General features: G+C 45.6%; 6 protein-coding genes across 7 annotated transcripts in view; 2 read left to right on the plus strand and 4 right to left on the minus strand.

Annotated features, from left to right (window-relative positions):
- Positions 1-6805: 6805 nt before the first annotated feature.
- LOC136467000 (D-amino-acid transaminase, chloroplastic-like) lies at positions 6806-14446 on the minus strand. Of its 2 annotated transcripts, none has more exons than XM_066465559.1 (5): positions 14165-14446; positions 9214-9266; positions 8504-8682; positions 7589-8262; positions 6806-7033 (listed from the first exon to the last, which is right to left on the minus strand). In XM_066465559.1, the coding sequence occupies exons 1-5, from the start codon at positions 14361-14363 to the stop codon at positions 6939-6941; spliced, it is 1200 nt and encodes a 399-aa protein (XP_066321656.1). In that variant the 5' UTR covers positions 14364-14446; the 3' UTR covers positions 6806-6938. The 2 variants fall into 2 exon arrangements, with proteins under 2 accessions (XP_066321656.1, XP_066321655.1); XM_066465558.1 differs by having other exon boundaries at positions 9214-9269.
- A 2411-nt stretch (positions 14447-16857) lies between these two features.
- On the minus strand, positions 16858-26382 carry LOC136463246 (gamma-secretase subunit APH1-like). The gene is made up of 6 exons (XM_066462253.1): positions 26181-26382; positions 24399-24554; positions 24238-24323; positions 23450-23575; positions 23136-23263; positions 16858-17198 (listed from the first exon to the last, which is right to left on the minus strand). The coding sequence occupies exons 1-6, from the start codon at positions 26291-26293 to the stop codon at positions 17055-17057; spliced, it is 753 nt and encodes a 250-aa protein (XP_066318350.1). The 5' UTR covers positions 26294-26382; the 3' UTR covers positions 16858-17054.
- Positions 26383-32702: 6320 nt separating this feature from the next.
- Positions 32703-33284, plus strand: LOC136465525 (uncharacterized). The gene has a single exon (XM_066464221.1). The coding sequence runs from the start codon at positions 32703-32705 to the stop codon at positions 33282-33284; it is 582 nt and encodes a 193-aa protein (XP_066320318.1).
- A 3368-nt stretch (positions 33285-36652) lies between these two features.
- LOC136467003 (uncharacterized) lies at positions 36653-45008 on the plus strand. Its single transcript, XM_066465561.1, has 3 exons — positions 36653-37254; positions 38021-38101; positions 44176-45008. The coding sequence occupies exons 1-3, from the start codon at positions 36855-36857 to the stop codon at positions 44613-44615; spliced, it is 921 nt and encodes a 306-aa protein (XP_066321658.1). The 5' UTR covers positions 36653-36854; the 3' UTR covers positions 44616-45008.
- Positions 45009-45167: 159 nt separating this feature from the next.
- LOC136467002 (rop guanine nucleotide exchange factor 9-like) lies at positions 45168-48170 on the minus strand. Its single transcript, XM_066465560.1, has 6 exons — positions 47555-48170; positions 47130-47401; positions 46959-47033; positions 46604-46855; positions 46167-46487; positions 45168-46090 (listed from the first exon to the last, which is right to left on the minus strand). Exons 1-6 carry the CDS (start codon positions 47781-47783, stop codon positions 45674-45676), a joined length of 1566 nt encoding a protein of 521 aa, XP_066321657.1. The 5' UTR covers positions 47784-48170; the 3' UTR covers positions 45168-45673.
- A 22198-nt stretch (positions 48171-70368) lies between these two features.
- The window catches only part of LOC136465526 (transcription factor MYB3R-2-like), an 11182-nt gene continuing 10849 nt past the window's right edge, over positions 70369-70701 (minus strand). The window contains exon 8 of the mRNA XM_066464222.1: positions 70369-70701. This exon is cut by the window's right edge and continues 304 nt beyond it. Coding sequence (XP_066320319.1) covers positions 70369-70701 — 333 coding nt within the window.

Raw genomic sequence — 70701 nt, forward strand, 5'->3', positions numbered from 1 at the left:
TCCATAGAACCATTACTCATTATGTAGATCATGTATAGTTACATTGAGCGCTAGCAAACTACCCATATGCATATAACCCGTAGGAGAACAAGGAACAGGATAATCAATCACTAGGATGTCCTTACGGGTATCAAAATTAGACACATGCAAATGAGTAATTAATAAAGGTGAATAGGACATCAAGGTAGATCCCATGCTATACTTGCCTTGGTTACCAAACTCCTACTGGTCCTGCTGGTCGTCGAAGGACTCTTGGTCTCCAACGTTCTCCTCGCCGTCTAAACGCGACCAACACGGCAACATACAACATTCCAAAGGCATTCATGCAAAGCAAACAATCCTATAATTAGAACAGTACACCAATAGTATAGAAAACAAGATAAAATATTTATGAAAATAATCTATGTCTCGCTACGATCACGTCAACGCGAAGTTCACGAAAATCAGAGCTAAAACGCGAAAGTTGTGATTTAAAAATGATTTCCTATAGCAAATTAATTAAGTAAACCTAACCATGAAATTTAAAAGTTGCAAACATGATTAACAGTGGTACTAACACGTAGATTATGAAATTACGAAACTAACGCAATTTGAACAGGTCGATTCAGAGCTAAAACGAAGTTTTTATAAACAAAACAAATCCAGTGGTATTTCTGTAATTAGTTTGAACTATTTTTGGATTTAAATCAAATCTATGATTTTTAAAATCGGCCGAGGACTGCGGGTTCAAAATGAAAAGACTTGGGGGTCTCTTTAGAAAAAAGGACCCACGAAGGGATATCGGCCTTTCTGGGCCGTTGGATCATGGATGGGTGGCTCGGATTAGATCTGGGGAGGGAGAGAGAAGGAGGTGGCGGCCAGAACAGTGGCTTCCGTGGCGGGGCGCCATTGCCGACGACGAGGAGCTCGCCGACGCGTGGGAAACTCGGCCTACGGGCCACGGTGTGCCCATCCGAGAGCACCGGGGGAGAGAGGGGTTTCACGCGACCTTGGCTAGGCCGAGAACGGGGCCGGAGGACGCGGTTGGCGTGGGGGCGGCCATGGCCGGCGGCGTGAAGCACGTCGGCGCTCGCGGATTGGGGTCTACGGGCCATGAAACTCGCAAATAACAGCACGAGGAGAAAGAGGGGAGCAAGGGGGTCTCACCGCGGGGAAAACGGAGGCGGAGGCACCTCGGGGACGGCGGACCACGCGGAAGGGCGGACGGCGGACTTTGGCTCATCTGTGCGGCGGTTTACGGCTTCTGCTACGCTCGGCGAGTGCGAAACTGGAGCAGGGGCGACAGCAGGGAGGGCGGCAGAGAGTCTCGGCTCCGTTTTATGGAGGTCGGGCGCGGGGAGACGCTCCCACGACGACGCGAGACGTGGGCACGGAGCAGCGGTTGCGGCCTTGACCGGCGCTGCAGTTGCGGGAGGTGGGGGAAGGCGCCAACACGTGGGCCCGGGCGGTCAGCGACTGAGGCGCAGGCGGCAGTTGAGGAAGGCAGCGCGGCCTTGGCTGGGCCGGCCCAAGAAGGAAAACAGGCAGAGGGGAAAGGAGGGAGGCACGCGAGCCGGCGGGAGAAATGGGCCAGCAGGCCAAAATTGAAGAAGGGGAGGGGAGAGAATGAATTTCCTTTTTCTTTTTATTTTCTAGAGTTTTAGCAAACCATTTTCAAATTGATTTTGTATCCCAATTCAAATTTGATCAAAACCAATCATTGCAAAAATAAAGGTGCAGCAGCATGTATGCATCAAAAGGTTACTAACCTTATATTTGATTTTAATTTCCCAAAAATTATTAATTTCCTATATTTGAATACACACATAATAACATAATTAAATCAAATTTACTTATTTTAAAAGAATGAAATTTTTGGGTGTTACACTTTTCGAGGGACTTTAGCTTTGATTTTCTTGGTTAATTTATTAAAAGAACTATGTCGAACACTAATTCATGAAAGAACTTGTAGAAGGGAGAAATTATTAAAGGATGAAGCCACTTAAACCTGTTTTCTCAATTTCTCTAGCTTCTTAGGTGAAATAATTTTGAACAAAACTATACTAAACAAAGCCTTAAAAATTAAATCACCACATACATTTAGAAACACGCATGCACTAAACCGAGAACTAAGTACGATACATCGTAAAAACGATGTATATCTAGAAAAGTCAAAATATCTTATAATTTGAGAAGTCTAGAAGCCCCCGTGCACTATTTATGAGGGAGGCATAGGCTTCTCTAAAAGACTATATTAAGACGCAAACCCTATCCAGACGTTTTCCAATCACCAAATCTAAGCCATCTCAAGGGCTCGATCTCCGGCTGCCTCTATAAATTGATTTTCAAAACTTTGAAATCAAGCAAATAGATAGCAAGAAATCTATTTTTAGAATTTGTAAATAGAGACAAATAGATAGCAAAACTATTACCCCGGCCACAAGGGTTGGAACCCATGACAGAGAACATTATGCCTTGCACATTCCTTCCTTAATCATGTGCCTCAAAATCACTTATGACTAAGTAGTTGCTACATTGTTTTTATTCATTTTAATGAATATTGTAATGCATATTTGAGAGTCTAAACAAATTGTAATTAAAAAACTTTGAACTGAAAATTTTAGATATTTTTTAGTACTACAACTTTGATTTAGATCGTTTCTATATCCTAGGTCATTCGATATACATGGCTAGTTACTAGTTGAGGCTAAAAGTTAGCACAAATTAGCTGAGGTTGGCTAGCTAGTTAGCTAACAACTAGTTAAAGACTTGGCTCAAAAATTAATCCATGTATTAGTCCTCATGTTTAGATGCACTAGGGCTAAGTTTTAGCTAGCTAACAATTAATCTTGTATCCAAATATAGCTTTAGTTGTGGTGTCTTACGCACATATGACCAAGGATATTTCTTGGAGGCGCATAAGTGGCGATCTAATTTATTGGTAGTCACTGAAATGTGATAGATTCCAATTCGCTTTATGCTTCTTGTAGGTAGAGAGGTAGCAAGAACTTTTTCAACTCATGTATAAAAGAATGATTTAATTAGCACAGCCCAGGAGGAAAATATCTTGTATATAGATATCGCCACCATTAGTAGAGATCATGAAAGGCGAAGGGAAACAAATTGAGGTATTATTTACTTTCACACCCGAAATTGATATTTTCTTGCAGCTATGACCAACGAGGAAGGCAGCGCGGCCTTGGCTAGGCCGGCCCAAGAAGGAAAACAGGAGGAGGGGAAAGGAGGGAGGCGTGTAGGCCGGCGGGAGAAATGGGCCAGCAGGCCAAAATTGAAGGGGAGGGGAGAAAATGAATTTCCTTTTTCTTTTTATTTTCTAGAGTTTTAGCAAACCATTTTACAATTGATTTGTATCCCAATTCAAATTTGATCAAAACCAATCATTGCAAAAATAAAGGTGCAGCAGCATGTATGCATCAAAAGGTTACTAACCTTATATTTGATTTTAATTTCCCAAAAATTATTAATTTTCTATATTTGAATGTACACATAATAACATAATTAAATCAAATTTACTTATTTTAAAAGAATGAAATTTTTGGGTGTTACAATTCTACCCCCTTAAGATGAATCTCGTCCTCGAGATTCGGATGATTGCTTACTCAAACAGTTGTGGATAAGACTTCGCAATTCCTCTTCTCTTTCTCAAGTAGCATCATCCTCTGTATACAGATTCCACTGGACCTTGCACATTTTTATAACTCGGCTCCTTGTAACTCTTTCTACCGTCTGTAAGATCTTTATCGGATACATGCTGACATAAATATCATCCTGTCATCCAAAGTCCATTGGCATAACTCTTCCTGCTAAGTGCATCAGCTACGACATTTGCTTTTCCCGGATGATAATGCACTTCCAAATCATAGTCTTTGATCAATTCTAACCAACGACATTGTCTCAGATTCAGATCTGACTGGGTAAAGATATACTTCAAACTCTTGTGATCTGTATAGATATCACTCTTATGCCCAATTAGATAATGTCTCCAGATTTTCAAAGCATGAACCACAGCTGCCAATTCTAAGTCATGAGTAGGGTAATTCAACTCATGCTTCCTCAATTGACTAGATGCATATGCCACCACTCTTCCTTCTTGCATAAGAACACATCCACGGCCCAGACGAGATGCATCACAATATATAGAGAAGTTCTTGCTTAAATCGGGCAAAATCAACACTGGAGCTGTAGTCAATCTCTTCTTTAGTTCATCAAAGTTTGTCTAGCATTTATCGGACCACACAAATTTAGCATTCTTTTCCAATAGAGCTGTCATAGGCTTAGCAAGCTTGGAAAAACCCTCAATGAACCTCCTGTAGTATCCAGCCAATCCCAAAAAGCTACGAATCTCACTTACATTGGTTGGTGGTTTCCAATTCAACACATCTTGCACTTTGCCTGGATCCACTGCTATTCCACCATTGAAGACAACATGACCCAGAAAAGAGACCTCCTTCAACCAAAAGTCACACTTGCTCTGCTTAGCGTATAATTTATGTTCTCTAAGCTTTTGCAAGACCAACCTTATATGTTCAGCATGTTCTTCTTCGGTCTTGGAGAATATCAGTATGTCATCAATGAATACCACCACAAATTTATCAAGAAACTCCATGAACACCTTATTCATCAGATACATAAAGTATGCAGGTGCATTGGTCAATCCAAAAGACATAACGGTATACTCATACAAGCTATACCGTGTAGTGAATGTTGTCTTGGGTATGTCCAAGTTTTGAATCTTAAGCTGATGATAACCTGAGCGGAGATCAATCTTGGAGAACACATAGGCTCCTCTCAACTGATCAAACAAATCATCAATCCTAGGCAAAGGGTATTTATTCTTGATAGTAACCTCATTAAGTGAATGGTAATCCACACACATCCGTTGGCTACCATCCTTCTTATCCACAAAGATCACAGGTGCCCCCCATGGGGAAGAACTGGGGCATATGAAACCTTTTTCTTGCAACTCTTTTAGTTGTTTCTTAAGCTCTTCTAATTCATTAACCCCCATTCTATATGGACGTTTAGTTATAGGTGCAGTTCCATGTAATAATTCAGTAATGAATTCAATATCATGGTCAGGTGGCATACCTGGCAAGTCATCGGAGAAAACATCCTGGAACTCCTCCACAACACGATCTTGTTTATTGGCTTCACCATCTAGCTAGTTCACAGTGGCTGTTGGTTGAGCTTGCACTACCACTTCTACACAGATTCTATCTCCATTGGGTGATGTCACAACAACAGATCTCTCCTAACACTGAATCATTGTCCGGTGTTGTTTCATCCAATCCATTCCCAGAATAAGATCAATTTCCGCTGTTTTCAACACAATAGGTTTCACTTTGAAGTCTACCCCCCTTAAGGATATACTAGTTGAGGGACTCCAATAAGAAGCGGGCATACTACCTCCTGGTGAATTTACTAGTATGGGGTTTTTCGTGGCACATAAAGGTATGCTATGCATTCTAACAAAAGCTTGTGAAATAAATGAATGCGAAGCACCTGAATTAAAAAGTACTGTAGCAGAGATAGAGTTGACACTGAACGTACCCAACATGACCTCAGGCGTCTCTTGAGCTGCATCAGATGACACATAGTTCACTTTTGCAGTGTGAGTTGGTTGGGCGTTGAACTTCAGATTGCCATTCTGGTTCTGTGGAGCTTGCTGGTTCTGCTTCTTTGGACACTGATGAGCATAGTGACCTACTTCTCCACAGCGGTAGCATGCGTTAGGGTTATTGGGTGCACCACTCTTCATAGAAGCATTGTTGGGCATTCCCTGACGTGTTGCCGGATTGCCGGTCTGTTGCGGGGGACGCTGATTACCAAACTGTTGCTGGTACTGAGGGCATTGCTGGAACTGGTTACACTGAGGATACTAACCACGGTTTCTCTGGTTAGATGGTCCTTGATTCCTCTGCTGAAAACCCTACTGGGGATAGGCACGTAGGTGGGTGTTGCTTCTAGAAACTTGCCCTTGAAGCCTCCTCTTCTTGGCTTCCATCTCTTTGCGCTTATCATCAATCACAATAGCGCGGTTCACTAATGACTGAAAGTTAGGGTAGGTATTGGACATCAGCTGGAGCTGCATGCCATCATAAAGTCCCTTGAGGAATCGGCGTTGCTTATCCCTATCCTCAGCTACATCATTTGGAGCATAGCGTGATAGTTGAGCAAACTTGTCACGATACTCCGCCACAGACATGGATCCTTGCTTAAGTGACCTGAATTCCTCTTGCTTCAATTCCACTAGTTCATCGGGAATATGATATGATCGAAAATTGTCCTTGAATTCCCGCCAGGTGATAGTAGGAGCGTCGTTGAGACGTCCATACTGGAAAGAATCCCACCAATCCTGAGCTGCTCCCTAGAGTTGACTAGAAGCATACAACACCTTCCTAAGATCATTGCATTGTGCTATGTTAAGTGGCGATCTAATTTATTGGTAGTCACTGAAATGTGATAGATTCCAATTCGCTTTATGCTTCTTGTAGGTAGAGAGGTAGCAAGTACTTTTCCAACTCATGTATAAAAGAATGGTTTAATTAGCACAGCCCAGGAGGAAAATATCTTGTATATAGATATCGCCACCATTAGTAGAGATCATGAAAGGCGAAGGGAAACAAATTGAGGTATTATTTACTTTCACACCCGAAATTGATATTTTCTTGCAGCTATGACCAACGAGTGGGCAGGTATCATCAGGTAGCCAAAAAGGTAAAAATGAAGAAAGGGTACACGCCCAGCAGTGTCCAGCGAAAATCCATGAACTCAGGGGAAACTCAACTGTAGAACCCAACTTTTTTTTGCATAATTAGCATTCCTAGATGTCATATATTTTAATACATAGATTTTACATGACCAAATTAAACCTACAACTCTGATAACCAACACATCATTGTTCACCCTTATAATCATATGCAAAACTTCAAACAGTTTTAGTAAGGGACGGGGATACGAACAGACGGCGGACCAGATTTCATGTCCTCAAGAATAAGGTCATAAAGCGCTTGAGCTATCGGGCCTTCTTGTCCTGTGAAGAAACGAGAAAAACAATTAGCATTAAATATTTGATATATAGTCCCTCAAAAAAAAAGTTTGTATTTGCTCTATATATGGAGTCGCAGTAAGCCAGCAACACGTTAAAAGCCTATTAACCATTCTTGTGCTCAATCTACTACCAATGTTGCTTGCTCCTATTAAAACAAAATCATCAACCATGTGATCTCCCAACACATTCATTGAAATGGGTATGTAGGAGCTAAATCACTGGTGAGTAGATCTTTTGATCTAAACCGTTATAACCCGGACCCACAGGAATAGAAGCTTTTCTTTTTCTCCTATTAATTTGCAAACTTCCTCAGGATTAGGCTTACATCTAGGCAGCTGCACCTCAAATACAGGCTAAAAATGGCTGATTAACCAGAAGTATCGACTAATCTCTAAGTGGCTAAAGGTATTGTCACACTCCAAATCTTTCTAACGTCAACTTCATACAACATATAGCAGAACTTCATTTTATCAGGCTTCCTATTCAACATTTATTATTGAAATGCAATATGGAATAAGCATGCATAATTGTTCTTACCAGAACCAATTATCTGATCATCCCACTGAACAACAGGTTTGACAAGAATGCCACTACCGATGAGCATCATCTCATCAGCCATCTTCCCTTCCTGAACACTCACATTCCTTGATATTACCCTGCTGAGCTTTCCATGAGCTACTAGATGCTCAGCGAGGGTCAGAACCCGTCTTGCTGTGCACCCACTCAGGATCTTGTCAAAACACGGCATGAGAAGCTCCTTGCTCTTTGTCACAAAGCCAACATTCATATTAGAACCCTCGGCAACAAAGCCCTCATCGTCCAACCAAATGCCAGTAAATGCACCATTCTCTTCGCCTTCCACCTTGGTGAGTGCATTGGGCAAGTAATTCACACTTTTCATGACTGCAAATTGAGGAGACTTTATCGGTATAGATGATGTGAGCACTTTGCAGCAGGATGGTACTAGTAAGGATGGACTTTCAATAACAACAGCATAGAGGGCTGGGTTTGCGCAGCCAGATGAAGATAACTGGAAGTCTCCAGGTCCAACAGACAACCAGTATCTGAGTGATCCTTGGGTGCAATTTGATGCACTTGCAGTTTGAATAAGTATGCTTCTAATTGTTGAGCGATCGAAAGGTAATGGTATTTTGGCCATCAGTGCAGACCTCAGGAAGCGGTCAAGGTGTTGTTCTAACTCATAGAGGTGACTACCAGTAATATGTCAATGTAGAAAATAAGATAATAGGAACATCACTCAGTCAGAAATTCAAAGAAATATGTATATAAAGGCCTAAAGGGACGTTGCTTTCTTATTTTCTTCCCAAGTTCAGTAGTTCACATTCACACAAGAAAAATATTATGAGGAAATTTTTAAATAGGTGAGTTTTATAACTGTTATTCTATTTGCAATGAATATGTAGTTCACATTTATATTATAGAAGAGCTCACCCATCCATAATAGCAGCAGTATCAAAAACCCCATGACCTCTGTGAACCATATGATCATCAATTGGTATCACCATTGCAGAAGGGTCTGTTGTAATTCCACCAAAAATACTAGAGTACATGGCCATGTAATTTTGATTCCTAGCCCCAGACACATGGAATGTATCGAGCCTTTCGGCAACCTTGAGGGAATAATTATGGAATTAGAGTCGAAGTATATCAGTTCACAGCACAATCAAGACAAGAAACTACATAAATTAATCAACTAACTAAGACCTTGTAAACAATCATAGAACCAATTTTCCCTTACTGGTAATACCCATGGCCAACTTTCATGGATTTATAAAAAATAAATGTTGTGGATGGAGATGAAGGTACAGCAACAGATAAGAGTTGCTTCAAAGGAATTCATTCATACATTTGCAGTGTATACAGAACTTTAGATGCAGTCATGCAGAGTTAATGTTTCCATTACTATTCATAACAATAGTTCTAAAAAACTACACATGAAACGAACATGGTTTTTCAACAATGGATATATGATGTACAATTGTGTATTGATCTCTCAAGAATTAATCAAGAAGAGAGCATATGTAGGACCAATAATATAATCTCTCGAAAGAGAAAGAGCATCCAACCACTGTCTAATAAATGTTACCAATGATGTAAATTAAACTTGTGCCACCAGAGATACAAAAGACAAGAAAGTCCACCTCAGACAAAGACAATACAGGAACTTCGTTTGCATTGGCAATTGTTCCAGTCGCTGCTGCATGGCAAAGATACTCTTTAGTTCCATGAAAAATATTGTTATAAGGTTTAAATCGTAAGACGGTGTCGCGTTCTTAGTAATTGAAACACATTGTACTTCATAATATATTTCTGTCTAATTAATGCCCCTGCCTAGCAGGCTCGTACCCTCCTTCCTTTTACCCTTAGATACAGAAAAAAAATGATCATAGTGAAAGAAAAGAAACTACCTAGTCCACATAAATAAAATGTTGAGCACCCAATTTTATCAGAGTTTTTCTGTTCTTTTCTAATCTGGAAAGGACTTCAGGTTAACACTAAAGAGCTTTTTTCATAAAAAAAAAAGGAAGAGCTAAAGTGGTTATCATTCCAGAATTATCTAAACGAATCTGAATTTACAAGCAACCTTCTGCAGAAGATATGCGTGTTAGTCGCTGAATTCTCACTCTTGGTAGTAGGAGAATTCTTACTCTCATCGAGAGAGGATGACACTAGGAGTTGGGGCAATTTTCTTGTCTATTTCTCACACAAGCTCACACAAATGCCATACCAACCTAAGGGGTTGGGGTTACATATTTATAGGCTGCTAGCCAGCCAAGCATATGCCAAGATGCTAGTCTAAGATGCTAGTCTAAGATGCTAATATGCTGTCCTAGCTAAGATGTTGTCCTCTAGTCTAAGATGCTGTCCTCTAAGATGCTGTCCTCTAGTCTAAGATGCTGTCCTAAAAACAGAAAAACAGCCACAAGGACCATGTGAGCAACAACAGCCCCACAAAGACCAGCCACACATGACTTATCCATCATTCTCCCCCTAAGTCTTGTGCGTCGTCTTGTGGGAGAGTTGAACCATCCCGGTCCTGGAGCAGAGCTCAAGGAACTTGATCCTCCCAAGGGGCTTGGTGAGCAGGTCCGCAAGCTGGTCCTTGGTGTTGATGTAGTTCGCCTTGATGCTCCCTTCCTCCAAACAGCCTCGGATGAAGTGGTACCTCACCCGGATGTGCTTGCTGCGTTCGTGGAACACGGGGTTCTTTGCTAGGGCCAGAGCGGACTTGCTGTCCACCCTGAGCTCCACCGCTCTAGTGTCTCTGCCGAGGAGATCACCAAGCAGTCGAGCGAGCCAGAGCGCCTGAGTCGAAGCGGTGGAGGCCGCTATGTACTCGGCCTCGCAGCTGGATAGGGCCACCACCTGCTGCTTAACCGACTGCCAGCTAACGAGGCACTTGCCGAGGAAGAAGAGGATCCCGCTCGTGCTCTTGCTAGTGTCGATGTCGCCGGCGTGGTCGCTGTCGCTGTACCCGACGAAGTGTGCCGCCCCAGGACACCTCGGGTAGTAGAGGCCGTGGTCGAGAGTCCCCGCAACGTAGCGGATGATCCTCTTCACAGCCTGCTGGTGCTCCGTCGTCGGTCGCTGCATGAACCGACTAACGTAGCCGACGGAGAATGCCAAGTCCGGCCGTGTGTGGGCGAGGGTAGCGAAGGCTCCCCACAAGGCGCCGGTACTGTGTAGCGTCCACCTCCTCCGTCGTGCTGTCGCGGCTCAGCTTCAGCCTCTCCTCCATCGGAGTGAGAGCTGGGTTGCAGTCGGTGAGCCCAGCTAGCTCAACGACGCGCTTGGCGTAGGCGGTCTGTCGAAGCGTGATCCCGGAGTCATCCTGGTGCACCTCGATTCCCAGGTAGAAGGAGAGAGGCCCCAGGTCACTCATCTGGAAGGTGGCCTTCATCTCTTCCTTGAATGCCGCCACCTCCGCATCCTTGGTGCCGGTGATCACCAAGTCGTCGACGTAGACACCCACCAGCAGGGCATTTCCTCCATTGCCCCGTCGGTAGATGGCCGCCTCGTGCGGGCTTTGCTCGAAGCCCATCCCCTTTAGCGTGGAATCCAACTTGGCATTCCACGCCCTCGGTGCCTGCCGCAAGCCATAGAGGGCCTTGCGCAGGCGGAGCACCTTGCCCTCCTTGCCGGGGATCGCAAATCCCGGCGGCTGGTGCACGTAGACCTCCTCCTTCAAGTCGCCGTTAAGGAACGCCGACTTGACGTCCATGTGGTGAACACGCCAGCCCTCCTGGGCAGCTAGCGCAAGGAGGAGTCGCACGGACTCCATCCGTGCCACGGGAGCAAAAGCGTCGTCGAAGTCGACCCCCTCCTGCTGCACGAAACCTCGTGCCACCAAGCGAGCCTTGTGCTTGACGATGGCGCCGGCTTCATCCCTCTTCAACTTGTACACCCACTTAAGGGTGATCGCGCGGTGACCACGAGGAAGGTCAGCAAGCTCCCAGGTGCGGTTCTTCTCAACCGCATCCATCTCCAACTGCATCGCGGCGCACCATGCCGCGTGGCTCTCGGCCTCTGCAAACGACCGAGGCTCGCCGTCGTCACACGCAAGGTGCAACTGCGCCTCCAGGTCGTGAGGCACCGGTCCCGGCACCGGCTGGTCACCGAGAAGGTTCTCCACCGTACGGTACCGCAACGGCTCGCCGTCGTGGTACGCGTCGACGCGCTCCTCGTCTTGAGAGAGCGGAGTAGCGAGCTCAACCGGGCCGTGCTCGACACGAGCTGGTGGTGGAGTAGACGTGCCCGGAGTGGTGCCTGTCGGTGCTGGAGTGCGTGGCGTTGCCGGCTGTGGTGGAGCCGGCGAAGAGCTCATCGCAGCCGAGGTCCTGGCTGGAGAGCGTGGTGCTGTCGGAGTAGCAGGTGCCGGGGTCGGTGGAGGCTCGGAGACTGGGGTAGACGCGCTCGCCGAAGAAGAGCTGCCTACTCCCCCAGCTCCCTCGAAGTGGACGTACTCAACAGTGAAGTCGTCGTACGTCGGAGCCGAGCCGTCGTCCACCGCCTTGTCCCACGCCCATCCTCGCCCTTCGTCGAACACAACGTCGCGCGCCGTGCGCACACGCTGTGTCTTCGGGTCGAGGATGCGGTAGGCCTTCGAGCCCTCCGCGTAGCCGATGAACACTCCCGGAGTGCTCCTGTCGTCGAGCTTGCTGATGTGGCCAAGCTCCTTGGCGAATGCGAGGCAGCCGAAAACCCGCAAGTGGGAGACCGCCGGCTTGCGCCCATGCCAAGCCTCGTACGGCGTCCTGCCGTCGAGCGCCTTGGTAGGCGAGCGGTTGAGGATGTAGACGGCCGTCACCACCGCCTCTCCCCAGAAGATAGCCGGCATCCCCCTCTGCTTGAGGAGGGCCCGAGCCATCCCCACAACCGTCTGGTTGCGCCGCTCGACGACGCCGTTCTGCTGCGGGCTGTACGGCGCGGAGTAGTGGCGCTGAATGCCCTCGTCAGCGCAGTACGACGCGAATTCAGCCGCCGTGAATTCGCCGCCGTTGTCGGTGCGCAGCACGCGCAGCTTGCGGCCGCACTCCGCCTCTGCAGCAGCCTGCGCGCGCCTGATGGCGTCCGCAGCCTCTCCCTTGCTGCCGAGGACCATCACCCACATGTAGCGGGAGAGGTCGTCGACGAGCAGCAGGAAGTAGCGTCGTCCTCCCGGTGTGGCCGGTGTCACCGGGCCACACAAGTCCCCGTGCACAAGCTCGAGCCTCTCCTTGGCTCGAAAGCTCGCCCGCTGGGGAAAGGGGAGTCGCCTCTGCTTCGTCAACACGCAGACGTCGCAGAGCTGCTCCACATGGTCGAGGCACGGCAGGCCTCGCACCATCTCCGTGGCACTGAGCCGCTTTAGGGCCTCAAAGTGAAGGTGCCCGAAACGCTCGTGCCACTGCCACGCCTCGTCGTCCCGACGAGCAGCGAGACAGAGGGGTTGTGCCACCTGCACGTTAAGGACGTAGAGTCGATTTGCACTTCTGGATACCTTGGCAAGAACTGAATTCTCACTCTTGGTAGTAGGAGAATTCTTACTCTCATCGAGAGAGGATGACACTAGGAGTTGGGGCAATTTTCTTGTCTATTTCTCACACAAGCTCACACAAATGCCATACCAATCTGAGGGGTTGGGGTTACATATTTATAGGCTGCTAGCCAGTCAAGCATATGCCAAGATGCTAGTCTAAGATGCTAATATGCTGTCCTAGCTAAGATATTGGCCTCTAGTCTAAGATGCTGTCCTCTAAGATGATGTCCTCTAGTCTAAGATGTTGTCCTAAAAACAGAAAAACAGCCACAAGGACCATGTGAGCAACAACAGCCCCACAAAGACCAGCCACACATGACTTATCCATCAATGCGAAGGTGGACCACGGGTACAATCTTCAGAATAATTTTTCAAAATTACCCAACCATTTCCAGCCCATCCCAATCAACAAGAGAAGGAGAGGGAGTCAAGACACAACTTGGAAGCAATCCTATTACTAACTAGGAATCCCCACACTTGACAAAAGCAGCCGGCCTGAAATTGCCATCGAAAGGGTCATCATCAAATCAAGTCACCAACAACAAGGCAGCAAGGCAACAACCACATACGAACAGCCAAAATCCCATATCATCATGAAAGTACCTGCCCACCACCTGAAGTCCTGAAGAACACAGCTAAATAACTCTGAGTTACTGAGTACATCGAAATACTCGAATTCGATCCGGAAGAGTTACCACTACACATGTCTCGTCAGAAAATATGAGTCGAGTTCGAAAATAATTGTGCGCAGAGGATTTGCATAAACTCGTCGAAGGGAAGTCTCCCCTATGGCCCTATGACTTCAGAAAGAGTGCAGCAGGCCTTTATTAACAGAAGTTACTACTTACCTCAGATTCGAAACAAAATGAAACGCAAACGCAACACGCATGGGCATAGCAAATCTACGCGAGGCAATATCGAACCACCGTGGCACTTGAAATTCATGTAAAATGCTACTAGTATAATACGTTGAAATAAACCCCCGCCCCCAGCAGAACAAAATGCAGAGGTACAACGGTATCCTCCACTGCCCTAGAGCCACAGTTGAAGAACGATTCGCAGGAAACACTCACCGACCTTATCCGAGCCCGTGGCGGCCGTGGCCACCGCTGCCACTCCCCTCCATGACCGCCAAGGGGGACCCGCGGCGGCTCCTATCGACGACGGTACGGTCGTCTTCAGCTGCGGGAGGGAAGGGCAAGAGCGAGGCGAGGGCGAGACGCGGTGGCCGGTGGATACCGCGGCCGCCGGAGAGGCGAGAAGGTGGGCCATCGGACTCTGAGAAGGCGGGCGGAGTAGAACAGTGGTCAACTGGTGAGCAGGCCCGGACTCCTTCCTCGAATCCCAAAGACGACTATCCAACTGTCCCACTTCTGTTCTGTTCTGTTCCGTGCCTTGTCTACTAGTTGGTCACGGCCGGCCGGCCGGCTCCAGTGTTGTCCTTCGTCCATGAATGCTTACTCACCCTGTCCGTTTTTATTCGTCGTTCACTAAGAATTCAAACATATTTAATAACAGAAATACTATACAACACACATGTGTTTTAGCACAAAAAAATTCATAAATTTTTTAGCAAAAAAAACACACGGCGAGCGCACGCGGCAGCACAGCACTAGCAGTGCGCTTTCTGCGTCTCCACTATCCTGAGCGACTTCTGCACCTCGACTGCCTCCTTCGCGCATGGAGAATCACGCCCGGCCAGAGGCCCCACGACACGATGACCCATGACGAATGGACAGGCAATGAAACCAATCGCTCTGTAATTTGTCCTTTCATAGAAAAAAAAATTATTTTCTATGATACGTGATCTGTGGATCTGTGATCTTGTGATTGTCTGAAGGTAGAAGAAGGTCAGAGGTAGAAGAATGATGGAGGTTGTTGGATCTTAATCTTATGATGTAAAAAAATTCATGTGCTGAAATTGCATAAAACATATGGTTGTGTAGTAAACGGACTCATATAAAATGAGATATTAATATTTATAGTACATAAATAGTATCATTAAATAAATTGTATAGTAAATTTATTTAGAGATATAAATATTACTAATTTTTTTATAAACTTAATTAAATTTGAAAAAGCTTGATTGCCACGGTTCCCACGACGACAGAAATAGATATGGAGGGAGTACTTCGGAAGCATGTATCATGCTGGAACAATGTTTTATAAAAAGAAAAAAAACGCTCAGGCAAGCAATTAAACTCCTAGCACCTACTAGTAGTTTGTTTAGCTGGAATTAAAGCATATTTTGTTATGAGAGAAAAATATTGTAGATTCTAGCTGATAAGCCGGCCGATAAGTTCCAAGCCGATTATAAGCATAGTTAGTTAGTTACCAGACTAGAATGAGAAAGAGCACTGGTTTAGTTCGCTATAAAATTGGACTCAAACCGTTAGAAAGCTGGTGAGTTTGGGTAGTGCATGCCACATGAAGGGAGAGTAGAAAAAAACAGAGAGAGAAAAATGCATTGATAGAAGGGAATTCAAATCAAACCCCATACTTAAGGGCTAGAACTCCAAAAGGAAGTGCTCCCACCACTATTGTGTGAGCATTTGTTTGTTGTCTCGCTCTTTAGCCGACAACTCAATTGGAGTAAGCAAACCATTAATAGAACCTCAGACCGGTTCGATGTCCATCTAATCCCAATAACTATGTTAGAAGGTTGTTGAGGAGATTTAGCATATTATAAAAAATAATGGCATTATCATGTAGTTTATAAATTTCATGGCTATAGTTCATCTTTTATTTCATAGTGTACCCCGCTTTCATAAACATATCAAGCCTGCAAAAGGGCCTCTGGTCCGGTGGAAAAATTTCCACTTTCATAAATATAGCCTGCGAAAGGGCCTTTGGTCTGATGGGAATTTTCCAAAAAAAAAAAAAGTAGGATACACACACCGGAGATTAGAGCCTTCCAATCTCTTTCTTTACATACCTACAGTACGCACGTGTGTGCACGTGTAGTGTGAGTGTGTGGATTATGTGCATCTTGTCGCACCATCTTAAATATAAATATATATATATAGCGAGAGTATATTCAGTAGCCAGCTACAAAATAAGTTATTTTGTAGCTACCTCCATTTACGATAATTTTGTATACTAATTTACAATAATGTCAATACATATTTACGATAGTTGGGTTACTGTAATACATTTAGATATTTACCATAACGTTATAGTAAACTACTTAGTAAGAAGTTACTATAATCTCGTAAATTAACATAGTAATTATCGTAACTCAAAGTGGCTACAGAATAAATTATTTTGTAGCCAGCGTAGTCGTATATATATAACACCTAGAAGAGGTATATATATCGAACCTAGAAGGGCCAAGGTGCTAGACTGTGCTACTTCACCTAGCACACCAAAGCGATCAAACTCCACCTTAACACCGCCAAGGATCCAAGGCAATCTTTCGAAACATAAGGCTAAGAACCCATTTGAACTAACTAAAGTTTTTATGTGTTGTAATAGCTAGAGAAGATAGTTAATACTCCCTCTATTCTAAATTGTAAGTTGATAGTTTTGTAAGTACATAACTTTTACTACATACCGAAACATCCATTAAATATAAGTACATAGTAAATGCTATTTAAAAAAAAATTAAAACAACTTATAATTTAGAACAGAGAGAATAGCTTATCATAAGTTTGGTGGTTGTATAGTTCAAAATAGGCTATAATCTAGCTAAAAGTTGGACTAGTCGGATCAACTAGAGTTTTTTTAGCAACTAGCAACTTGTTCTAGTCCATCCAAGCGATAATGATTGCTAGCCCATTTAACAATCATGATTATAGAGATAAAAATGCCAATTACAACGTTTTCACCGGCTAAGATGTACTGCATATGCAAACATCAGTGCAACTCTGATAAACCGTCGTCTGTCCTAATACATCAGAAGATTCAGTTAAACATACATGGGAGAATTACATGATGTAAGGAGCACTGGCAAGTCGGCAAGAACTAGTTGCTGTTATGCTGCTGATGCCGGTGCTCAGTTAATCTCTGGCATGCCACTCGCCAGCAGTGCTGCAAGGTCAGCGCAGCCATGACCAACAACAGTGGGGTACCAATGAGACAGCCTCCTGGGGCGAGGTTAACAAGTGTCTGAAATGAATACATAGTGCAGCAAGGTCAGGCAAAAGTTCAGCAATGTACTGTCCAGATCATACTGACTAAAAGCAACAAGATTTCGTACAAAACAGTATTGCAACCACAACTCAGTACTGAGGTAGATGAAACACATGAAGCTACAGTACCATAAAGATCAAAATATGATAATGCCTTGACCATGACACTGAATATAGAGTTGCCTGTCTTAAACCCACAATGAAACATTGAATAGTTTAAATAACTATACTACCATTGCAGATAAAAAGAGTTGCTATGTGTGGCATTGCTACGGTTGTTTCATGAGTGGCATTACATTGCAGCAATCATATATTATTTTGCATTCAACTTTCATCAATTAAAACCTCATGTTGATTACAAATGGACACGACTCTGTAGATGTAAATTATAGGAATAAACTGGAAGTGACCAATATATAAATATAAGTGATGATTTAGCATAAGAACATTTTACAACAAGGTCACAGTGGTGTGGCGTCGCAGGCTCGCAGCCAGTGTTTTCTATGTTTAGATTGTAGAAGTTAAGTCCTGCTCCCAGTTATCACTTAGTTATCTGTGCTTAATTATGTTTCTGCTATTAAGGCCTTGGGCAGCACAAGTGACTGTGCAAGTACCCAGGCAGTTAGCTGTTTAGTTAATGCTCTAATGAGCCATCAATGTAATCAATGTGCTACTTATCTCCTATATATGAAAGAGCAGTCGCCTGGGTGTGTTATCCCTGGCTGAGTAAAAACACTCTGTACCTCCAACAATTGGTACCAGAGCCTAGGTTAGACACCTCTCTCTCATCTTCTACTCGAGCCCCCTTCCCTGCTTTCTCATCCATGGCCTCGACATCTTCTGAGCGCCGAAGGAAGGCTGCCAAGGGCGTCAGCGATGCGGAGGACTCCTCTGGCCGGGCCGCGCGCTTAAAAGCTGCAGAGGAGGCAGCTGCGCAGGCGGTCCAGGCGGCGCGGCAGGCGGCGGCGGCTGCAGAGGAGGCGGCAAGGACCGCGCGGGTGCTGAGGGAGGAGATTGCAGCAGAGAAGGAAGAAGAGGAGCTGGAGTATGAAGAAGGAGAGGAGGAGGTCAAGAGCCCGCGCCGGAGGTCTCCATCTCCGCCAGTCCGCAGGCGTGGCCGCGGTGGCGGGCGTCGGGAGTCGCCTGTGTACGACAGGGTCGTATACAGGGACTCGGGCAGCGGCACGAACTGGCCGATGCTGTCCAAAACGAACTACCACGAATGGAGCCAAGAGATGAAACTGCGAATGCAGGCCCGCGATCTGTGGGACGCACTTGAAGGAGAGCGGGTCTCGTTCCGCGACGACCGGCGGGCTATGGAGGCGATTGTCGCAGCGGTTCCCAAGGAGATGGGGATTCCGCTCATCGACAAGCGGACGGCGAAGGAGGCGTGGGACGCCATAGCTGCTGCGCGCATCGGCGTGGACAGGGTCCGCCGCGCGACGCTGCAACGCATCCGCCGCGACTGGGAGAACATCAGTGTCAAGTCAGGAGAGAGCGTCGAAGATTTTGCCTTCCGCCTCTCAACTCTGCATCGACAGCTTGTCCTTCATGGTGATCAGGACATCGATGAGAGGCGTGTGGTGGAGAAGTATCTGCGTACAGTACCGTCGAAGTATGCGCAGATTGTGGTTGCTATTGAGCAGTTTCTGGACTTTGACATGCTCACGCTTGAGGAAGCCACTGGGAGGCTCAAGGCTGTTGATGACCGTGAAGAGCAAGCGCCTACCGAGCCAATCACCGTCGGCGGCAAGCTCATGTATACTGAGGAGCAATGGCGCGCACGCTGGAAGAAGGAGAAGAAGGGCGGCGGGGATGATTCTGCTGGCTCTAGTTCAAAGAATCAGCGCGGCGGCGGCCAAGGCGGCAGTGGTGGCCGCGGTCGCGGCGGCTGGCGAGGAAAGGGCCGTGGCGGCGGCCGCGATGGTGGACGCTGTGGCGATACCTGCCACAATTGTGGCCAGGAGGGCCACTGGGCAAGAGACTGCCCTCATCCACGGCGAGACAGAGATGGTGACCGTGATGGTGGCGGTGACCGCGGCGGCGGACGGGGCAGAGGCCGTCGTGGCGGCGGCCGCGGTGGCAATCAAGGCCAGCACGCTGGTGGCCGAGGGGGCGCAGGCGGCGGTGACGGCGGCCACAATGGCCGTGTGCAGTATGCAGAATGCGAGGATGATGGGGCTCTGTTTCTGGCGCATGGGCTCGTTGATCTTGATAAGTGCGCGCCGGCATACACCTATGCTGCTCAAGAGGTGAATCTGGAAGAACCAAAAGCCCGCGCCTTCCTTGGTGCCAATGGCGATGAAGAAAAGGCAGATGTGTGGTACCTTGATTCAGGAGCTACACACCATATGACTGGACGGCGTGAGCTCTTTTCTGACTTGAACACGGACGTGCGAGGCACGGTCCGATTTGGAGATGCGTCCAAGGTTGACATCAAAGGCATCGGTTCGATTGCTTTCGAAGGAAGAACTGGTGAGCATAGGGTGCTGCAGGGTGTGTACTATATACCAGCCCTGAAGAATTCCATTATCAGTCTGGGTCAGCTTGACGAGACTGGCTCCAAGGTGGAGATATATCACGACGTGTTACGTATCTGGGAACACACTGGCCGTTTAATTGCCAAGGTGAAGAGAGGGGCTAACAGATTGTACACACTCCAACTTCATGCAGCCCAGCCACTTTGTCTTGCAGCATGCAGAGGAGATGTAGCGTGGCAGTGGCATGAGAGGATGGGGCATTTGAATTTTGATGCACTCCGCAGACTTGGGAAGGAGGAAATGGCGCGCGGTGTCCCGGTTATTGACCAAGTGGAGCAGGTGTGTGACACCTATGTCACCACCAAAATGAGAAGGCGCTCGTTCCCAGCTGCAACACAGTACCATGCCAAACAGCCCCTTGAGCTGGTGCACGGCGATCTTTGCGGACCAGTGACACCTGCAACACCTGGAGGGAATCGATATTTCCTGCTGCTCGTCGATGACGCTAGCCGTTTCATGTGGGCAGCGCTCATACCAAGCAAGGATGCAGCAGCAGAAGCCATCAAGCGCATCAAACTGAGCGCAGAGGCGGAGAGTGGTCAGAAAATCAGGGTGCTTCGCACCGATAATGGAGGAGAATTCACAGTTGCTGATTTCGCTACCTACTGCGCAGAACAAGGCATTAAGAGGCACTTCAGTGCTCCCCACTCACCTCAGCAGAATGGGGTAGTTGAACGGCGCAATCAGTCAGTAGTGGCCATGGCAAGGGCACTGCTTAAGCAGAGGGGCCTGCCAGCTCGGTTTTGGGGGGAGGCTGTGATGACAGCAGTCCACATACTGAACCGATCACCGACACGTGCGTTGAAGGGGATCACCCCATATGAGGCCTGGCATGGACGTTCACCAACTCTGGGACACATGAAAGTGTTTGGGTGTGTGGCATACACAAGGAAGCTCAATCAGCTGCGCAAACTTGATGACCGCGGCGAGGCCGGCGTGTTTATTGGTTATGCAGAAGGAGCTAAGGCATATAGGGTGTTTGAGCCTGTGAGCAGGCGTGTCAGGATCAGCCGTGATGTTGTATTTGATGAAGAACATGGCTGGGATTGGTCCTCGCCGGAATCTGGGCCATCAGCTGTGAACAGCAGTGAATTCACAGTTGAGTATGTCTGGTCAGAGGAGGTGAGCGAACCAGCGCCGCCGTCGTCACCTCTGCTCCCGGATTCACCAAGAACACCCGCACCAAACAGCCCAATTGGAGTTGAAGGAGCAGAGGCCTCCGCATCAACTCATCCTCAAGCTAATTCTGCTCCAGCGGCACTGGAAGTGTCACCACCGCCATCAAGTCCTCAGATTGAGCATGCCACGCCTCTGGAGGATGATGATGATCGACTGGATGCTTATCACGAGGATGAACCACTTCGCTACAGAACTGTCAGCAATATCATTGGCCAGCAGCCCACACCGCCACCTGCAACTCGCCTGTTCGCAGAGCTGCATCTAACGCACTCTGGCGAACCAACTTCGCATACTGAAGCCAAGAGAGATCCAGCGTGGTGCGCAGCAATGAAAGAAGAGCTGCGATCAGTAGAGAGAAACAAGACCTGGGAGCTTGTGAAGCCTCCTGCTGGTCACCGTCCAATCACCCTGAAGTGGGTGTTCAAATTGAAGAAGGACGAACACGGTAATGTTATCAAACACAAAGCCAGACTTGTCGCTCGTGGCTTTGTCCAGCAAGAAGGCGTGGATTATGATGATGCTTTCGCCCCTGTCGCACGCATGGAATCCGTTCGAGTCTTGTTGGCTCTGGCGGCACAGGAGGGTTGGTCTGTTCATCAGATGGACGTCAAGTCCGCATTTCTGAATGGAGACCTCAACGAGGAGGTATATGTGCATCAGCCGCCTGGCTTTGTTGTTGCTGGACAAGAAGACAAGGTGTATCGCTTGCACAAAGCTCTGTATGGCCTACGGCAAGCACCAAGAGCATGGAATGCAAAGCTTGATTCAACATTGAAGAAGAAAGGTTTCAGACAAAGCAACCATGAAGCTGCAATCTATAGGCGAGGTTCTGGAAACTCTCTGTTGCTTGTCGGTGTGTATATGGATGATTTGATCATCACAGGGGCCAAAGAGCAGGATGTTGAAAGCTTCAAGGCTGAAATGAAAGCAACATTTGAGATGAGTGACCTCGGGCTCTTAAGCTTCTATCTGGGCATTGAAGTACAGCAGAGCACCGATGGCATCACCCTTAGACAGACTCACTATGCCAAAAGGATACTGGAATTGGGTGGTATGGTGGACTGCAACCCAGCAGTCACTCCTATGGAGGAAAGGCTAAGATTGAGCAAGAAGAGTACAGCCAAGGAAGTTGATCCAACACAGTACAGGCAGCTGGTTGGAAGCCTGCGATATTTGGTTCATACTCGACCTGACTTGGCATTTGCAGTCGGGTTTGTGAGTAGATTTCTGGAGAGGCCCACCATAGAGCATCAGCAGGCAGTGAAGCGTATCCTTCGGTATGTGGCAGGCAGTCTGGAGTATGGCCTGCACTTCACCAAGGCATCCAGTGAAGCCAGATTCATTGGCTACTGTGACTCAGACTTGGCTGGAGATATTGACTCAAGCAAGAGCACTACAGGTTGTCTATTCTTCCTAGGCAACAATCTGGTCAGTTGGCAGTCCATTAAACAAAGAGTGGTTGCCTTATCTAGCTGTGAAGCAGAGTATGTTGCCATGACTACTGCTGCAACACAAGCTCTGTGGCTGTCCAGGTTACTTGCTGAATTGTTGGGAAAGAAAGTGGAAGTAGTAGAGCTGCGAGTGGATAACAAATCAGCAATAGCACTTGCAAAGAATCCTGTCTTTCATGACAGAAGCAAGCATATCAGAATCAAACAACACTTCATCAGAGATTGTGTTGAAGAAGGCAGCATCAAGACTGAGTTCGTCGCCACAAATGATCAACTGGCAGACATTCTGACTAAGGCCTTAGGCAAGGCCAAGTTTGAAGACATGAGAAGCAAGATTGGGATCATGAAGATCAAGGATGGGGGAAGCAGGTCTTAGGGGGAGAACTGTAGAAGTTAAGTCCTGCTCCCAGTTATCACTTAGTTATCTGTGCTTAATTATGTTTCTGCTATTAAGGCCTTGGGCAGCACAAGTGACTGTGCAAGTACCCAGGCAGTTAGCTGTTTAGTTAATGCTCTAATGAGCCATCAATGTAATCAATGTGCTACTTATCTCCTATATATGAAAGAGCAGTCGCCTGGGTGTGTTATCCCTGGCTGAGTAAAAACACTCTGTACCTCCAACATAGATTAGAAGAAAACAATATAGAGAAACTTATGAAAATTGAAATAAAGATAAATCAGCTCAAGCATCATCATGTTCATTAAGTTTCAACCCAACACAACCAATAAAGTCCCCATTCTTACCATCACAGCAGCAGCCAAATGAATAACTGGAACAAAAACTTGATCACTTTTCTTTCTCTCGTCATATGCATTAAAAGCAATAATCATTGAGAACGTATGGATGACCAAGAATCCAAGTGCAATTAGGGCTGAAATAGCGCACAGGGATAAGGGTCAATATCATGCAAAACAAATTCAGAACACAAAACTGCATCAAATATAACTAGGAAGAAATGTGTCTTACAAATTCGTTTTTCCCAGTTAGAATGAATATGCTTATTCCCTTCCATAGTAATGAGTCATATTAGGGAGTAAGGTGGGGGAAAAACACTTGCCTGAAGCAAGGAAAAATGACATCTTTGAGCATGTTTCAATATAAAATGTGGCTCGACCAAACGCTGGAGTCAAAAGACTGAGACAGAAAAAGACTGCATGAGCCACTCCATGGCCTAAACCACCAGCTGCACAAACATTTTCAAACAAAAATGAGCAAATGTAGAAGTTATAGTTGTGACATCCTAGAGTGATAGCGAAGAGCAATTGTTCCTACCAAGCAATAAGTAAAAGCATAAACTCAGATTTAAAGAAGCATATCCTCAGATTTAAAGTACTTATCTGAGTTAGCAAACCATGCTTATGTTTGGGAGACTTCCTAGTTTCAAATCAACAATGCACAACCAGAGAAACTGTGTCTGTTCTGTTATGAACACAAATTTTAGAGCCCTGGCAAATCATTTATTAGCGCATTTAATAACCTTGTTGGAATCAGTCCCCAGAAAATTAGCAAAAAAATCCTAGAAGATTACAAATAACATGACAAGCGATTCTTTCCATGGAAGAATTTTTGCTATGTGTCCCTTCTATAAAATTGGGGCATAATTTGGCACATATGCAAGTGCAACTTACAATATGTATACATTCATTTAAATTCAAAATCTGGGTTAAACACAATGCAGCAATAGAGAAATAATAATATTACATAAATTGCCAAGAAAAGAAACCATTTGGTCCTGAACCAGAACTACAACAGATGTTTTCATCTTATATCAAAATAAGAATAACTTACGAACGAAAACTAGAAAAAAAATATTTTTCATCTTGTATCAAAATAACAAAATCTTACCTAAAGAAATGAGCATCTTGTCAGTCAAACTAAGACGTGGCTTAGATATTCTATCAGCAAAAGCATCTAGCATCTCTTCCATTTTCCTGGAAAAATTATTATCAGATCCCATATATTCAATTACCACAGCAGATAAGGACAACTTCTATTTATGGGCCTACTTGTAAAGCCTCCAAAACACAAGACGAGTGCCTTCTTGTAATGCGACAGATGTAAGGATCAGAATCGCATAGGCCCACCAAGCTCCTGACTTTATAGGAAGAAATCCCCTCCATATTCCCGAGAGGACTATCAAACTTATAAGCCAAAACAAGGTGCTGCACTAAAAGATAAAGGCCAAGGTTAATATTTAAATTAAATATGATAATATATCCTTCCATTTCAAAATTCATAAGAGAATGTACAATATACTTTAGTGTTTCAGGCACTAAAGATAATAGGGCAGCGATTCTGGGAAACGGGAACTCACCGTACTACCATCAAGGTCTGAAGGCAACATGGATAGAGAGAAAAATGGTTTCTAGTTTCCATTTCCAGGTCTGTAAACTGTTCACTAACATAGAGGATTAAGTCGACTTATATTTTCTTTCAAACTAATGCATTATCTTGTGAACGAAAAAACTAAGCATATTCATTTGGAAGTTGGAACTTCTCCGTTGATTGAGACCAGACTTAACTGGCAAGACTAAAAGCTTTCGAACCAACCCTGACTGTGTGTGCCTCTCCCTTGATAAGGTCATCACAAAAGGAGAACAGCATATCACTCAAGATTACCAAATGTTGAGATTCAAGCATTAAAAAATGAATGGAGAAAAGTTACATCACTTATTTGTGACTGTAGTGAGTACTGATTAATAAAGTATGACAGCTTAAGCCTTATAATTCGAGAAGTTTCTCATACCCCAGGTTATACGTTCCAGATAATGGATGCATCCATTAAATTCAATTGCAGACATCTCTGGAGTAATTTCTAACAGTGCATTCTATTGGAGAACACACAGATTCAGTACTTGCAGAGGTCAGAGGTGTAATGTCAGGATACTGAGGTAGTAGCAATGTATCAGAAAAATGCTCTGAGATAGGTCTATAGCACGCACAGTCGCACACACACACATGCATCTTTCAGTCAGGTTCTGAACATTTTTTTTCTGTAGCTCATATCCTTCTTGTTGACTTCTAACAAAATAATTGATGACACCAGTTCTTCCTCAGTCTTTGATCGTAGGTATTTGAAATGCCAATTTACATTTTCATGACGAATCACCATTTCTCTTGCATCCTTCTAGCAGTGAATTGTCAGTTGGGAAGGAAGATGGGGGGAGGGGGTGTCAAGACAATATACATTAAACAGAATTCAATGCTTATGTTCATACTACATGAAAATATATGTGCAAATCAAAAATGAAGAAAAGAACCATTATGAGACTGAATTAAAGGTCAACTCCTATTTATTGGTGCACAACTACATATAAGTTGTCGAGACAATACACACAGAGTAAATTGTCAACAAGCTTTGGTTTACCAACTACCTAGGGAGAGTATCATTAGCACAACAATGCAAGTTCTACAGGTTTGAGATCCACACATTCATTCCAAACCAGATTCACGGATTTCGCAAACAGATGAGATAAATTGAGAACTCAAAAACCACACAGTACACGCCAATACGCCATGTGAGCTGAATCCAACTAGCAGCACCGGATCGATCCGCAAGGAACTACTAAACCCTAGCACAAGTAAACCAATAATCCGCGTTTGCCTCACGAAACCACACACTGGAACGCCTCAAACAAACGCCCCCGCCTCCTACCCCAATCGATGAAGAGAATGTTCGCTTTTACTAGAGGGCAACGGACGATCTGATCAAAACGCGGCTAAAGAAGCACGAGAAACTTGCGAGAAAAAAAAAAAGCACGAGAAACGGGCGAGGCAGGGGGGAAGACCTGGAGAGGAGGGTGAGGACGAGGAAGGGCTTCCTGGCGACGACGCCGGCGAAGAGGGAGAAGGCGGGGCCCAGCGCGATCAGGGAGTACCCCAGCCCCGCCGCCAACGTCATCTCCTCTTGTCGACCCGGCCTCCGCACGCCGCCAGCAGGGGTGAAGAGTGAAGACTAGTTTCGGGAACAGGGAACGGCCCTGTTTCCGCAGTTCTGATAGAAGCTCAAACTTTTTTAGGCCGGACAAATTGTTCAGGTTTTAGGATTTGGTTAATTTGTCTAATCAAAGATTTAGCAAACACAAGATTTAAAAAATAGGACAAAATATTTTTTAAAAGGGTAGCAAGCCGGTGTGTGAAAAAAAAACAGAAATGCTACGTCAGAGGACGTCTGACTATCCGAAAGATCTCGTTCGTGGCGTAACACTGGTCCAATGGCTCAACCGTCGTAGCCTCTCGTCCATAAGTCTCTAACTATATTGTCTCCATTCTTTAGAAAAAATCACCAGCAGCTCGAGTGGACATGCTCCGCCGCGCCGCCTTGGCGTTCTCCACGGCAGCTGGGGGCCCGATGGCCAGCATCTTCACCGTGGCCGAGCACAAATGCCCACCTTGATCCCTCTCCATCGTGTCTCTCGACTGACCGCCTTCCTCCCTCCCCACTGTGTCTCTAGCCCGCCGCGGCCTTCTCCAACTCGTCGGACGTCTCTTCTCCACCGCAGCAGCGACAGCTCGTGCCAACACGAGATCAGGAGCGCCACCATCTAGCGCCGCGATGATCCACCTCTTCTGTCGCGGAAGGGGAAGCAGGGGAGGTCTGCACCTACGCCCCCATCCACCTCGCGCCATCGGCAGGAACGCACCTGAGCCCTCATCCACCTCGCGCCATCGACAGAAATGGGAGGCTTACACCACCACAGTTCCCCACCAGGTAGGTCATGACGTGCAGGATACTGTGTTTCAAGTGTTTCTGAACGTTTTTCAGACATCTTGCAAGCTTATATTTTAAGTGTTTCAGTTGTTTCAGATGTATGTTTCAATTATTTCATGCGGATGTTGCAAAGTAGATTGGATGTTGCATATTTGCTATGGTTGTACACGTATGTTGCAAGCGTTTATCCATGTTTCATCCGTTTTTTACACACGTATGTTGCAAGTGTTACATACGCATGTCTCAAGTGTTTCATCTGTCTTTTTTTTTGTATGTTGGAAAAGTTGCATCTGGATATTTCAAAAATATATCGACATGTTACACATGTTGCAATGGTGTTTCAACTGTATGCCCTAAATGTTTTATCTGTTTTAGAAGTATAATATTGTAAAGGTTTTATCTAGATGTTATAAAAGTAGATCTGGTATTTCAATGTTGTAGTGGGACCCATCCGCCACAACCACTTGCTTGGAACTGCCGGCCCCGCCTACATGCGTGTGGGAGCAAAGGGGCACGAGCAGCAGGCGCGGGAAACAAGAGCGAGCGCACATCGAGACACGGCCCTATGTGGGCACGCATGCACGGGAAACATAGTGGCGTTGGCCCCCATGTGAAGAGGCGCAGGCGCACAGGCAGACGCAGCTGGTGTGAGCGTCCAGATGCTAGTGCCTAGATTGGATGTTCGGACACTAACATTTCAAAAATTTACTTATATAATTTTACTTTTGCTCTAAGTCAAATCATTTAAATTTGATTAAATTTATATAGTTTCTATTTATGACACCATATATAAATATTGTTCGATCATCATATGGCAATGGCATTCATGCTCATGTGCGTACGGATGGAAGGGGACTGAGTTTTTTTTTACAACAAAAGGGGAGGGAGTTGAAGGCGAGTCTCTGACCTTCACCATGGCCACAGCCAGTCAGCCACCTTTGCCTTTTTCTGGTTATCCCTCCTGTCAAACAGTCTGCTACAACTAAAAAGAACAAAGCGTGGACATTTTTTGGTGAGACATTTATTTTGGTTCGTCTGTCTGCCTGTCCATGAGAATCGCCTCCCCCTCAGCCCCGACGCCTTCCACCCCGCACGACTCCCCCGACGCCTCCTCTCCCACGCGTGCGACGACGACTCCTCCAACTCTCATCCCACCAGGGGAGCGAGCCGCCCACCAGGTGAGGGCACCGGCCAAGGACGCCAGGCCGCCTGCTAGCGGCCACCACGGCGCAGGGCCCCCTCCCTCATCCCCATGCGGGCGGGTCCCGCACTAGATCCGCCGTCGTCGATGCCCATCCTGAAGGTCCACGCCGCCACCCACACCACCCCGACGCCCATGGCCTCCACCTCCGACGACCTCGACGCCCACGGCTGCGGGCACTGCTGCACCGTGGCTCGAACCTGCACTGGAGGCGGAGCTGACCCTCGACACCATACCTGCGGCCACCACTCCCCGCGCTCCACTTCAGCCCCTGCAGGCAGCAGCACATCCGCTTCCCCTCCCTCCGCCTCCTACGCGTCCGTACGAGCCCCCATCTCTCTGTCCGTCCTCTTCCTTTCCACCGCCCGCAGCGCGCGTAGCCCGAGTGCCTCGCCGGTCCCTGCCTCCGCCTCCGCCTCCATCTCTTGGTCCTCGTCCTCTCCACCGGCCGCAAACGCCCGTAGATGCCACGCCCGGGTGCCTCGCCGTCATCGCCTCCGCTTTGTCCTCTCCCTGCCCAGTGCGCAGACGCCGCCACCGGCAGATCTTTGTTGCCTCTTTCTCTTGCCCAGCGCTGACGCACGTGGATGTGGTACCTTGTTGTGCCGGTGGCTGCGGTAGCGGACCATGACAGAGGGGCGGTGATGGCCTAGGCGCCGATTAGAGGCCGCGGCCATCGTCATCTCCGTCGGCAAGTATGGGCTCCCCGTTGTCTTCTAATACCTCACCAGACCTCGCCGCCATCCTCGAATACCTTGCCATCGTCCTGACAACGATAGGTACGTGTACCCTTTTCGATCTTGAATTCTCGGTCTGTCCAATCTCTGCCTTCTTCTCGATCTCGGTCTCATTGTTGCGTCCGGATCTGATTTGGTTATGTCTTCATTCCTTATGCGTGATTTCCACGCCAAAGACTTGCTCTAGGCATCGGTAATAACCCCTTCTCTACCAGGCCAGTCAGGCGGACCAACGATGGCAACGTCTAAACGGCCGAACCAATTCCATTTTTTTAGAAAACACTGGCCAATGATGGTTCAGTTTGGTGCGTACCAATCTGACTTCGATTGTCTCATACTATTGTTCCATTTCCATATTTATTTATATGTGTACATGGCATCTTTATATGCACAAATATGGTACTTCTAGCATTCCCTATTGTTGGTTCATGCTAAAAACCATTTTATCTTTACAGTTATGTTTCAATGGAGATGTGGAGGATCTTGATTCACAATAGAACCTTATGCTGGTCATAGTCTCCATTTTTCTTCTTTTAATAATGACAATGTGAGATTAATAGTGTTCTTAAAATTTAAGGAAGTCCTTCTGCCATTTATGTTTGGACTAAAGTTTCTCACCAATACTTTTGTAATTATGTCTGGTTTGATCTATAGTTTTCTCCATGAGTGGGGAATATAGTCTCACTTACTACCATCATCCCTTCCATGATGGCGTGCTATCCTAAGTGTCGCCTCGGCAATGTATACATCAATCGTCTGTTTAATTTGGATCCCTCTTTACAGGTGAATCGCGAAAAAAAGAAATAATTTCTTATCCAACTAGCTAATCATACTTGGTTACCTAGCAGGTGAATGAGATATTGCATTATTCATTTTCGCTGCAGTAATATTGTTCATTTATATCCTAAGATATTATCTTCATATCAGTTCACTTTGGAAAAGGAATTTTTATTCATTTATATAGTCCCACCTTTTTACCAAGTTAAGAATCCATGTTAATATATTGTGATGCAAGAACTATTCAGTTCAGACTGCAGAAGTTCGCCTAATCATCATTGCTTTTTACAGAGATGAGATGGGAGATATCTTAAATATATTGTGTCTAGATCAATGTGCAATTGAATCAACTAAGAGCAAATCAATCTTTTCAAGGTTTGGTGGTATTTGATATTGCATTTTCAGTTTGTTGCTTGATATTTTCTATCCCCGATTCTTCATACAAATATCCAGTTTCTGATATAGTGAGTCGAGCATTTTGATAGATATACTTATTTTGGGTTATCGCTGCAAAACATGGATTGTGTCAAATCATGTATCCCTGCAGTTGACTTGCCTCTGATCCTATCAATAATACGTACTCTGGATTATGCTAATTATGTAGGCCTAACAATAGGCACCTTGATCGGTGGTCAAGAATCCGGTTCGAAGAGCTGACCTGCTTCCTGTTCTACTGACCTGGTGATTGGTACTCATGTTAAGCTACAAAATAGTGCAAGTTTTTGCATAGAGCATATTATGAATCCTGACATGATTCTGAAATAATTGTGTATTAGATTAAATTCTACAAATTACATTGCCAGTCAAGGCTGCCACACTGCAATTTTACAGAGGATGGTGTTTGTCGATTATATGTTGTCGTACTCTGGTTATCCTACTGCAGAAGATTCATGCCATGCAGTTTTGTCAAACTCTGGTGCTACCTCTTCCTACTCCTGCCTCTGTTTTAGCATAATTCGCTTCCTTCATGCATTCTATATTAGCTACATTTTGCTTACAGTAAAGGACATACTAGAAAAAAATAGGAAACTTAATTAGTATCCATTATAACATTGCTACAGGAGTCCAGTTAAAAAAATAGGTATGTTTGTGTTTCAGCTCTCTCACAAAGCATATAGACTCAGTTATCTTCTCATAGCACCTAATATCATATCAACTTTTACCAATTTTGGAAAATTGATCTTTATACATATAGCGACCTCTATATATTTAGCATCGTATCTAATTTAATTAGTGCCTTAAGTGAAATTTATACTTTTGGGTACCAGAAAAGAAGTTAACCAAGTGAGGCAGCACTCTGTTTTTCCTATTTATCCTTCATTACAAAGCATGCTAACCATACTGCTAGCCGAACTTTGGTGGTGATTAAAAACATAAACGGATTTGGAAAAGCTTGATCACATTGGGCTGGCATTGGCAAACTATTTCTAATAAGATGTAGTTCACATGTGCAGTATCTTTGTAGTTGCATGCTTGATTGGTTTATTATCAAATATCATGTGTCTGTAGTTGCAGGAACCCCCCAATGTACATTCTGCCTACATATTATCTGCCATGTATTACCTTTCATTATTGTAAAATTAGCCTCTTTACTTTTTTTATACAATGCCCTCGTTACTTTGCCTGACACATCTTTTATTTTTTAGGTTACCAAATTAATTTGGGAAATCCTGTTGCTTATCTATTCGATAATATATATGGCAGTATGCTCCACTGCATGGATCCATTGAGAGGTCTAATAAGGCATTTTGGGATGGTAAGGATTCCTAATGTTTTAATTAAGAATGTAATATTGTGCGTCCTTCCATCTTGTGTTTTTCCATTTATTAATCACGGTTATGATACATAATATTCATACCCCCATCCTTTTGTCGCATACAAATATATGTACATAATGCACACCATGTATTAAAAGTTACTTCTAACTTTGCAATTACACAATACTAAATGTTAACCTGACCTCAAATAAAATTTACTTTTGCTTACTCTGCACAACCTAAATATTTGACAGTTGTATTTCTATGTGCCCAACCTTCAATTTTAACAATGTGTTAAATTCCTCAATGCTGCCTCCAGTTCATATCCAGACTTAAGTGTGATGATAGGCTTCAGCTCACTGCTTCCTCTAAACAAAACTAGATACGCTGATTTACACAATGTTTGCTCCATAACTCACTACAGCTCAGACATTGTCACCTCTTTATGATTTGCTTAGTTTGCCATTTTCTCTACTTACATGTTCTTGATGCAACTTTTCTAGCTTTTCTGCTATACATATCTCTTTGGGGCCCTATGCATATTACTCTTTGTACCATTTATACTCATTTCCATGGCCACGACTAACCGAAAACTCAGTTGCTTAGTTTTAAGGCTTCTCCCCACAGCTATATACGTCCAACTAAATATGTCAAATGATATTCAAATTTCTTCTTCAAAATTGTTATTCCTTTGCCATGAAACCGATTACACATTGATTACAGGTTAATCTTAATTACTGATTGATCATGTTATTCTCCTTGATTGAATATTGCCTGTCATGTGATAGAGGAATCACGACAAAATATAAAGTAGAAAATTATTGTGCTATCCATATACACATTGCATGTTTGCATGCACCAGCAAACATGGCAACGAGCAAAAAGAAAGAGAATTAACATAGAAGGAAAGAGAATTAACACAGAAGGAAAGAGAATTAAGACAAAAGGAACCCCTTTGTATTTCTGAGAACCTTGCCAAATCTGCCTACATTTAATTACTCCCCCTCTTTGCATTTACAAAAGGGACAGCTTTTCCTCCTTTCATTTGGTTTTACGTTCACGTGTTCCATCGCCCTCACTTGCTATTTCTTGCTGAAATTGCCCTTGGGTCTGTTCATCTGTCTTCCATGGCTCAGCCTCCCAATCCCAAGAGAAGGTCCCTACCTCTCCCTGACTGGAGATCCGGTCTACTAGAGGATCTCCTCAAGTCCATCGGGCAGCGTCTCGTGTTAGGCCACAACGCGGCGTCCTTCCGATCCACTTGTTCCCCATGGCGCGCCGCCGCCCCGTTCGCGACCTTCGGGCCGCTCCTGTTGCTCCCGTTCGACCCCGACTCGGACCGTGTCGGCTTCTACTGCATCTTGGAGAAGGTTTTGTCCAAGACGCTACCCGACGTGCGCGGCAAGGTGGCATGCAGCTCCTCGTGTGGGTGGCTGGCGCTCATGGACAAGGCGGCGTCCGTGACGCTGCTGAATCCATTCGTCGGTGCCCGTACCCTCCGCATTGAGCTCCCGCTAGCAGGCGAACACATCGTGGCGGCGTCCTCATCGGAACACGTGTCTAGGGTCCACGGCCGGTGGGTCCTCCATCCCACCAACGGCTATGGGGACGTGGATGCCACAGGCATAGCCATCAAGCTAGAAGACATGAGGGATGTGTTCTTCCGTGAGATCGTACTCTCGGCGCCGCCTGGCGCCGCGCGGCCGTGAGTGCGTGGCCATGGCCATGCTTGGGTGCTATATGAAGGTTGTGTTCTGCCGGGTTAGAGTCGACAGCGCATGGACGTTGCTCGACACCAAAGTGGAGTTCTCCGTGGGGTCCATCGTCTACTACCAAGACAAGTTCTTGGTGATCGACTGCAGTGGAGAAATCTCCGTCTACAGCAGCAACGCCGCCGGCGCTACTCCAACCACGACGCTGCTACCATCGCTATCGCCACCTACGAGGCTCTGCCACCGTAGCTACCTGGAATCAAACGGTGAGCTACACATTGTGGGTGCTATGGTGAGCACGTTCCACGAGACATAGAGCTTCACCTACAGTAGCGCAATCTACAAGTGCAACCTCCACGACTGTACGCCGGAGTGGTCCAGGGTGAGGGACATCGGTGATCAAACACTGTTCGTATCTAAATATTTTAATGAAAGTTTTAGTGGAACAAGTGTATCCAAGTACAAGGAGAACAAAATCTACATGTCTGAGCCATTGTATGGGGATCCATACGACTTGGTCCATCGATTGGAGATCGTTGATATTGCTACCAGTGCATCCGAAGTGAAGCCCATCTAGGAAAAGATGTAGGGTTCCGAGGCTCTAGGTTGGATTCGACCTAATCTCTGAAAGGATCATTGCAAGACATCAATCATCTCATAGCTTCGGACAATATCACAAAGCTAGTAAAAACTGTAACCGTGCCCTCACCTCAAATATTGTCCAGATAAATGGATTACAATGAAAGAAATAAATATCGGAGATTTCTTCCTACCAATATAAAACATTATCTTAGCCGCATCACGAAAAGGTCTCTAAAGTAGAGTTTGTGAGCCTGCGACGCCGCGCACTCCGTGACTATGTTAAATTCATAAACTTTGCTTTTTGGATTAAATATCACTTTAATGTTGGTATTTAATTTTCACAGTATTGTTATCTTATCGTGCGATCCGTGTATTTTTAGTATAAATTGTTAGTTATCTCGTAGCAACGCACGGGCACGCTACCTAGTAACGATAAAATTGTAAGGTATTGACCGAGCGAAGCAAGAGGCTTGAGATCGAATCCAGTCGCTAAAAAGGCAACTTTAGAATTTTGAGGACACAAGGAACTGATTCAGTGGGTGTATGGCTAAGAACCTAGACTGTTTAGAGAAACAGATTTCTACCCTGCAAAAGTATACAACATCATATATATTGGCCTTGTTTAGTTCCTCCTCCTAAAATTTACTCCATATTCAATCGAATATTTAGACACATGTATAGAGTATTAAATATAGACTAAAAATAACTAATTGCAACGTTTGTGACTAATTTGTGAGATGAATATTTTAAGCCTAATTAGTCCATGATTTGATAATGTGGTGCTACAGTAACACATGTGCTGATGACAAATTAATTAGGCTTAATAAATTCATCTTGTGGATTACTAACGGATTCTGTAATTTATTTTTTTATTAGTATCCGAACACCCCATGCGACACTCCATGTGACACCTCAAAACTTTACACTCTGAATTTAAATAAGACCATAATATACATAACTTAAACTATAGTTGTTGCTTTTTTAGGGTACAAGTTCATGCCAATTCATATGGCTATGCAACTCAAGGTATGGTAGCCCAGTGAAAGCCCGCTATTTTGGCCCAACCCAAACACGACATAGCCCGATCCACCGTGCCGTGCCTAGACCGCTCCTAGGCATGCACAACCTGCTAAAATGGTCCAGGCCGCACAAGAGGCCTGATATCCAATCAAGTATACATATAACAACTCCTAATTCTTAACCCTAATTGACCAGTTCCAACAATCCTTATCCACCACAGTTCACCTCCCGATCCCCTACCCCACGTGAGTCCAATCGGCTCCTCACCATGCAGATGTCGCATTTCCAACGCCCACACCTCCACACACGCATCTCCTCCTCTTAGCTCGCAACTCGCTTCGCCTCGCTCTCTACTAGCTCCGTACACACCTGCTTTCTCGCCCTGCTAGCCGGCTCCCTCCTCACTCGGTGCCCCCTTCTCAACTCCTCCCTCTCGGATATGCTCCCTCACCGATGTCCTCGCATCGACTCATCCCCATGTGGCGAGCAACAGCGCTCCTTCGCGACACAGTGGGGTTGCGACAGCAGCACGGTGAGACACGGTCCTCAGGCTAGCCTGACCTGCTCTGCAGACCATGCTTATAGGGCTAGGCCAGCGCAAAAATCCGTCTAATCTGCCATCCTAGGACGATGGCCAGGCATGAAGCCCTCTTCAGCATGGATGAAACTCGTCACACAATGCTTTTACTAGGTCCATGCCTAGCTGTTTCGGGCGGCCCATTTGGCCATCTATACTTTTAAACCTCCCTCCCTAGAAAAGCATTAACTATTTTCCATTGAAAATGAGAAGCAGCAAAATGGAGCTCACAAATTGTCAAATAACATCCACATGTTCCGGAGCCATTGACTAATCAAGCTACTTAGATTTTTTTGGTTATTGGTTTCATAGTACATGATGTTTAGGCCCGTTTGGCAACAAGAAACGTTCCCGATTCTTGCGAGAATCAGAGCCAAAGGGATCAGGTGAGAAACATTTCACTCAAGAATCTTTACGTTTCTCGTTTTTATGGCTAGCAAAAATACCTGGTTTTTCATGTGATTCTAATTATTGCCCCCCTTTCATATTAGCATTGTTATAAAAAACTTTGAGCATTCAAATTAGTGAAAAGCAAAATATGAAACCATTGGTACTATCACTATTATAGACCTATATTTATTCTATGTAAAAATGTATTGTTTGAAATGGTGTAAAGAATAGTGATATAACATTGCAACACTAAGGGCCTATTTGGTTACCCCTGCGAAATTCTAAACTTTAGTCATTTTAGCTACTAAACTGCCAAACAAACTAACTAAAAGAGGACTGAAGTAGTTTAGTCACATTAGTCATCCAAGAGTATCTAAAAGTAGGCTAAATTACCCGGTGGACAAGAGCTGTCCCTCACTATTGCTGGTCCCCCATCCTGATCTGAGCATTTATTAGGGATAGTTTGATCTTTGTTGAACTGATTTAATGACCTTTAGGCCCCGTTCGGTTTACTCTATATCCAGCTTGTTCGACTTCTTTTTTCAGTCGAAACAGTATTTTTCTCTCGCAATATTTCAGCCACAACAGCATTTTTCAGCCAATTTCAACTAAGATTCAGCAAGCCGAACGGGCCTTAGTCACTAAAACCAAATAGGATGACTAAAATTTAATCATTAGTTTTAGTAGCTATAAATTTTAGTCATCTGAAACAAACAGGCCTAATGTTTACCAAACTTTTCTTGCGTTGACAAAATCAGAGAATTGGAGCAACCTCGCGGGTTCGCGGCCCCCATCGCTTTCCCCTTCCCGCAAGGCAACCAAACTAGCCCCCGAAAGCGGAGCCCTCCTCACCTGACCACCTTCTTCCCAATTCTTCCGCTCCATGCCTCCGAATCCTCCCCTCTCCCTCCCGCAAAACCGCGTCTAGGGTTCTCGCCTTCGCCCACCCACTACTCTCCTCTCCTCCTTCCCCTTCCGCAACGCCGCCGCTGCCGCAGATGGCACTCCTCGGCGACGCGCTGCGGCAGGCCTTCCTGATGCCGCGGCGCGCCTACGCGGCGCTCCGCGACGACGAGCACTCCCTCCCGCCTCGCCTCCGCCGCCCGCTGGCCGTGAGCGCCGCCTGCTGCGTCGCCGCCGCTGTGGCAGCTGCCGCGTGCGTCAGCCTCGGGATCGTGTTCCCCGCCGAGCCCGCCGAGCGGCCCTTCTGCCGGGAGCGCCGCATGCTGGAGGCGCTGCCCGCCGCCGCCAGCAGCAGGGAGGAGGAGCCCGAGGCGTACCGGTACCGCGGGGGTGCCTTTTACATGACCACCGCTGAGGCCGCCGACTTCTACTGGATGGTCGTCTTCGTGCCATCCGCCGTCCTCTTTGGCGCCTCGTTCACCTACCTTGTAGCTGGTGAGTCACAACCTCGCTCCCCGTGGCACTGATGTGATTTTTGCAAGAACTATTTGTGTTATACTAGATAGGTTGATGTGTTTATTAGCTTTTCTGTATTGGACATTGGGTTTGGATTGAAAATTGTGGGTCGATTGCAATTTGAAGGGACTTTCTATGTATAATAGAACAGGATGTGTCTTTGTTTGTCTTGCTTCACCATGTGAACTTGTTTTTTCATGCTGGCTGTATATGTGGCCTAAATGGGCATGAGGTCTCATTTTGTTTACGATCTTTTATACTGATGAACTTTGCTATGGATGTAGAAGTTATGTTAGAGAACCTGTTTTGTATGTATTCACATTTGCAAAATAATACTGGAATTGGTACAACTAGATTCCACATTGCAACAACACAAATCAGCCTTCTCATGGTTTTATTTGTCTTGTATAGCAATACTCATCTAGGCTAGGCAGGTGAGCAGTCCATTGGTTTCTTACATTGCTATTTTTTTAGGTGATACTTATGCTTTGCTGAAGGAAAGGGATATTTAAGCTGCAGTAGCTTTGTGTCTTTTGTTTGTATATTTTGTAGATGGTACATATTGATATAGCTCAATATGGTTTGTATTAGGCATTCTCTTTGTCACTCATGCTAGGCTCTGTTCGCTTGAACTTATCATGGTACAGTGTTTTTCTCTCACAACGAATCAGCGAACAGTACTTTCAAATTCATTTTCTCCTTCTCCATTTAAGCATTAAAGTATTAAACCAATACATACTTGTAGGAATGTCTGTTGCATATGCTGCTCCAAGAAGGCATCCAATGATCTGTGTTGTTGAGAATAATTTCTGTGCTTCTAGAAGAGGTGAGTTTTCATATGCATCCTTCTTGTTTATGATTTGTCTTCGATCTTTCTTTGGTGGTACTAAGAAACTATGAGCTATCTGAGGCCATTTCAGGTTTTAAGGCATTCAAATGTGTTATGTTTCTGAAAGAATACTACCCCCTGTTTGGTCTATTGTTTGTGCATTATCATTATTCAGCATTCTCTCACCCTAGATCTGCAGAAACCCTTATCTTTTCCACTCTATAAAGGTATATTGCAGTCTTGTAGGATGACACTAAGGTTTGCAAAGCAGGCAAGAAATACATTAGTTTGGTAGAACAAATATTTTGATTCAATATGCCTATCGGGATGGCTAGCCATAACTTATAAGATAATTATTCCGAAGCAAAAGTTTAACTGATGCAAATCCTACATCTCTATCTTCAGTTGCTCCTGCTGGTATTTCCTGGTAATTGCTGTCCACACACATTTTGCAGAAAGCAAATTCTGCTGGTGTAATGTACTAATGTCTGGATAGTGGAGATTGTAGTCTACCAGGCAACACAACAAAATCATCATTTATGTGTCATGCAGAACATCGTAATAAGTAATTGTGCACTGAAACAAGTTGAACTTGCCAGCGTAGGAAATTTGTTACTAGACATGTTGCAAAGACAATGCATGGTCATGAGGTGCATAGTAAACTATATTACAGTGTGATGCATGTCATCATTAATTATTTCTCCAAAATGATTATTTTTGGTCAATTAATGACATCACATAAAACATGAAAAGGAACAAGTTGGTCCTATTCCCACAAGTTTGGGTAGCCCTGCCCTATGTGCACTAAGTTTCCTTACGAACAAATCCAGCTTTTGTATGATAACTGTTTTCCCTCTCGACAATAGATATTGCACATTTTTCTATTTCTTTAGCTAAAGGCCTTCTTTTGGTATCCTTATCCCCACAGAACAACTACTGATACGCTGTATAGGTCCCTACCCGTGGATGTGTCATGTGTTTCTATATATGCATTATAAGTCCCTACAACTTAAGGGGTGTGTGGGGTGAATGTAACACCCCAGCCCGTTAGAAGCCTGTAGTAGTTGTGTTGTTGGCCCATATGACCCATGTGGCATATGGAGTTGTAGTTCGTGGGTTTAGTACCACCTTGGAAGTTTAGAACGGTGACGGTCAGTTTATAATCCTTTTTTAAAGGCAAGTCAGCTTATAATCATTGTTCCAAACGTAGCACTTCTGGGTTAACCCTTTTGCACGAAGCGAGGACGAAAGTGTAAGAGAGGTGCTACGTGTATGCAGGCCCGTTCCACGTGACGAGCTGGGCTATATAAGCAAATTTTGGGTGCAGGGTGTTAGGCTGGACCTTGGATTAATTTGACTATGTACCAGACATGGGATAATGGATAGCAAGGCGCTACGACATTTGTCTGCTGGAGCAAAGCGCATGGGCTGATACTCATCGGCCCAAGTATCCAAAATTATTTTTTTAATTTTATTTTGATTTTGATACTTCATGGATACATATGCACTTTGTATCTGCCATGTATCCGTATCGAATATGTATCCGATACAGGATACGGGATACGGCACCTACCTGGCGTATTGGGTTAACATCGACAAGCACGATGTGGTGGTTGGCAGAGACGGAGGCGGACGTGAGCTTAACGGTGGGAGAATGTGCATGAACAAAGATTGAGGTGGTCGCCAAGCCCCTCTTGGTCGGCCACCGCTCAATCTGGTGTCAAGCTTGCTGTCTTTGTGTTTCTGGCATGGGTCCTTGTTTCCATAGTGCAACCATCAATCCACGCATATGTGCAGGCTTAGGACTGAAGTATACATGCTTAAGCAGGAGGGACTCTTCTCCCCTCTTCTTGCTGCTATGATGACATTAGGATGTGAAAATGTTTCTATTTGCTCTGCAGAAGAAACATGCATGCATGCATCTATTGGTCCTTTCATTAGACGTGTTTCTCCTTTTTCTCTATTATATTAAGATGCTGCAGGCCCTCTAATGAACATACTATGACAACGCGCATAACCTTTTGTATGTGTGTTTCGAGCAACTTTTCTTCGTGAAATAATGGAAAATGAATGTACTGAGCTTTAGCTTTTTGGTAGTAGCACCTGCTGTGGCCTGCATTATTAGGCTAGTTTGCAAACCTGGAGTTTATGGAGCAACTGTTTTGAATCTTGCAAACAGTACGTTTGAATCAGTCTGTTGATAAACAAGTACATTTCTTATTAAGAGAAGTGGTGGGCTGTCTCTTCCTCCGGCGAAAAAGGGAAAACAAGGATACAATTGTTTTTAATAGGTCCACTTTCTATCATTTTTTTAAACATTTGCTCTAGACAATTTTTTTTCTCATTGTTTGATGTATCCACCTTTTTTCTGATGTCTGTTCACTGTGCACGAGATTGAAATTTAGTGATAGTCATTTACTAGCAACCTGTTCTTGGTAACATATTACTAATTATTAATGTCCAGATATTGTAGATGGCTTTCCTATTAATAGTTTCAAGCTTATGAGCACCATTATGTTAGAGAAATTTACTAAACTAATGTAGAAGCGCACAAAGCCTGCTATGAGCGAAGGAAACTCCGCCTATGGTGGGGCGCCTTTGGTGTCCCAGCATAGCAGGTCCCAAGCCCTGGTAAAGGAGGAGGGTTGTGTTAGGCGTGGCGAGCCAATGTAAAAACTTAGCCACTTTAATGGAGATGAAACCCGAAAGAAAATCGTTGGGGCGTAACCCTCTTAGCGACGCGCCATATCGGAACCCGGGTATGGTGTTAAATGGGCAAGGGCCGGGTCGTCACCCCCGTGACGCGCCGTGTCGTGATCTGGGCATGGTGTCAAGTAACCAAGGATCGGGTCGTCGCTTCCTTAGTGGCGCGCTACATCGGCGCCCGGGTGTAGTGAAAAATGAGCAAGGGTCTTCGCATCTGAGTCGACGGGTGCGAAGGGTAAGGAAGCTAGTCGAACCAACTAGGATCCGTTTAGGTAGTTGGAATGTAGGGTCACTTACTGGTAAGTTAAGAGAATTAGTTGATACCGCGACTAGGAGGCGTGTAAATATATTATGCGTTCAAGAGACTAAATGGAAGGGTCAGAAGGCGAAGGAGGTGGACAATACAGGTTTCAAGCTTTGGTACATAGGGACAGTCGCGAATAGAAATGGAGTAGGAGTTTTGATTGATAAGAGCCTCAAGAATGGTGTGGTGGGAGTGAGAAGGCAAGGAGATAGGATTATCTTAGTCAAGCTTGTCGTTGGTGATATGGTCTTGAACGTAATTAGTGCGTATGCCCCCCAAGTAGGCCTCGACGAGAGTGTTAAGAGACAGTTCTGGGAAGACTTAGATGGCATGGTTAGAGCTATACCTAGTAGTGAGAAGCTTTTTATAGGAGGAGATCTTAATGGGCATGTAGGTACTACAAGCGCAGGTTTCGAGGCAGTTCATGGAGGTTTTGGGTATGGTAGTAGGAATCAGGAGGGGGAGGAAGTTCTGGACTTCGCGGTAGCTTTTGACCTGATGATAGCCAACACTTTCTTTAGAAAGAGAGAATCTCATCTAGTGACCTTCAGTAGCGGACAACACTGTAGCCAGATTGACTTTGTCCTCGCAAGAAGAAAGGACAAACGAGCATGCTTGGATTGCAAGGTGATACCAGGAGAGTGTGTTGTTTCTCAACATAAGCTTTTGGTGGCAGATTTTCGTTTTCAGGTACGGGCCCGTAGGGATAAACAAGCTAAGATTGAAAGAACAAAGTGGTGGAAACTGAAAGGGGAGACGTCAGAGGTATTTAGGGAAAGGGTTATCAAAGAGGGCTCTTGGAAGGAAGAAGACGACATAAACAACATGTGGGACAAGATGGCAACCAACATTCGGAAGGTAGCCTCAGAGGTGTGTGGAGTAACCAAGGGAAGGGGACGCGAGGCTAAAGATACTTGGTGGTGGAACGAGGAAGTCCAAAGGGCTATTAAAGAGAAGAAAGAATGCTATAGACGCTTGTACCATGACAGGAGTGTGGACAACATAGAGAAGTACAAGGTGGCAAAGAAGACTGCAAAACGAGCTGTAAGTGTGGCAAAGGGTACAGCGTACGAGGATCTTTACCAACATCTGAGTACGAAGGAAGGAGAGAAGGACATTTATAGGATGGCTAGGGTTCGTGAGAGAAAGACACGGGACTTCAACCAAGTTAAGTGCATTAAGGATGAAAGGGAGCACCTCTTGGTGAAGGAGGATGAGATCCGACATCGATGGCAAGAGTATTTTGACAAATTGTTCAATGGTGAGAATATGGACACAACATTTCAGTTGGATGACTCTTTTGATGACACCAATAGGCGCTTTGTGCGGAGAATCCAAGAATCTGAGGTCAGAGAGGCGTTGAAAAGGATGAAAGGAGGTAAGGCGATGGGACCGGATGGTATCCCAATCGAGGTGTGGAGATGTCTCGGGGACATAGCTATAGTATGGCTAACCAAGCTGTTCAACCATATTTTTCGATCGAACAAGATGCCTGATGAGTGGAGGAGAAGTATATTGGTACCGATCTACAAGAATAAAGGGGATATTCAAAGTTGTACGAATTACCGGGGAATTAAGTTGATGAGCCATACTATGAAGCTATGGGAAAGAGTTATCGAGCATCGCTTGAGAGCAATAACGCGGGTCTCTATGAACCAATTTGGTTTCATGCCCGGAAGGTCAACCATGGAAGCCATTTTCTTAGTAAGACAAGTTATGGAGCGGTATAGGGAGAAGAAGAAGGACCTACACATGGTTTTTATTGACTTGGAGAAGGCTTATGATAAAATACCAAGGAATGTTATGTGGTGGGCTTTGGACAAACATAAAGTCCCAACGAAGTACGTCGGGCTCATTAAGGACATGTACAACAATGTTGTGACTAGAGATCGAACAAGTGATGGAGACACGGATGACTTTCCGATTAGGATATGACTACATCAAGGGTCAGCTTTGAGCCCTTATTTGTTTGCTTTAGTGATGGATGAGGTCACAAGGGACATACAAGGGGACATCCCTTGGTGTATGCTTTTCGCGGATGATGTAGTGCTAGTTGATGAAAGCCGGACAGGAGTGAACCAGAAACTGGAGTTATGGCGGGAGACTTTGGAGTCCAAAGGTTTTAGACTCAGTAGAACTAAAACTGAGTATATGAGATGTGATTTCGGCACTACTACTCGGGAGGAGGAAGATGTTAGTTTGGAAGGTCAAGTAGTGCCTAGGAAGGATACCTTTCGATATTTAGGATCAATGCTACAGAGGGACGGGGATATTGATGAAGATGTTAGCCATAGAATCAAAGCAGGGTGGATGAAGTGGCGGCAAGCGTCTGGTGTCCTATGCGACAAAAGGGTACCACAGAAGCTAAAATGCAAGTTTTATAGGACGGCGATTAGACCTGCTATGTTGTATGGTGCAGAATGTTGGCCTACGAAAAGACGACATGTTCCACAGCTAAGTGTCGCGGAAATGCGTATGTTGCGTTGGATTTGCGGTCATACAAGAAAGGATCGAGTTCGGAATGATGATATACGTGAGAGATTAGGGGTAGCGCCAATTGAAGAAAAGCTTGTCCAACACCGGTTGAGATGGTTTGGACATGTGCAACGGAGACCTCCAGATGCACCGGTGCGTAGCGGAATCCTAAGCCAGGACAGTAACATGAAGAGAGGCAGAGGAAGACCGAAGTTGACTTGGGTAGAGGCAATAAAAGGAGACTTGAAAGGATGGAATATACCCAAAGACTTAGCCTTAGATAGGAGTGCTTGGAAGACAGCTATTCACGTGCCTGAACCTTGATTGCTTCTGATGGGTTTCAACTCTAGCCTACCCCGACTTGTTTGGGACTTAAAGGATTTGTTGTTGTTGTTGTTGTTGTGATGCATTAGCTACTGGTTCAACTATACACTTTTATGATGCAGTAGCACCACCACCAGCTGTATCTCTTTTATATATATGTAAAATCCTAACATAGTAACATGAATACACAAGTAATTTCTTAGTTGGGTCACTAATATTAGTAATTTCTTAGTTGGATCACTAATATTGTCTTGAATTGCAGGTGGTGTTCGTTGCCTGGCTATACTTAATGTAGTTTTCGCTGTAATATTTGGTCTCATGGCAATTATTCTTGGATCAACACTGCTGGCCCTTGGAAGTACTTGTTCAGTACCTCTTTTCTGGTGCTACGAAATTACAGCCTGGGGTTTGGCAGTGTTATATGGTGGCACAGCCTTCTTCTTGAGAAGGAGAGCTGCAGTTGTCCTTGACGAGGGAGATTACGTTACCCACAATGTGGGTCTGGAGATGCTGGAGTCCAAAATGGAAGTGACTCCAGAGATGCAGCGCCGCATCAACGATGGTTTCAAGCAGTGGATGGGTTCGTCCCTTCTATCTTCTGATGACGAGGAGGAAGCCACGGATGACTACATTGAGCACGATGCTCCTAGCCCGACTGCCTTGGGTCAACATCGCCAGCAGGAGCATGATCTAGAGACCTGACTGCTGTATAAATAAATGTACATAGAGCCTCCCACTTATTCGTTGAGGTTTGATGTTGTAAATGCCTGGTTCGGGTTCAATTGCTAACAAGTGATTTCCTATGTTCTTTTTCCATAAGAGAGTAGAGAAAATGAGGGATTAGTTAGCTTCTCAATTTCATATTTGGGTTTTGCTGTTTCATTGCCATTCATATACATGCATAGATAAGGTAGATAGCAACATACGTGTGGGCACGTTGTTCACTGAAGTCAAAAGGCTCCTGGAATCCTCTCGAGGATGTATGCTGAGATAACCTGGAAGTGCTGAATGAGTGGGACCTGTTCATGCAAATTGGATCATTCTGTACACATTTGACACGGTTAAAGATGTATGGTTTCACATTTTTCGTCGGTTTATTCATGGTACATATAAATGTCATGTTGTGCACTTTTCGTCGGAGGTTGGACCAGGGTCCTTTTGCTTTCTGATGTCAATCCGTGAAAACAAGTGCATACATTTCTCCACGAATTGAACTGGAACATCCGAGTGCAGAAAATGATTAGCTTGAAATGAATCAAAGAATACATGTTTGTGTTTTTTTCTGACTGCAAGTTTGATACATATACCCCAGAGCTCAAAGTGTCTCCTCTTCTGGAGAACCGCTCTTGAGATCCATCAGCCATGTCCAAGATACGTAGTACTAGTTGAGAAATTAAGCAGTAGCTACGCACAGCGGCAACCCTGCAACCCTTGAATGCGTAGTAGGTGGATGAAATCACCCGGCCCTCTTCTTCCCCTCACCTAGAATGTTCTAGAACGTAGAGGCAAGGAATCAGTAAGAGAGAACATCACTAAATAATGGGTACGTACGTGCTGCGCCTCAGCTATGTACACGTAAGCAAGAATCGATGGGAGGAGCCGTCGTCTCTCCTCTCCACTGTCGTCGCTTCTTCTCCTGAACGATCGACGATCCATGGTGGTGGTGTTGGATCGTACGTAGATGACTGAGCTGCTGTTAGCATGCACGTCGGCGGCCGGTCAGCGGGTGGCGGCGCGACGATCGACGATCATATATATTATCAGTGGCGCGCCGAGGGACTCCTCGTGCCGCCGCCGGAGGAGAGGCTGTCGACGTAGGAGAACTTCTTGGGCGCCATGCTGGGCGCCTTCTTGAGGAGCATGGCCTCGCCGTCCGCGTCCAGCGTGCCGTCCTCCCTGCGCTTCATCAGCTCGTCCTGGTCGAAGTGCCAGCCCATGAAGTCGAAGAGCGTCATCGACGCCGGGGCCTCGTTCAGCTTCTCCAGCTCCTCCTTGGCGTCCAGCTTCCGCGCCGCGGGCAGCTCCGCCGACTCCATCATCCGCCGCGCCGCCTCGGTCGCCGTCAGGTTCTGCGCCGCCGCGTCCGCGCTCAGCACGTCCTCGATGCGGGACATGACGCTGTACGCCAGGCTCTCCAGCACGCGCGAGTAGCTCTCCAGGAGGGCGTAACCGACGTCCTGCAGCATCCAGCATCAAATTGTCAATGCCATTGCTGCCATTGCCACCCAGATGCAGCAAGGAAATACCACGTACCCTGTTGTACTGGATCTTGGAGATGTCGAGCTGCGACTGCGGCGTCCCCGGGAACTGGATCTTGAGGAGGTGGAGGATGGTCTCGGCGCGCTCCTCGAACTGCTCGCGCTTCTCGAAGCTGACGATGGAGCTCCACGAGGACTTGGAGTCCTTGGTCTGCATCTTGCGCTTCCAGATCACGGTGGAGGCCTCGATGCGGTTCTTGAGGTCCAGCACCTTGTGCTCCGTGGAGAGGTCCATGCCGGCCAAGAACTCCAGCGGGTCGAAGGTGTCCTCGGTGATGCTACGGTAGATGGCGTCGCCCAGGCTCGTCTTCCCTTTCTGTTGCATAGTATTCATCATGTCAAAGCATGCCATGGTTTGACAGAGGTGGTGATCTACTGAATTAATTGATCCAATGTCAAGTTAAGGAGGAGGAATTCGAATTGTCTGTTTGCCTTTGGCAGCGACTCAATGTAGATCTCCGGGATCTCCATCTCCACGAGCACCTGCGCGTTGATGGCCATGGCCGCCTTGAGCACCTGGTTGACGCACTCCTTCTGGTACTGCAGCCACTTGCGGGTCACGTCCGACAGCCCCTCCGACGGCACCTTCACCGTCGGCATCCACCACTTGTCGTCGTCGCGCTTGTTGTCACCACCCTTCTCGTACCAGAACTCGGTCTGGTCCACGAAGTTGTCCATGTAGCCCTGCATGCGGGGAGCATATGATCCATTCATCTCACCAAATTTTCAATCGTTGATCCATCAAGCATCATTATATATATAGACAGATCGAGCACGCAGCACTCACGATGAGCATGGCGTCGAGCTTCCGCAGCGCGGGGATGTTCATGGCGAGGTCGCGCCGCTGCGCCGTGGACATGATCTGCCAATCAAGAAGGTGCATGGTGTCGGTGTCAGTGTCACGCTCACGACGGGGGCAGCTGATAGACACACGCGAAACTCCATTGTGATCACCCACCTCCATTGTTGTCCCGTTCTCCGCGGTCTGGCGCGTGGGCACGAACTCGACGATGTGGTCGGTGACGGACAGCAGCCATCCCACCTCCCTCTTCCAGCGCTCCTTGGTGTCGGGCGCCATGGGCTCCAGCTTGCGGTGCTCGCCGAACACGGACGCCGCGAGGTTGGTGACGGCGTTGGACAGCGCCAGCGCGGACGCCACGCCCTTGCCGGTGCCGGACATGTCCTCGCCCAGCAGGAGCTTGGCGAACTTCTCCTTCATGATGTCCAGCTCTGGAACCAAGTAACAGTGAGTAGTGGACAGGGAGGATGAGGAGCACGATTCACGGCATGAAACTGAATGAAATCGAGGGCGCTCGCGATCGCGCGTCGAGGATAAATGAATGAACTAAAGAAGAGCAGCTTGCATCATGCGGCGTGGTGTACCTGAGGGTAGGCCGTCGCGGCCCAGGCGCGATCGCGCCGCCCCGGCCGCCGCCGCCCGGCCGTTGGGAAGCGGCGGGGTGCCGCCGGTGCCATTGCCAAGGGACTCGTGCATCTCGCCCGTGTCGCTGCCGCTCCTGTCGAGGTGTCGCTCTCGCTGCTGCTGCTGGTTGCTGCTGTTGTGCGATCCGGTCTTGTCAAGGCTGTGTCCGCGCCGGAGGAAGCGCACCATCACCCAGCCCACCGCCTCGAGCTTGGCGCGCAAGGCCTGGGCGCGCGGCACTCGGCGGTCTTGCACCGCCGCGCCGCCTCACGAGGCGCCACCCTGGATCAGCTCCCTCCCACAGCTGATGAGGACGAGACGTGCGCGGAACAAGCTAGGCCAAGAACGCACGACGGACGGACCGGACGGCCGACGACGCGACGCCCCCCTCGCTCGCTCCCGGCCGCTCGCTGCACCGCGCTCTGGACCGATTACCACCGATCGATCCCACGGCGACGGCGGCGCGCGGGCGGGCGGCAGCTCAGGCAAGGGAGCAGCGGTGGGCGGGGCGGGATGGAGGAGAGAACATGTCGCCCACGACGGCCGAGGGGGGGTTGAATTAGGCGAGGCGATGGACCCGGCCGGTCCGCGGGAAAACTAAAAAAGGGGGGGAGGGCGGCGGCGGCCCCGCCTAATTTAAGTGGGGGACGAACGTGCGGCGCATGTCGGCCGGCGGGGGAATGAGGGATATATACTGCTCCTCCTAGCAGGAGTAGATTTTTCTCGTGCGCTCTTCTTCCCCGTGGCGCTGGCGGAGTGGCGGGCCGGTGGTCGGTAGCTCGGGGCCTTTGCTTTGTTTAGCAGAGGTGATGATGATGAGAGGCGAGACCGCAGCCGCACCGGACGGGACGGGACGGGACGGGACGGAGAGCCCGCCCGGGAAAAACGGCGGGACAACGCTCCCGCCCACCCCTTGGCGCCAAATCGACTCTACCGGATGGAGCGGTCGGCCGATCCAATGCCTATAGTTGCCGTGCGACGATCAGCCGATTGTCAATGCCGTTATTGACTAAAATTATTGTTGTGTTAAGACTATCTGAAATTTTGAGAAATGACAACAACAAATTGACAATAAATAAAGGGAACACTCTAACCCGAGCAGCCGACGTCCAGACGCCCCCCACACTCTACCAGCACCGCGCCCGCCCTCTACGTCACCGCCGCCTGTGCCGCCCCCACCCGGCCCTCTATGCGCCGCCGCCCAGCTCCGCGTTGCCAGTGAGCTCGGCGCCGCCAGCGAGCACACCAGTGACCTCCAGCGCCGACGAGCCTCCATTTGCCGAAGCAACAAGGAGATATTTGTGCTGAAAGAGCATGTTGCAAATGTATGTAAGTTTTTCAGAGGTATGCTGCAAGTGTTTTATATCGATATTGTAAAAGTAGACTGTGACGATCCACATGTTGCAATGGCTATACACGTATTTTTCAAGTGTATGTTTCAAATATTTTATCTATATCAGACGTATATTGCAAGTGTTTTTATCTGGATGTTGCAAAAGTAGATATGAATTTTGTATATACATGCATGTTGCAAGCGTATGTTTCAAGTGTTTTAGACGTTTCATACGTCTGTTGCAAGTATTTTATCTAGATGTTGCGTATGTTTGCAATGACTTTCAAGTGGTTTCCAGGTGTTTTGCAAGTGTTTCAGACATATGTTATAAGTTTTATAGCTGTTTTCGGATGTATGTTGCAAGTGTTTCACCTGGGTCTGGGTGTTGCACATGTTGTAATGGGACACACCTGCTGTCGCAGCCACCTGCTGCAGCTGCTGAGTGATGTTTGGGTGGCACGGGCCCGCTGCTGGGACGCCATCGAGTGGGCGCAGAGAAACCGAGCGCAGGCGTGGGGGGCCCACGCCGTGGGGTGTGCAAAAAATAGGTGATGCGGGCTCCTTCTCTTGTGCGCGGGCACCATCCGACGCTAGCGTCCCGGATCGGACGTCCGGCCACTAGAAAGTCCCATAAATAAATAAATTCTCCTAAATCACAAATGTTATTATTCACAAGGACCATATTTTCTTCTTCTGTTTCTTCCCCGCACACTCTAGATTCAGAATCAAGTTTATAGGGCCAATTGCAATGGACAATTTCATTTTATTGATTTCAAGTATGGAAACTCACATAAAACAATAAAAAATAGCAATTGCTTGATTGTTGAAACAACTTTCTACAATATATAATTTATTTTTTGTGTTCATATGTGCTCATTGTATTTAATCTTATGACACATTGAAAGGGTCAAGATTTTTCAAGAGGGGGGTTGAATTGGGATAATTCTAAATTTTTTCAATAATTAAGCTCTACATTTAACCCATTTCAACCCTTGTGTCTAAAATATGTTTCTATTGTTCTCTTGTACAAAAGTTTTGCACTCTAGGTTACAATCCTACTCTACCATGACAATTCTAGGAATGTAAAGACATAAAATAAATTGCTCAAATATAAATGCTCAAAGTAAAGAGAGGGAAAGGAACACGGCGATATTTTCCCAATGTATCGGAGAGTAGTCACTCCCCAATAGTCATCGTTGGAGCACCCGCGTAAAGGTGTAGCTCCCCTTGATCCGCGCAAGGATCAAGTGCTCTCTACGGGCTGATTCTTTTACACTCCATCGCGGTGAATCACCTACAACCGCTCACAAAGTGACTTGGGTCATCCACAAGCTCCGCTGAATGATTACCAAGCTCCCAATCACCACCGAGCTGTCTAGATGATGGCGATCACCAAGAGTAACAAGCACAAACTCTCACTTGACCAAGACAAGCCTAATGAGTAAGGTGGATGCACACTTGCTACTCCATATGCACTAATGAGATCCTTAATCTTGGATTATCAAATCTCAATCACCCCACTAGGCTCTTGCTCTCTCTTGCACTCCAAAGGTGATTCTTAGCTGAACAAATGGGCAAGAGACCTCAAATGGACGAGTGTGATATATATTTATACCCCTATTCAAAACATAACGGTTGAAGTCCAACTCAGCGAGTATCGGGATGACTGGATGCTCCGGTCAAGGTGACCGGACGCACCGGTCAGTGTAATACGTCAGCGTGTCAGAAAGAGCTATTTGCTCTGACCGGACTCTGGCCTACGTCCGATCAACACCCACTGGACGTGTCTGGTCACAAAAAACCCTCTCTGGAACCTTACTGATGTTGACCGAGCGCTGGCACCTAGAGTCCGGTCACTTCTCTGTTCAGCGTCTGGTCCATGGTCAATAGCCTATCCACGCTACTATAGATACGGCTAGCATCGCGTCCGATGGGCACTGGTGTCCAACATCCGGTCGCACTCTGACTGTTGATGCCGATCCAATGAACTGACCAGACTCTCCAAGCTGCGTCCGATCACAACCAAACCAGCGTCCGGTCAGTCATTTGACTCTCCATGCACTTCCAATTCGAAATTCTTTGTGAATGAAGTTGACTTCTATCGATCTTAGGGCTATTCCTGAGCTACCTATTGCTAAGTTTGATAAGTGTGCACCACACCTAATCCACTAGACTCACCTAGGTTAAGTTACTAGTCCATACCCCCCTTAACAGTACGACCAAAGGAAAAACAAAGTCCTAAACTACTCTAAGTGTCTTTCCAACACCAAACGACACTTAGAACTTGTCCATCCTTAACATTGTCATCCATCCTTTGAAAACCAAAACGATTTCCATTGATAGGGGCATGACAACCATGATTGCCCAATCAATTTCTATTACCATGACCTAACTCAAATTGCCTCTACAAAACACATGTTAGTCATAGTAATCTCGTGTCGTCATTAATCACCGAAACCCAACTGTGGGCCAAGATGCTTTAAATCTTCCCCTTTTTGGTGATTGATGACAACACAACATCAAGTATGTAAAAGAGATGAGTGAGGTTTTCAACATGCTTGGTTCATATAAGCTTTTGATAATAAGAACAAAAGGATTAGGCATGCTTATATGACCTAAGCCAACATGGTGTACTCAAAAGATATTAATGAAGTATGAGTACATCAAGTAAAGCTCATTTGAATTGGAGTAAAACACGGAAACAAAACCAATGAGCATAACCAAGTGACATGACATATAAAAAAATGTAGAGAGCACACATGTCACATAAGTCTCACCATCACATGTATATAATACAATGCATGAAAGTAAACATGAATGCACGAAGTATCACACACGAAAGACCAAAAGAATCGGAGTCCATCTCACACGCTCCCCCTAAATCTAACATACTTGGTCCCTCTCCTCCTTTGGCGTCAAGCACAAAAACCTAAAGGTCGGACAGCGAGACAGGAACAGTCAAGTCAGGCACTGAAGTGCGGTGAGAGACCTAGAACTAAGCTGCATAATCCTCTGACCATGAACTCTGAGGGGTCTAACCCTCTGTAGCTAGAAGTGAAGGTGAAGCAGTCTAGGTCTGGTCAGTAACTGACATGGCCTGTAACTCTATAGGTGTCACTGTAGTAAGGGGAGCCACATCTGCCGCTGTCGCTGTTGCCAAAGCCTCAAGTGTAGGAGTGACTGTCTAAGGTGGCTCAGATGATGCAACAGACGATGGAATCGTCTTGGTTGTCCTGGTAACTAGAGCAGCTGAGGTAGGGACAGGGACTCGGAACACTGGAGGTGTAGGCTGCCCTGTAAGCTCACTGAAGGTAGCGCTAAGACTCCTAGAGACTAGGGTGTCCATCACTAACGCCGAAGAAGTTTGAGTCAGAGTGAAGCCCGTAACAATAGGAGTAAAGTACGGACCCTAAGCTGTCCCTGGTGAAGTAAACCACTGAGACACCTACTCTGTAGGTGAGGTAAACTAAGAGCTGACTATCTCTGACTTGGAAGCCCACTGGGCTATATAGCTAGAGTCATTGGAGTGGTGGTGGCAGACTGACCTATCTAAAATGTAGACTGCTGAGGATCAACCCCAATAGCAGTGAATACATGCTGCATGAAGCCGAGTAACTGCTGCTGAATCATAAGCTGCTGCTGCTGCATGGCCTACTGTTGCCGCTGAAACTCATCCTGTTGTGCCTGAACCTGAGCAAGTGCAGCTGCGGTCTCCTATGCCTGGCGTGCTTGGTCCTGCCTTATCTGCTCAAGTACAGCTAGAAGTGCCATGTTTGTCTGCTATGGCTGTGGTGGAGCTGAGCTAGAGCCATTGGCCTGTCTGTCATGTGGATGAGGTGCCATCTATGGAATCGGCTGATAGTCATCTTCTGAGCTGTCACTCGGGTTGCTCTCGACCTCATCTTCCTGCTGTGCCTTAAGCTGCTCCTCTATCTCTGCGATGCCCCTGATGATCTCATCCTACTAAGCTACTGTCTCTGGTACCTCGGGGCGACGACTAGGCTAGTGAGGTGTCCTCGCATGACTGTGACATAGCATCTAGCTCAAGTCATACTGTGGAAACTCAGTAGTAGCACATGTCCACTCTGCCATTGTCTCTAGGGACTTGTGTGTAACTGCCTTTCAGAGTAAGAAAGTGATCCAATGAGCATAAGGCAGCTGACGGTGACCTCTAAAGCCCTCTGCTAGTGTGTCCTCCATCTCTGAGAGCATCACATCCCAAATATCAAAGATAGTATGAGACACCAGGTAATACACTAGCCACAGCTGAATTTGAGTCAGGCCCTCACGGTAGCCCATCCTTGGAAGCAGAGTCCTCCTCATAATAGCATAAAGGAGCCGAGCTGTAGGTGTAAGGTCACATGGTGTCCTGCTCGACCCCTTGCCAAAAGGCTCTATGAAGCACGGTCTGACAAGATCTGTAGGTGGCATAAGTCCGCCGTGAGGGCGTCTCCGAGGCTCTATCTATCCATAGCATATCTCGTGAAGACAAATAGGTGACTCTGAAATCCTCAGTATATCTCTGACCCTCGAGCTCTAGAGCCTGTAGTCATGCCCTCGGAAAGCAAAATGAATAAACCTGTGTCTTAGGTCAATCCACAAGGAGGAGTAGAACTCACGGACCCAAGATGGAACATATCAACCAGTCCATCCAAGGAGGTCTGACAAGCCTGGCAGATAAGAGAGGTGAGGATGGATCTGCTCACCTATAGCTGCAACTAGAGACTCTAAGGAGCAGACCCATTGAGATCTGAAAGCAACACCGTTGTTGAGATATGCACTATAGAAGTCCTCCTGCAACACAGTGTAGAAGTGCTCTAAGGCACGCTCATCCCGCCTCGGCGAAAACCAATCCTCAAACTGTATGAACCATAGCAGTTGCACCTATCTGGCTATGGCTGCCCTCAGGTCAAGGTGAACCACCGGAGGCGGACCCTATGGTCTGGGAGGTGGATGAGAGCCCCTCCTTTGTGTTTGAGGCCTTGGTGACACCTGAGTGCATGTGCGACTAGAGCGTCGAAGCTATAGCTATGCTGCCCGCTCTGTCTCCTCAACCTGCTCTTCCTGCTGAGTGTCCTCTATCTACTCTACCGTCTGTGTCTGCTGCTCAGTCACCCCCTGAGTCTGACTCTCCTCTAAAGAGACATGCCGTCCTCCAAGCATGATGGTCCCGGGTGGACTACCAAGATCAGCCTCAATCCTTTCAACGATGGCTCTTTGAGCTGGTGATAACTGATCGCCTATGCGAATGCCATTGCTAGATCCACCTATCTCGGCTCGCTCTGCAGTGGCTGCCACTGCTGCTGCTCTCTCTGCCTCAACATCATCGAACTTGCGCTTCTTCTTTGTAGTCTTTTTTGCCTTTCCTTTTTGCTGAGCAGTCAGGCGAGGCGGAGGCATTGGATCCTCATCGCCGGGACCACCCCAACATTCTTGCACCGAGCCATCTCTGAAGCTGATGAAAATCACTGCCACTGATAAGGAACAACTGCCAACTGACACTCATGAGGCTTGGCCTCAATCCATACTTGTAGGCTTTGCCCCAAGTAAATCTATCAAATGCCCAACAACCAAGCCGACTCACTGTCCGAACTGACTGCACGATAGAATAGGAAGTATATATATAAGCACCTTTATATACTAGGGAAGCGAATGACCTAATGGAAAGCAAGCAGTAGGAAAGTAATGAGCGAATATGGCTTCTACCTTAGAACAATCCCGAGACATGTGAAGGGATAAGTTGTCGATCATAGGGACACCACACGGGAATGACAATGGCACCTTAGGGCTAGGGTTGGTGCCGCGAAGCAGTGCGGCGGTCGAGAAGGCGCGGCGTTGGGAAACCATCGGCGTGAGAGGAAGCAACGTGGTGATGTGGTGGTATGCGAGCACATGGCTGTGGGCGAGACACGTGCAGTGGCGCGGCAGCGTGGGTGCCCGGGCTGTGTGACGGCGGAGGCAGGCGCGGGCACGGGCACAGCGAGGGCAAGGCGGCGTTGGTGCATGGTGGTGCGTAATGGCAGGCCACGGTGAGGGAAAGGCGGCGGAGATGCAGGCGTAGGCATGGCGGCGTGATGCAGGCGCGGGCGTGGCGAGAGGGAACGATATATGGTGGCCCCCATGACAGACAAGGAAAGAAAAGAGAAATCTTTTTCGCTTGCACTTCAGTGACCGGACGCACCGGCAAAGATGATCGGACGCATCCCTCCGGAGTCCGGTCAACAACAGAGAGGTTCAGAGACCCTCAAATCATGACCGGACGTGTTCGATGACCCTTGACCGGATGCAGCACAGAATCTGGTCCTTCCCTAAGATCCATCCTGCGCTGACCGGACACATAAACATCATCACACCAGACGCTGTAGAAACACTATTCATCTCTGGTCTTTCTTCAGCAACTGTATCTCCTCCTGATGTACTCACTGGATGCTGCAACAGGTGAGTCCGGTCCATGTGTCTGGTCTGTCTTCAACTACAGAAACTCCTCCTTTCTTCGCGATGCTTTCTCCCAATCAAGTCCCAAACTTCAATAAGATCCAAATTAAACACCAATTGTGACTGATATAAGAGACTTCTCTCAAACCCTCAAGTTTTTCTAAATAATTTATCTTCGGCTATAATTCTTTTTAAGAAAATAGGCAACAAAAGGGGCGAGGAGCACCATGTGACCACACAAGAGGGTTTTATGACCAATAGGAGCTTCAAATGCTCTCCCTATTTGTGGATAAACACAGCGGGTGCTCAAAAGATAACCGAAAAGAAATGACAAAGCAACACACATGCACATACAATGCAATACTTGAAAGTAAGTCTTGTTGCTTGTCAAGTTTGATCTAAGGTTAAGCTTCTTCACACGCTTTTTGGTGGTTATCTTAACCATGTTAGACAAGCCCTAAGTGCATTACTAAAAATTAAACATGTTTTATATTATAATGCAATGCAAGGGACAACACAAGCTCATTTTTAGTGAAGTTACTAAAATCAAGCACATTTAGCTCATTCCTCAACCGACAAAATATAGCCTCATCTAGCGGTTTAGTGAAGATATCCGCCAATTGATCCTCGGTCCTTACACCTTCTAGTGATATATCATTTTTAGCAACATGATCTCTAAGAAAATGATGGCGGATATCTATGTGCTTGGTGTGAGAGTATTGAACAAGATCATTAGCAAGCTTTACCACGCTCTCATTGACACACAAGAGAGGTACCTTTTCTAGAACTACACCATAGTCTAGAAGAGTTTGCTTTATGTAAAGAATTTATGCACAACAAGCACCCGCGGCAATGTACTCTGCCTTGATGGTGGACAATGCCACACTAGTTTGCTTCTTGGAGGACCAAGACACTAGTGATCTACCAAGCAAATGGCACCCTCTGGATGTGCTTTTTCTATCAATTTTGCAACCGGCATAATCCGAATCGGAATAGCCAACTAGTTGGAATCTAGCTCCTTTGGGATACCAAAGACCAATGCTTGGTTTATGCTTAAGGTACCTAAGGATTCTTTTAACGGCAACCATGTGAGCCTCCTTAGGATTAGCTTGAAATCTAGCACACATACACACACTAAACATGATGTCAGGCCTAGATGCGGTCAAATATAAGAAACTATCAATCATAGAATGGTAGAGAGTTTGATCAACCGATTTACCTTTCTCATCTAGGTTGAGATGTCCATTAGATGGCATTGGTGTCTTGATTGGCTTACATTCATCTAAGGTCCTTGGTATATTTTTCTTGAGAGATAAAAATCTCCTCTCTCATTTGCTTGACTTGAAAATCAAGAAAGAATGTAAGCTCTCCAATCATAGACATCTCAAACTCCTTTGACATCAATTCACCAAACTCTTTGCAATAGTCTTCATTTGATGAGCCAAATATGATATCATCAACATATACTTGACAAATAAAGATTTCTCCATCAAGCTTTTTGGTGAATAGTGTGGTATCAACCTTTCCAATGGTGAAGCCCTTCTCAATGAGGAAATCTCGAAAGCACTCATACCAAGCTCTTGGGGCTTGTTTAAACCTATATAGCGTCTTGGACAACCTATAGACATGATTAGGATATCTAGGGTCTTCAAACCCAGACGATTGATCAACATAGACTAGTTCATTTATGAAACCATTTAAAAATGCACTTTTAACATCCATTTGATATAATTTCATTTCATGATGGGATGCATATGCAAGAAGGATACGAATGGCTTCAAGTCTTGCAACCGGTGCAAAGGTCTCTCCAAAATCCAAACCTTCAACTTGGGAGAACCCCTTCGCAACTAGCCTTGCCTTGTTTCTAACAACGACGCCTTGATCATCTTGTTTGTTGCGGAACACCCACTTTGTTCCAATGACTCTTGCATCTTGTGGTCGCTCTTCAAGTGTCCAAACTTCATTTCGGGTAAAGTTGCTCAACTCTTCATGCATGGCATTTATCCAATCTGGATCTTGAAGAGCTTCTTCTACATTTGTAGGCTCAATGCAAGAAACAAACGAGTCATGTTCAATAAATGAAGCAAGTTTTTAAGAGTGAGTCATTACACCCTTTGAATAACTCCCTATGATGAGATCTTATGGATGTGCTTGTAGTAGGGGTGAATTTGTTCTATCAACCACTTGAGGGAGAGGTGGTGGAGCATCAACATCTTGAGCTTGTGCCACCATTTGATCATGGGAGACATGAGTATCTTTATTTTCTACTCTCCTATCTTTATCATCATCTTGTGGCATATTTGATGAAGAAGGTGGATCAATCACTTGTACATCATCTTCATCATCTTTGGGCTTGATGTATCCAACCAAAATGTTCTTCATGGCCTCCCTCAATGGTTCATCACCTACATCATCAAGATTCTCATGTGCTCCTTGGGAGCCGTTAGATTCATCAAATTCCATATTATATGTTTTTTCAACCAAGCCGGTGGCATGATTAAATAATCGATATGCTTTGGACTTTGATGAGTAACCAACAAGAAAACCAATATCACAACATCTTTGGAACTTCCCTAGGTGTTGCCGCTTCTTGTAGATGTAGCATTTGCAACCAAACACCTGAAAGAATGATACGCCCGGCTTCTTCCCATTGAGCAACTCATAAGGGGTATTGCCAAGAAACTTTTGAAGAAATAGGCGATTGGATGCATAACATGAGGTGTTGATAGCTTCTGCCTATAGAGCTTTGGGTGTATTATACTCATCAAGCATTGTTTTTGCAAGTGCAATAAGTGTCTGGTTCTTTCTCTCTACTACACCATTTTGTTGAGGAGTGTATGTTGCGGAGACCTCATGCTTGATCCCTACTTCATCACAATATTCTTCAATGTTTGTGTTGTCAAATTCTTTTCCATTGTCACTTCTTATCTTTTTGAGCTTCACTTCAAATTCATTTTGTGCTCTCTTGGCAAACTTCTTGAAACATGCAGCCACTTCGGTCTTGTCATGAAGGAAGAACACCTAAGTATATCTAGAGTAGTCATCAACTATCACAAAATAATAGAGATTTCCTCTCAAACTCTTGTAAGTTATTGGTACAAATAGATCCATGTGAAGAAGCTCTAGCACTCTTGTTGTTGACATGTAAGCTTTTGTTGGATGAGTGTTTGCAACTTGCTTGCTGGCTTGACATGCACTACAAAAGCTTGTCTTTCTTAAATTTCACATCCTTCAAACCTCTCACCAATTCATTCTTCATTAGCTTCTTGAGTGAGCTCATCCCAACATGTGCAAGTCTTATATGCCATAGCCACCCAAGTGATGTTTTGATGAATAAGCATGTCTTTAAGTTTACATCTTCGGAGGTGAAATTCACTAGATATAGGTTATTGTATCTAAAACCCTTGAATATAACTTGATTATCATCTTTCTTTGACACAACCACTTCCTTCTCGATAAACAAACATTGAAATCCAAGATCACACAATTGACCAACGGATAGCAAGTTGAAACTCAATGAAGCAATAAATAGCACATTTGATATTGAATTATCATTTAATATTGTAACTTTGCCCAATCCTTGAACTTTGCCCTTTGAATTATCACCAAATGTAATCCTTTATTGACCATCTACTTCTTCTAGTGGAACATACGAGGATCACTGGTCATATGTTGAGTGCAACCACTATCAATAACTCAATGACTTCCACCGGTCTTGTAGTTCACCTACACACAAGAGATCAAGCTTATTGTTTAGGAACCCAAACTTGATGAGGGCCCTTTACTTTCTCAACTAGTGACTTTGCAACCTAAATTTGCTTTGGCCTATTCTTGTTGGGTGGACCTAAGAACATGACTTTTATTTTTCCACTAGAATCCTTTCTAAGCATGTAGTGAGCATTGAAGGCAAAGGGTCTAGCATGCTTGGACAAAGGTTGTGGTGGTGGAGTTTGACACTCATGAGCAAAGTGACCTTCTTGTCCACACTCAAAATATCTCTTTGGCTTAGGCTTTGAATTGTATTATTGTTGATGTTGAGCTTGAGCTTTCTTCTCTTGATTTGCCAAGTACCCAATACCACTTCTATCCATCTTCATCACGGTGTTCATGAGTAGCTCACTTTGAAGATATTGGCCTCTTATGAACTTGCTCAACCTGGTCTTGAGATGTTCTTTCTCCAACTTGAGCTTTTTGTTTTCTTCTCTAAGTTCATCATGATTTTTCTCCATCTTGAGTCTCTTGTTCTCTTCTTTAAGCATCTCATTCTCAAGAGCTACATCATAATCATTGTCAAGATTCTCTATCACAATTGTGTTGGTGGTTGTTAGCTTTTTAAGATCTTTCTTGAGCTTTTCATTCTCATTCTTGAGCTTGACATAATCATCATAGTTTTTGGACTCAACCACTTTCTTGCCTTTGCTACTAGAACCTTTCTTAATGCTCTCGACAATCAAGTCATCATATGATGTAGCTATATCAATCTTAACAACATTGTTAGTAGCATCATGTGGCTCATTGAATAATAACTCATGAGAAAGAACAAGATTGTCATGATTAATCTTGAGATTGGTATACTCTTCTTTTAGCAAAGTGTAACTAGTGGTGAGCTCATTATGTATCTCCTCAAGTTTATCATGTTTTTCTCTAAGTTCCTTTTTAGAGGATTTTAGCTCCTTAAGTTTGGATGACACAATTTTATTTTCTTCTCTAAGCTCAACACTAGCTTTTTTGGCTATGTCATACTTTGCTAAGAGTGAGTCCTTCTCAAGTTCTAGCTTTTTATTTTTAGCTCTTGTCTTTCTAATGATTTTAGTGTATTGGTTTAGCAACTTGACAAGATCATCATAAGAAGGTGATTCAAATTCTTCATCACTATCACTACCACTTTCATGATTACTATCATCATCATTTTGTACCTTTCGTTCACTCTTGGCCATAAGGCATAGGTGTGTAGAGGATAACGGCGGCGGTGTTGGTGAAGATAGTGAAGAATCAAGCACAAGAGCGGCCACCTTCTCCTTCTCATTCTCACTTTCATCATCGGATGAGCCACTTGATGATTCAATGTCCGTGAGCCAATCACCAACAATGTATGCCTTGCCATTCTTCTTTTTCTTGTAAAATTCCTTCTTCTTACCATCCTTCTTCTTGTATGGCTTATTCTTCTTCTTCTCATCATCATTTTCATCACTTGAGTAATCTTTCTTGCCCTTGTACTTCTTCTTGTACTTGTCTTTCTTAGGTTTGGGGCATTGATGAGCTAGATGACCAAGTTCTCTATAATTATAGCAATCTATTTCGGAGATGGGCTTCCTTATATTACTAGTGAAGAATTTCTTCTTCTTGCCATCAAACTTGACACCATTCTTGTTTAGCTTCTTGAGCATCTTGGCAGTTCTTCTCACCATGAGAACGAGACTTGCATCATCAATCTCATCATCACTTGACCTATCATGATCAGCTCTTGCTTTTCCCCTCTTGTCTTGGCTAGCCTTGAATGCCAAATCTTTCTTCTTGGTGGAAGAAGAGCCATCTTGTGGAGTGATGTGCATATACATCTCATGTGCATTGATCTTCCCCAATATTTGAGTTGGTGTAGCGGTGGAAAGATCACCTTGATGAAGCACCGTCTATTTATCAATGGGGAGGACACTCAAGATCTTTCTCACAATATCGGAGGGTTGTATTTGTGTGAGTCCAAGCCTATTGACTTTCTCTACAAGAACATTCAAGCGTGAATACATCTCATTGGCACTTTCTCTAGGAAACATCTCAAATGAATTAAGCTTTTTCATCACAAGGTGGTAGCGTTCCTCATGCTCACTCTTGGTTCCCTCATGGGGCGCACAAATATCCGACCATAGTGCATAGGCGTCTTTGTGGTTCCGCACACAGTTAAAAACATCCTTGCAAAGGACTCTAAAGAGGGTGTTTCTAGCCTTTGCATTCCACTTCTCGTAGTTGACCTCATCGCCTTGAAGGTTTGTGGGATCCTTAGGTTTTGGGAAGCCTTGTGAGGCGGCTCTAAGAACTCCAACATCTAAAGCTTCTAGGTATGCCTCCATATGAATTTTCCAATAAGGAAAATCATCTCCCTCAAAGATAGGAGGGGGTCCATCCCTATGGGACATCTTGCTCTAGGTGGTTAAGCCTAATTTAAGGAGCACGAGGCTTCGATACCAATTAAAAGGATCAAGATGCCCAAGAGGGGGGTGAATTAGGCTAATTCTATTTTTTTTGTAATAATTAAGCCCTACACTTAGCCCATTTCACCCTTTGTGTCTAAAATGTGCTTCTATTGTTCACCCATATAAAAGTTTTGCACCCTAGGTTCTAATCCTACTCTAGCATGGCAATTCTAGGAATGTAAAGATATAAAATGAATTGTTCAAATATAAATGCTCAAAGTAAACAGAGAAAAAGGAACACGGCGATGTTTTCCCGAGGTATTTGAGAGTAGCCATGTAGGGACCGTGACGCCTAAGAAGGGGGGGGGGTGAATTAGGCAACTTAAAAATTCTAACTCCAAAACTATGGCCTCTTTTTCAACTTCTAGCAAAACTATTCAAAAGATAATCTATCTAGATGTGCAACTATGGTTTTGCTAGTGTGTTGCTATCTCTACCGCAAATGATAATAATATGATCAATGTAAATGCGGAAGCTAAAGAGCAAGGTAGAGATATGCAAACTCCCATCGACGACTCCGGTATTTTTATCGAGGTATCGAGAAGCGCGCAAGCTTCCCCCTAGTCCTCGTTGGAGCCCCTCGCAAGGGCCAAGCTCCCGGTCGGGTAACTCCGTGGATAGCCTCGGGCCTTCCCCACGCGCAAGTGGGTCTCCGATGTGCCTCTCGGCAAGCCTCTCCCGGATGCTCCCCGCCATCTTCACTATCAAGCTTCCGGCCGAAACGCCGTGGGCCTTGTTCCCTCCGGTACACGGTGGCGGCCACACCACAAACACGGTTGGTGTGATCTCACAAGACTTCAAGCCCCTTTGATGTACAACACTTGTGGTCGCAAGCATGGGGTGGCAAGAGGTATGCAAACCTCACTTAAACACTAGGCAAACACCTAGAGCAAGCGCATAAGCGGTGGTCTAATCAACCTAAGCACTTCGCAAAGCACTTATGCTAATCACCTAATAAAACACTAAGCACTATATAAGTGGAGATCACTAAAATGGTGTATCAACACCATTGGTATGTTTCCTCAGCTCCACACTGCTCAAATGGCCGGTTGGGGGTTGTATTTATAAGCCCCACTGAGAAAGTAGCCGTTGGGGTCAAATTCCCGCGAAACTACTACTGACCGGACGCTGAATCGTCCTGACCGGATGCGTCTGGTCGTCCCGACCGTTGCAGCCGTGAACCACCGATCGGACGCTGCCAGCGTCCGATCGCCTGCCACCGGACGTGTCCGGTCGTAGTTTCGCGCGCCTGAAACCTCTCTGTACTCGATCGGACGCTGTGTTTCTGCGTCCGGTCGGTTGCCGCCAGCGTTCGGTCCTCGTGTCCGGTCGCCTGTCTGCCGAGCCACCGGTCCAGCGTCCGGTCGTGCTTCCAGTGTTCGGTCCAGCGTCCGATCGCCTCTGCGAGCTCGTTTCTTTGCTATCTTGCGTACGGCTTGGTTGCTATCTTCATGCTTGGACTTTGCTTGATATCTTGGGTCTTTTCTTATGCTCCTAAGATCTTTCTTAAGGTGTTGATCATCGGATCATCACGTCGCCTTCGTCCAAGTCATGTCTTGCACCCTGTTGGATTACAAAACAAACACTTGCAAATTCATTAGTCCAATTTGGTTGTGTTGGTCATCAAACACCAAAATCCAAAGTAAATGGGCTTAGGGTCCATTTTCCTTACAATCTCCCCCTTTTTGGTGATTGATGACAACACGACCAAAGCAATCAAATGATAGAGATTTTGAAATTTAAAAACTACCTACTTGCTAGGATGCAATGCAAAGGGCAAGGTTATATAATGCTAGAAAAACCTACTCAGATACCAATCGAAGACCGTCTTGCCCTAACAAAAGTCCCTATGTGTCATTATGGATTCCTACAAATTTTACCATTACTTTACCATTACTAAGTCTAATCCATAATCCACTTTCCTCCCTTTCTTGGACCATAACCACTTGTAGATATCAATTTGATGCTTGCCTTTGGTCCTTCAAATTCTCCCCCTTTGGCATCAAACACCGAAAAGGAAGACATTAGTAGCACAAGGGAGGGTCAAATTTTGTGATCCTTTGTGTATAGAATGAAATGGATCACAAAATTTGACTCTCACATTATATAGACTAAGCTCCCCCTAAATGTATGCATACATATGGTAGAAAGCAAAGCATATGCATAAATAGCAATTTATTGCACAAGAGAGTTTAATCTATATAATGCATGGAGAAAGCATATAAATATGAAATGAAAACAACATGATGATGCCAATTAAAGAATGATGCTTAACTCCGGGGACTCCAATTTCCTTACAATGAGACTACTACACATAGGTTTGAAAAATTGATACCATTTGAAAAAGTGTTAGTCTCAAAGCATCCAAGTTGTAGATTAAGCTCCCCCTAAATTTGTGCACACAAGTGTTGAATACTTGTAAAATTTGTGCACATTGATTTAAGTGTCAAAATACCACTTGAAAGATGATATTTGGGAGAGATTATCTACAATTTGGACTCTGGCACATATTAAATAATTAATTGTAAAACAAGCTATGTGCCGTGCTTCTAAGCAATTTTAACACCATGTAGGTTTGCTCCAAGGGTTAAGGATGTAACCGAGCAAGCCTACCATATGATATACCTATTGAATGCATGACAAAATATTTAAGCATGTAAATGCAAACATTAGGCATAAAAAATAACTAGATGCTTTAAGAGTATACCAATTTAAAGACAATACCAATTGAAATAAATGCTAATTGAAAGTAATGACATCTAGTTACCTATCATGGGAAGGGGAATTTGGGTCCATAGTATTCACTAACCTACTTGGCAATGACTTTGTCCATCATGATGCACCCCATGAAATGCACCCATACTTTGCCAAGTCTCCAAATTCCCCGAAGTCCGATGGACTTCTCACTTCCCTTTCGGGATCCAAACCTTCTTGGTGCTCTTCATGTTTGAAATGATTTCTTTTGGCACCCAAAAGCGTTTGACCCCATTGTTAGTTACTTGTGCACCTTGATGGCCACCACCTTGTCATTTTTCTTCTTCTTCAAGAGATAAGGTGTGGAGGCCTTCTTGTCCACCTTGTTGGTGTAGGTGTTGGAGAGCTTGCTTGTTTGCTTTTTCTCCTTCTTCTTTGCTCCTCCCCCATTCTTCACCTTGCACTCATAGGACTTGTGGCCTTCTTTGTGACACACGTAGCAAACCACGGTTTGTCCTTCATCAAGCTTCTTCACTCCCTTGATGGTGTTATCTTGATGAAGTTGGGTTTGCTTCGCCTTGCCTTTTACTTGAGTCAAGTCCTTGGTGAGGCGAGCTACTTCTTGCTTGAGTTGCTCATTCTCTTTTGCAACCTCTTGTGTGCATGTATCTACAATCACTTTCTCAACACAAGCTTGGTTGCACAAAGGTGAGTCTAAACATAAATCATTGCAAGAGGTAGATGCGTCCTTTTTAATTATGTCATTTCTTTTAGATGCCTTGGTGGGGGTATTTTTGACGGCCTCAAGATTAGCAACTTTATTTGTTAGCTCATCACAATGTTTGCACATGATTTCCATTTTAGCAAGCAAACTTTGATAATCATTTTGTGAGCTAGCTAACTTTTCTTTTAATTTTTCATTTTTCTTTTCAAGTTGCTTATCATTAATTGTGCATGCACTTGTTGTTGCACTAGCCTCAAGTTGCTCAATTTTAGTAGATAGTTCAACATTGAGATTTGCAAAGTTTTCATATTGTTCAAGCAAATTCTTGTATGCTTCTTATAAACTACCTAGCTCTTGTTTTAAAGTTTTGAGCTTCTTTTGTTGACTAGTGCAAACTTTAGCATATTTAAGATTTTGTTGCACAATTGTATTGTAAGAAGGCAAATCATCATCACTATCACTCTTACTAGAGGATGAGCTTTCGTTACCTCATGCCATAAGGCACACACGAGAAGAGCTTGATGATGAGTGCTTGTGACCTCGCCTCTTGTGATGGTTTTCTTCTTCACTTGAAGAATCATCCCATGACCTTATTGTTGTGAGGGCTTTGTTCTTGCATGCCTTCTTCTTTGTCTTGGGTGTGGGCTTGTTTGGACAAACTTCTACAAAGTGCCCCAACTCGCCGCATCCATAGCATGCCCTCTTTCTTTGCTCGTTTCTTTGATTAGTAAAAACGAGGTCTTGAATTTGGATGGGCACACCCTTGACATTGAGCCTTACGATCATCTTCTCCACCTTTTTGATAAGTTTGATTGATTCTTCATCAAGGTCGAAGGTGGAGGAGGAAGATTGATCATCATCACTTGATTCTTGTTCATCATCATCATCATCCTCATCATCTTCTTCTTCTTCACTTGAGGAGCTTGAGCTTGACTCAACTTTCTTGCCCTTCATCTTTTTCTTCTCGCTACAAGCGAGAGCTTTGCCTTTGCTTGATGAAGATGCTTCTCCTTGACCCATCTTACGTGACATTTCAAATGCCACTAGCTTGCCAATGACAATGTTCGGGGTCATGGTGCTCAAGTTCTCCATGTTGTGAAGGATGGTGATGATGCTTGTATATTTCTTTTGTGGTAGAACGGAGATGATCTTCCTTATGATGTCCGCATCATCTAGCTTTAATAATCCTATTGAATGGAGCTCATTGATAATTAGATTCAATCGAGAATACATATCACGAACAAGCTCATCATCATTCATAGCAAAGGAATCATAATTTTGCTTGGCTAGACAATGTTTTTGCTCATGGACATTACTTGTGCCATCATGGAGCTCTTGGAGTTTTAACCAAATTTCATGTGCCGTATTTAAGGTGAACACTTGGTTAAACACATCCATGCTAAAGGATTCAAACAAGCAATTCTTAGCTCTAGCATTGAAATGCATTTCTTTTTCATCACTCTTTGTGGGGTTTTCAGGATTCTTGATGGGTTTCATCCCATCACGAGTGACTCTCCATATACCCAAATCAACCGCCTCAAGGTGGCAAGCCATTCTAGCTTTATAGTATGGGAAGTTAGTGCCGTCAAATTGTGGAGGCCTAGCGGTATCCATCCCAACCACTCTACAATAGCGTCGGCTCAACGGCGGTTAAGCCAAAGGTCTAAATATGAGCCAACTGGCTCTGATACCAATTGTAGGGACCGTGATGCCTAAGAAGGGGGGGGTGAATTAGGCAACTTAAAAATTCTAACTCCAAAACTATGGCCTCTTTTTCAACCTCTAGCAAAACCTATTCAAAAGATAATCTATCTAGATGTGCAATTATGGTTTTGCTAGTGTGTTGCTATCTCTACCGCAAATGATAATAATATGATCAATGTAAATGTGGAAGCTAAAGAGCAAGATAGAGATATACAAACTCCCGTCGACGACTCCGGTATTTTTATCGAGGTATCGAGAAGCGCGCAAGCTTCCCCCTTGTCCTCGTTGGAGCCCCTCGCAAGGAATCCCTCGCAAGGGCCAAGCTCCTGGTCGGGTAACTCCGTGGATAGCCTCGGGCCTTCCCCACGCGCAAGTGGGTCTCCGATGTGCCTCTCGGCAAGCCTCTCTCGGATGCTCCCCGCCGTCTTCACTATCAAGCTTCCGGCCGAAACGCCGCGGGCCTTGTTCCCTCCGGTACACGGTGGCGGCCACACCACAAACGCGGTTAGTGTAATCTCGCAAGACTTCAAGCCCCTCCGATGTACAACACTTGTGCTCGCAAGCATGGGGTGGCAAGAGGTATGCAAACCTCACTTAAACACTAGGCAAACACCTAGAGCAAGCGCATAAGCGGTGGTCTAATCAACCTAAGCACTTCGCAAAGCACTTATGTTAATCACCTAATAAAACACTAAGCACTTGCAAGTGGAGATCACTAAAATGGTGTATCAACACCCTTGGTGTGTTTCCTCAGCTCCACACTGCTCAAATGGCCGGTTGGGGGTCGAATTCCCGCGAAACTGCTACTGACCGGACGCTGAATCGTCCTGACCGGACGCGTCCGGTTGTCCCGACCGTTGCAGCCGCGAACCACCGATCGGACGCTGCCAGCGTCCGGTCGCCTGCCACCGGACGCGTCCGGTCGTAGTTTCGCGCGCCTAGAACCTCTCTGTACTCAATCGGACGCTGTGTTTCTGTGTCCGGTCGGTTGCCGCTAGCGTCTGGTCCTCGCGTCCGGTCGCCTATCTGCCGAGCCACCGGTCTAGCGTCCGGTCGTGCTTCCAGCGTCCGGTCCAGCGTCCGGTCGCCTCTGCGAGCTCGTTTCTTCGCGATCTTGCGTATGGCTTGGTTCCTATCTTCATGCTTGGACTTTGCTTGATATCTTGGGTCTTTTCTTGTGCTCCTAAGGTCTTTCTTAAGGTGTTGATCATCGGATCATCACGTCGCCTTAGTCCAAGTCATGTCTTGCACCCTATTGGACTACAAAACAAACACTTGCAAATTCATTAGTCCAATTTGGTTGTGTTGGTCATCAAACACCAAAATCGAAAGTAAATGGGCTTAGGGTCCATTTTTCTTACAAGCCACTCCCCACTAGTCCTCGTTGGAGTACCCGCGCAAGGGTGTAGCTCTCCCTTGATCCGTGCAAGGATCAAGTGCTCTCTACGGACTGATTCTTTGACACTCCATCGCGGTGAATCACCCACAACCGCTCACAAAGTGACTTGGGTCATCCATAAGCTCCGCCGGATGATCACCAAGCTCCCAATCACCACCGAGCCATCTAGGTGATGGCGATCACCAAGAGTAACAAGCACAAACTCTCACTTGACCAAGACAAGCCTAATGAGTAAGGTGGATGCACACTTGCTACTTCCTATGCACTAATGAGGTCCTTAATCTTGGATTATCAAATCTCAATCACCCCACTAGGCTCTTGCTCTCCCTTGCACTCCAAAGGTGATTCTTAGCTGGACAAATGGGCAAGAGACCTCAAATGGACGAGTGGGATATGTATTTATACCCCTATTCAAAACATAACGGTTGAGATCCAACTTAGCGAGTATCGGGATGACCGGACGCTCCGGTCAAGGTGACCGGATGCACCGGTCAGTGCAAAACGTCAACGTGTTAGAAAGAGCCATTTGCCCCGATCGGACTCTGGCCTGCGTTCGGTCAGCACCCACCAGACGCGTCTGGTCATCAAAAACCCTCTCTGGAACCTTACTGATGTTGACCGGACGTTGGCACCCAGAGTCCGGTCACTTATCTGTGCAGCGTCTGGTCCGTGGTCAACAGCCTATCCACGCTGCTATAGATACGGCTAGCGTCGCGTCTGGTGAGCACTGGTGTCCAGCGTCCGGTCGCACTCTGACTGTTGATGCCGATCCAATGAACTGACCAGACTCTCCAAGCTGCGTCCGGTCACAACCAAACCAGCGTCCGGTCAGTCATTTGACTCTCCATTCACTTCCAATTCAAATTCTTTGTGAATGAAGTTGACTTCTATCGATCTTAGAGCTATTTCTGAGCTACCTAGTGCTAAGTTTAACAAGTGTGCACCACACCTAATTCATTAGACTCATCTAGGTTAAGCTACTAGTCCATACCCCCCTTAATAGTATGGCCAAAGAAAAAACAAAGTCCTAAACTACTCTAAGTGTCTCTCCAACACCAAACGACACTTAGAACTAGTCCATCATTAACCTTACCGTCCATCCTTTGAAAACCGAAACGATTTCCATCGACAGGGGCATGGCAACCATAATTGCCCAATCAATTTTCATTACCACGACCTAACTCAAATTGTCTCTGCAAAACACACGTTAGTCATAGTAATCTCGTGTCATTATTAATCACCAAAACACAACTTAGAGCCTAAATGCTTTGACACATTAGGACGTAGAGACAGTATCCCTGAGATCTCATCTAGATGAAACCCATTTCATCTCTCCCTTCTTTAACTCTTTTTGCTATATTATTAAAGTTGTTTATGTGGTACGGTGGCACGGTATTAAACGAGAATAAAACTCGTTGCTTATGTGGCACAGTGGCACTCTATTAAACGAGAATAAAACTTCGATTCAGAGGGGTCTAATAACCTAACTTGTTATACAGTTATGCACGACAGTACTGTAGCTACGGATTTTGTACTAAACCAGTAAAGTACATTTCCCACCAAGCTTTATATTCCTTAGACCATTGTCAAGGAGAATTTGAAGACGTTGTTTCCGAGACTGCCATATCATGTAAAATGAAACAAAACTTAATGAAGCATCCATACTCAATGTATATAGTTTTATTCTATAGTTTTATGAACGTTTAATTCCATAACTCGTATAGAGTTAGTAATTGTATAAGAGAGTTTTGTGTTTCATCTAGATTGAACTCACTTATTTCTCCTCTTAAAAATATTGCCATGTCATAAAAATCTTTATGTGGCAGCCTATTAAATATAAATAAAACTCGATTGTCCTTATAAAACCGATTACCACCAGCATTTTAAGGCACAGAGAAATCACAGAAATATTTCAACACAAAACCGCAGGTTTTCAGCCTTGCACGGTACGGATATTGCTCTGAAGATGTTATGGCTGAGAAATCTTATGGACGCATCAATGCATGTGCACGCATTGCTCTTCTACATAGCCTATATTAAGGAACATAGCAGACAGCTAGCATTGCTCTTCTACATAGCCTATATTACACAACAGGTATGCACGCATCAATGCATGTGCGTCGATCTTTCTACGACACAGGAAATTCTGTAACTAAGACAGGGATTTATAGGTACAAGGATCAACATGTTCATTGTTAGTTGAAGATATGTTACAGGGATCTCAAGATCAAGGATAGATTCTTGCTTTTCTTGACCTAGGGCAGGTGCACTTCCTGACTATTTAAAAAAAAAAAAAACTAATGCCCCGTCCCTTCCATTGAGTTTCCATCATTTGGAGAATCAGGTGGAACGATCAACAAGCTGTCACAATATGACATGTCCAGAAGCTCTGCTATGTTTGCCAGATGTAGCTCCGGTGACTCTGGATTGGCACTACTACATATGTCATCAAAATGATCATGAATAGATACATGATCACGAGCTGGATAGAAGCCTGCATCTACACCGTTAAGTGGAGCTTCAAGACAATTTGTCGATTCCTTTTTTTGCAGGGACGTTTCAAAAATTTCCGCAACACAAGAGACCTTCTGAACCACTGAACTTGATGGCAAGGCCTCTTTTTCCTTGGT

The sequence above is a fragment of the Miscanthus floridulus genome, chromosome 7, assembly GCF_019320115.1.
Source record: "Miscanthus floridulus cultivar M001 chromosome 7, ASM1932011v1, whole genome shotgun sequence".
NCBI classification, from domain to species: domain Eukaryota; kingdom Viridiplantae; phylum Streptophyta; class Magnoliopsida; order Poales; family Poaceae; genus Miscanthus; species Miscanthus floridulus.

Bases quoted from the DNA above. Each gene is read 5' to 3' on its own strand.
- LOC136465525 (XM_066464221.1), top strand. From the start codon at position 32,703: ATGGCTCAGCCTCCCAATCCCAAGAGAAGGTCCCTACCTCTCCCTGAC.
- LOC136463246 (XM_066462253.1), bottom strand. From the start codon at position 26,293: ATGACGTTGGCGGCGGGGCTGGGGTACTCCCTGATCGCGCTGGGCCCC. The intron at 24,555-26,180 runs GTCTTCCCCCCT...CTTTTAGTGCAG, and splicing joins GTCCTCACCCTCCTCTCCAG to CACCTTGTTTTGGCTTATAA. The intron at 23,576-24,237 runs GTAAGATTTTGT...ATGTTTGTGCAG, and splicing joins CAAGATGCTCATTTCTTTAG to CTGGTGGTTTAGGCCATGGA.
- LOC136467003 (XM_066465561.1), top strand. From the start codon at position 36,855: ATGGCACTCCTCGGCGACGCGCTGCGGCAGGCCTTCCTGATGCCGCGG. The intron at 37,255-38,020 runs GTGAGTCACAAC...ACATACTTGTAG, and splicing joins GTTCACCTACCTTGTAGCTG to GAATGTCTGTTGCATATGCT. The intron at 38,102-44,175 runs GTGAGTTTTCAT...CTTGAATTGCAG, and splicing joins TTTCTGTGCTTCTAGAAGAG to GTGGTGTTCGTTGCCTGGCT.
- LOC136467002 (XM_066465560.1), bottom strand. From the start codon at position 47,783: ATGGTGCGCTTCCTCCGGCGCGGACACAGCCTTGACAAGACCGGATCG. The intron at 47,034-47,129 runs GTGGGTGATCAC...CTTGATTGGCAG, and splicing joins AGAACGGGACAACAATGGAG to ATCATGTCCACGGCGCAGCG. The intron at 46,091-46,166 runs GTACGTGGTATT...TGGATGCTGCAG, and splicing joins CCAAGATCCAGTACAACAGG to GACGTCGGTTACGCCCTCCT.
- LOC136467000 (XM_066465558.1), bottom strand. From the start codon at position 14,363: ATGGCCCACCTTCTCGCCTCTCCGGCGGCCGCGGTATCCACCGGCCAC. The intron at 8,683-9,213 runs GTGGACTTTCTT...TATTCCCTCAAG, and splicing joins CTGTATTGTCTTTGTCTGAG to GTTGCCGAAAGGCTCGATAC. The intron at 8,263-8,503 runs GTGAGCTCTTCT...TATTACTGGTAG, and splicing joins ACTGCTGCTATTATGGATGG to TCACCTCTATGAGTTAGAAC.